Source organism: Chiloscyllium punctatum, chromosome 3, assembly GCF_047496795.1.
Source record: "Chiloscyllium punctatum isolate Juve2018m chromosome 3, sChiPun1.3, whole genome shotgun sequence".
NCBI classification, from domain to species: Eukaryota; Metazoa; Chordata; class Chondrichthyes; order Orectolobiformes; family Hemiscylliidae; genus Chiloscyllium; species Chiloscyllium punctatum.
Window position 1 is genome coordinate 38,851,558 of NC_092741.1, and position 72,089 is coordinate 38,923,646.

A 72,089-nucleotide genomic window follows, 5' to 3' on the forward strand; every position below is an offset into this window, starting at 1 on the left:
AGGGATATGGGCCAAATGGGACTAGATTAGTTTCGGAAATCCAGTCAATATAAACAAGTTGGGCCAAAGGGTCTGTTTCCATGCTGTACAACTGTATGACTCTATGCCAAAGTGCTACAGAGCAAGTGCTGGACAATGGGTCAAGATAGATACTTGATGACAGGTGCAGATGCTATGGGTAAATGGTCTCTTTCCCTGCTGTGAAAACCCTATGTCTACCTCAGGGGCAAAGACATGGACATGATGTGCCTCCCAAGATAATGGATCATAAACAGAGCCTGCGGGATCAATGTAATTGCACTCACACTGGGTCCTTAACCAATGAGTCAATACAATGTTACATAGAACATTACAGCGCAGTCCAGGCCCTCGATGTTGCACCGCCCTGTCATACTAATCTGAAGCCCATCCCACCTACACTATTCCATGTACGTCCATTTGCCTGTCCAATGACGACTTAAATGCACTTAAACTTGGCGAATCTACTACCGATGCAGGCAAAGCATTCCATAATCTTACTATTCTCTGAGTAAAGATAGATACCTTCACTATGGATGGGGAAGTGGGTATGTGGAAATGGGAGAATTTGCAGATGGGGGGGAAAAGGGGAAATGGGGAAAATGAGGAATGAGAAAATGGAGGAGATGGGGTAGGGGGGATAGGGAATGGGAGAGATGGGGGTGGGGAAATGGGGAATGGGAGAATGGACAAAAGTGAGGACTGGAGATGCTGGAAATCAGAATCTAGAAGAGTGGTGCTGGAAAAGCACAGCAGGTCAGGCAGCATCCGAGGAGCAGGAGAATCGATGTTTTGGGCAAAAGCCCTTCATCAGGAATAGAAGCAGGGAGCCTCCAGAGTGGAGAGATAAATGGGAGGGGTGGGGGTGGAGCTGGGGAGAAGGTAGCAAAGAGTGCAGGAGGTGGATGGAGGTGGGGATAAAGGTGATAGGTCAGAGAGAACGGTGGAGCGGATAGGTGAGAAGGGAGATTGATGGGTGGGACAGGTTATGAGGACGGTGTTGAGCTGGAAGGTTGGAGTTAGGGTAAGGTGAGGGGAAATGAGGAAGCTGGTGAAGCCCACAATGATGCCCTGGGGTTGAAGGGTCCTGAGGTGGAAGATGAGGCATTGTCATCGCCCTTCCCACCTATCCACCCCACCATCCTCCCTGACCCATCACCTCCATCCCCACCCCCATTGACCTATTGTACTCCTGGCTAACTTCCCCACCCCACCAATCACCCCACCCCCCCTCTCAACACTGTCTCCACCCTGCAGGCTCCCTGCCTTCAGTCCTGATGAGGGGCGTTTGCCGGAACTGTCAATTTTCCTGCTCCTCGGATGCAGGAGATGGGATATTCCCCAAGTTGTTGCTGCTCTTTGGACGGTTTCATTTTGAAATCCGCTCCACTCTGCGTCACTTCCTGTCGAGGGGGTAGCATGTTTCCGGTGAGGTTGCCCTGACAACCGGGCCTAGGCTGGTGTGGTGCTGTGACCCGGATGGCGGGAGGTGGCGGTTGGAGCGCGAGCCGGTATTTCTGCACCGCCAGCCGCGGTTTGGAGCCGCTGCTGAGGGAGGAGGTGAACCTCAAGCTGTCCGCCACTCAGGTGGGTGAAGGATCCCGATCCCAGAGGAGCAGCTTGTGGCAGGGTCTGTGGGTGGGGTCACTGTCTGTCCGAGCTCTCACTGTAATCCCCACCCCCCCACCACACAGACCACACCCACCCCCCCCCCCCCGCCACACCACCCAACATTCCCACCACACCCCCATACACCCCCACCACACCCTCACCCCCAAACACCCACCACACACACCCATCCCCCCACCAAACACCCACCACCCAACATTCCCCACCACACACCACATCCCCACCCCCCACCACACCCTCTTACACACCACACCCCCATACACCCCCACCCCCAAACACCCACCACACACACCCACCCCCCCCCCCACACCACCCAACATTCCCACCACACCCCCATACACCCCCACCACATCCCCACCCCCACCACACCCTCTTACACACCACACCCCCACCACACCCTCACCCCCAAACACCCACCACACACACCCATCCCCCCACCAAACACCCACCACCCAACATTCCCCACCACATCTCCACCCCCACCCACCCCCCCCAAACCCCCACCACACTCACCTCACCCAACCCCCCAAACCCCCACCACACCCAACCCCCCAAACCCCCACCCCACCCCCACCCAAACCCCCACCACACCCACCACACTCACCTCACCCAACCCCCCAAACCCCCACCACACCCACCCCACCCAACCCCCCCAAACCCCCACCACACCCACCCCACCCAACCCCCCAAACCCCCACCACACCCCACCCCACCCACCCCCCCAAACCCCCACCACGCCCACCCCCCCCAAACCCCGACCCCAAACGCCCACCACACACACCCCCACCCCCCCAAACATCCACCCCACACACACACATACCCCCCACCCACCCCCCCAAACACCCACCCCACCTACCCCCCAAACACCCACCCCACCTACCCCCACCCCCACCCCCCCCAAACCCCCACCCCAAGCCCCCAAACGCCCACCACACACACCCCCACCCCCCAAACACCCCACACACACACACACGCACCCACCCCCCCAAACACCCACCCGACCTACCCCCCACCCCCTAAACACCCACCACACACACACCCACCCACACAGCCCCCCACCCCCCAAGACACCCACCACAAACCCCCCCACCCCCCAGACACCCACCAAACACCCACCACAAACACCCACCCACCCCCCAAACACCCACCACACGCACACACACCCCAAACACCCCCACCCCGCCACACACACAAACACACCCCCCTACACACCCACCCCACCCCCCACCACACACACCCACCCCACCCCCACCACACACACCCACCCCAACCCCCACCACACACAACACACCCCACACCCCAACTCCCGACCCACCAGCCCCACCACACCCCACCTGCCAGCCACACACACCCACACAGCCCCCCACCCCCCAGACACCCACCACACACCCACCAAACACCCACCACAAACACCCACCCACCCCCCAAACACCACCACACACGCACACACACCCCAAACACCCCCACCCCACACACAAACACACCCCCTACACACCCACCCCAACCCCCACCACACACATCCACCCCACCCCCACCACACACACCCACCCCAACCCCCACCACACACAACACACCCCCACACCCCACACACCCACTCCCGACCCACCAGCCCCACCACACCCACCTGCCAGCCACACCACACCCACCCACCCCCCACCATGTGCGCCCACCCCGCACACGCCCCCCCCGCCTCGCCGCCCACCCCCCCCGCATCCCCCCCCCTCCCTCACCCCCCCCCCTCCCTCACCCCCCCCCCTCCCTCACCCCCCCCCCTCCCTCACCCCCCCCCCTCCCTCACCCCCCCCTCTCCCCCACCCCCGCTCTCCCCCCCCTCTCCCCCCCCTCTCCCCCCCCCCTCTCCCCCCCCCCTCCCCCCCCTCTCCCCCCCTCCCCCCCCCTCTCCCCCCCCCTCTCCCCCCACTCTCCCCCCACTCTCCCCCATCCCCCCTCTCTCCCCCATCCCCCCTCCCCCACCCCCCCTCTCCCCCACTCCCCCACCCCCCCTCTCCCCCACCCCACTTGCCCCCACCCTCCATATCTCCCCCACCTCCCTCATCCCCCCCCACCCCCCACCCCCCCTCACCCCCCCACCCCCCTCACCCCCCCCCACCCCCCTCACCCCCCCCCCACCCCCCTCACCCCCCCCCACCCCCCTCACCCCCCCCCCACCCCCCCCACCCCCCTCACCCCCCACACCCCCCTCACCCCCCTCACCCCCCCACCCCCCTCATTCCCCCCCCCCACTCATCCTCCCCCCCCCCACTCATCCTCCCCCCCCCACTCATCCTCCCCCCCCACTCATCCTCCCCCCCCCACTCATCCTCCCCCCCCACTCATCCTCCCCCCCCCCACTCATCCTCCCCCCCCCCACTCATCCTCCCCCCCCACTCATCCTCCCCCCCCACTCATCCTCCCCCCCCCACTCATCCTCCCCCCCCCACTCATCCTCCCCCCCCCCCCCACTCATCCTCCCCCCCCCCCACTCATCCTCCCCCCCCCCCACTCATCCTCCCCCCCCCCCACTCATCCTCCCCCCCCCCCCACTCATCCTCCCCCCCCCCCACTCATCCTCCCCCCCCCCCACTCATCCTCCCCCCCCCCACTCATCCTCCCCCCCCCCCACTCATCCTCCCCCCCCCCCACTCATCCTCCCCCCCCCCCACTCATCCTCCCCCCCCCCCACTCATCCTCCCCCCCCCCTGCACGTCCTCCCCCCCCCCCCCACGTCCGCCCCCCCCCCCACGTCCGCCCCCCCCCCCCCCCCCGCACGTCCTCCCCCCCCCCCCCCCCGCACGTCCTCCCCCCCCCCCCCCCGCACGTCCTCCCCCCCCCCCCCCGCACGTCCTCCCCCCCCCCCCCCCCGCACGTCCTCCCCCCCCCCCCCCCGCACGTCCTCCCCCCCCCCCCCCGCACGTCCTCCCCCCCCCCCCGCACGTCCTCCCCCCCCCGCACGTCCTCCCCCCCCCGCACGTCCTCCCCCCCCCGCACGTCCTCCCCCCCCCCGCACGTCCTCCCCCCCCGCCCCCTCTCCCCCCCCGCCCCCTCTCCCCCCCCGCCCCCTCTCCCCCCCCGCCCCCTCTCCCCCCCCCGCCCCCTCTCCCCCCCCGCCCCCTCCCCCCCCCCGCCCCCTCTCCCCCCCCGCCCCCCTCTCCCCCCCCCGCCCCCTCTCCCCCCCCCGCCCCCTCTCCCCCCCCCCGCCCCCTCTCCCCCCCCGCCCCCTCTCCCCCCCCCCGCCCCCTCTCCCCCCCCCGCCCCCTCTCCCCCCCCCGCCCCCCTCCCCCCCCCGCCCCCTCTCCCCCCCCATTCCCCCCCCATTCCCCCCCCCCCGCCCCCTCTCCCCCCCCCCGCCCCCTCTCCCCCCCCCCCGCCCCCTCTCCCCCCCCCGCCCCCTCTCCCCCCCCCGCCCCCTCTCCCCCCCCGCCCCCTCTCCCCCCCCGCCCCCTCTCCCCCCCCCCATTCCCCCCCTCTCCCCCCCCCCCCTCCCCCCCTCTCCCCCCCTCTCCCCCCCGCCCCCTCTCCCCCCCGCCCCCTCTCCCCCCCCCATTCCCCCCCCCTCTCCCCCCCCATTCCCCCCCTCTCCCCCCCCATTCCCCCCCTCTCCCCCCCCCATTCCCCCCCTCTCCCCCCCCCCTCTCCCCCCCCTCCCCCCCATTCCCCCCCTCTCCCCCCCTCACCCCATCTCCCCTCCCCCCCCCATCTCCCCCCCCCCATCTCCCCCCCCCATCTCCCCCCCCCATCTCCCCCCCCCATCTCCCCCCCCCATCTCCCCCCCCATCTCCCCCCCCCATCTCCCCCCCCCATCTCCCCCCCCCCTCCCCCTCCCCCTCCCCCTCTCCCCCCGTCCCCCCCTCTCCCCCCCCTCCACCCCACACTGTAAATTTTTGCTATAAATTCTGTGTTTTACAATCTTGTATTCCACAACCACCTGATGAAGGAGCACCACTCTGAAAGCTAGTGCTTCCAAATAAACCTGTTGGACTATAACCTGGTGTTGTGTGATTTTTAACTTTGTTCAACCCAGTCCAACACCAGCAGCTCCCAATCAGATAGTTTAATGTTGCGTCATTGCAGTAGTATTTACTCGTCATATTGATGTTACAATTTGAACAGTCAGTTTCATAAACCTTAGTTTTGCTGTAATTCCAATTCTTTCTAACTGTGATTGAATTCCACCATTCAGGGTGAAGCTCCCTTGATATTCCAGTTTCCTTTTGTTTGGTTTGCAACGCTGTGAAAGGTGGCCTTTAATCGCATTGCAACATTAACTGGGGATAGTTATTTTACTGTAACCTTCATGGCATGCTAATGCTTGAGGCTGGTACACAGAGCAATATTCTGTCCCACTAGCTCACTCCAGTTGAGCTGAAACTGACTCTTAAACCCTTGTGCTTGTGTGTTCTTCAAATGGAAAGTAAACACAATGTGTCTGCAAGTTATGGGACATTGCATAATCCGCAGGGTGTGGCCAGATCAAAAGCTGGTCTGCTTGACTTGCAACCCCCGAGGAGCTGTTGAGTGAAGTTACTTTTGTATGTGTTGTCAAATTCCCTGTGCGTTCTTTTCTGACAGCCACTTAATTTTCAACTTCAGCTGTTTCTTGCTGTATTAGTCCTTCTTTAAAAATATGTTTCAAAATTACAAGTTAAAAATGTCCATAGTACTTTGGGGGTCCAACCCATCCTAACACACTTACTTCCTTGTATAAGCCATCCCCAATAAGCCTAAGTAAATTGACTTACTTGAACAATTGTATATTATGCATTGGATCCAATTTTGTGAATGATGTGAAAAATTGCAGGATGGAACTTTATAGATAACCACGGTTAATTTTAGTCAGATAAAACCTAGTTCCTTCAAAAACTGAATGTTTACAACCTAATTATTAAGTAATTTGAAGTGATTGAGCTAAGGGCTATGAGATTTAATTCATAGAAATTGACTTTGAAACATATAAGCATAAATCAACTAGATGTCTTCTGCACTTGACTTGTTCTAATGGATGCTATACATCAGTTTTATGAATTGATCTTTTAGACAAAATGATATGACATAGTTTGTTGACCTTATGAATCAAATTTTGTTTTCAGGCGTCCCTGTTCCCTGACTATTACTGTACTGATTTGCTTAAGCATCCTCTTGTGCAGGTATATTTTTCTTGTAAGATCTTCAATCATGAAGGCAGTCATGGAGAGAAACTGCTAAATGTTGACCTTTATCCTCCTCTAATCTTGTAGGTGGAACAGCTTTCAGGAAAAGTATTCTTTACAGCTGATGCAGATTTGAAAAAGCTGAGGAGCCTGAAATGTGCAGAGCGGTTATTTTTACTTGTGAAAAAACTCCCCCCAATCCAGATTGCAAGACATAAAGGTGCAATACATTGTATTTGTCAGTTTTTAGTTTTTTAATAATTAACCCTAGCATTAAATAAGGTAAGTGTATTTAGCTTTCTTAGAGATAATATTTAATGTTTTTTTAACTACTGTATAACTAGTACTGGCATCTGTTCTCCAGTTTAGAATATTACACTGGAATGTCTCATCCATAGAGAAGCAGTGATGGGACAAATATAATGTGACCATTCAGCTTTCTCCCAAGATTTGAGTGGCATGGATAAAATAATCGATAGTGCCAAAAAGTGATAACTACTTAACAGACGTGGAGGTGCTGGTATTGGACTGGGGTGGACAAAGTTAAAAGTCACACAACACCAGGTTATAGTCCAACAGGTTTATTCGAAAGTACTAGTTTTCGGAGCACTGCTCCTTCATCAGGTAATTGGTGAGGTGCTCATCCTCATCAAGAATGTGTCTGAGCTGAGATGTTACCTTTTTTTATAAAACCTTAGGTTATCTCAAGAATGTGACTTGAAAGAAGTTCTGGGATTTACATATTAATGAACTGAAACCTGTAACCCATTCTAAAAGATGAAAGACTTAACAGCAGTCTTGGTTTGTTCAATATCACATCAGTTGCATGCATGACATTGTGGTCTTTTGCAATATATGCTGTTTCTTATAATCCTGCCACACAGCTACCTGATGAAGAAGCAGCACTCCAACAACTGGTACATTCAAATAAACCTACTGGAGTATAACCTGGTGTTGTATGATTTTTAACCAACTACTTAACAGAGATCACTCTGATGCTTAATTTCAGACCTTGTCACATAGCTTTTGTCTGAAAATTGGCTGAAAAGATCAGGAAGGTAGTTGCTTTCGAAGCCAATGTTTGATTAACTTTGGGATCAAGGAGGTCATAGAGATGTACAGACCCTTTTGTCCAACTTGTCCATGCCGACCAGATATCCCAACCCAATCTAGTCCCACTTGCAGCACCTGCCCCATATCCCTCCAAACCCTCGCTATTCATATACCCATCCAGATGCCTTTTTGAATGTTGCAATCATACAACCTCCACCACTTCCTCTGGCAGCTCATTGCATGCACATGCCTGCATGAAAAAGTTGCCCCTTATCTGTCTTTTATATCTTTCCCATCTCGCCCTAAACTTGTGCCTCAAGTTCTGGACTCCCCCACCCCATGGAAAAGACTCTGTCTATTTATCTTATCCATGTCCCTCATGGTCTTATAAACCACCACAAGGTCACCCCTCAGCCTCCGCTCCAGGGAAAACAGCCCTAGCCTATTCAACCTCTCCCTATAGCTCAACTCCTCCAACCCTGGCAACATCCTTGTAAACCTTTTCTGAACCCTTTCAAGTTTCACAACATCTTTCCAATAGGAAGGAGACCAGGATTGCACGCGATATTCCAACAGTAGCCTAACCCATGTCCTGTACAGCCGCAACATGACCTCCCAACTCCTGTACTCAATACTCTGACCAATAAAGGAAAGCATACCAAATGCGGCATTCACTATCCTATCTGCCTGCGACTCCACTTTTAAGGAGCTAAGAATCTGCACTCCATGGTCTCTTTGTTCATCAACACTCCTTAGGACCTTACCATTAAGTGTATGAGTCCTGCTAAGATTTGCTTTCCCAAAATGCAGCACCTCACATTTATCTAAATTAAACTCCATCTACCACTCTTCAGCCCATTGGCCCATCTGACCAAGATCCTGTTGTAATCTGAGGTAACTTTCTTCGCTGTCCACTACACCTACAATTTTGGTGTCATCTTCAAACTTACTAACTACATCTCTTATGCTCACATCCAAATAATTTATATAAATGATGAAAAGTAGTGGACCCAGCACCGATCTTTGTGGCACTCCACTGGTCACAGGCCTCCAGTCTGAAAAACAACCCCCACCACCACCACCCTCTGTCTTCTACCTTTTGAGCCAGTTCTATATCCTAATGGCTAGTTCTCCCTACACTCCGTGAGATCTAACCTTGTTAACCAGTTTCCCATGGGGAACCTTGTTGAACGCCTTACTGAAGTTCATGTAGATAACTTCCACCGATCTGCCCTCATCAATCCTCTTTGTTACTTCTTCAAAAAAACTCAATCAAGTGTGTGACATGATTTCCCACGCACAAAGCCATTTTGACTATCCCTAATCAGTTCTTGCCTTTCCAAATAAATGTCTACCCTGTCCCTCAGGATTCCCTCCAACTACTTGCCCACCACCGACGTCAGGCTCACTAGTCTATAGTTCCCTGGCTTGTCCTTACCACCTTTAAAATCCATCCATGAAGGAATTTGGTGGTTGTTGTTAGGAACTTATTGGAAGGTCAGCAGTTGCAATGATATGGTTCAGTACCAGTTGCAACTTCTCCAATAGTGATACAACCTATTCTAGCTGACTGGGCGAGAGTGAAATTGCAAGTAAAACAAAATGTTGTGAATACTGGAAATCTGAAACACACAGAAAATGGTGGAGAACCTCAGCCAGTCTCTTGACTCTTCAGAGCTCAGTTCGTATCGGACTTAAAACACTAAAGACCGTAATACGTAGAAGCAGAAGTGGTCGATTTAAAAGTGGGCTGAAAAGGCAGAAGGGTCCTGACCCAAAATATTGACTTTTCTGCTCCTGTGGTGCTGCCTGGCCTGCTGTGCCTTTCCAGTTCCACATTTTTTCGACTGACTTCCAGCATCTGCTTTCCTTACTATCTCCTAGAAATGGAAGTAGACCATTTGGCCAGTCAAGACTGCTCCGCCATTCAGTGAGATCATTGTTGATCTGATAATTATACTTAACATTTCTGGGGCCCTTGTGTCACAGTAGTGGACACTGGTCCAGAATGCCTGAGTTCAAGTCCCATTTGCTCCAGAGGTTTGTAATAACATCTTTTGAACTGTTTGATTTTAAAAAATCCTGTACTCTACCTGCCAAGTTTTCACCACTCTCAACCTATTCCTCTGTAGACTGTTTGTGTCATCCTTACTACTTGCCTTGCCATCTATTTTTATGTCATCTACTTGGTGATAATACATCATCTTCTGTCATTTCAAGTCATTAATATATTTTGTAAATAATTGTGGCCCCAGCACTGACTCCTGTGGCACTAGTTACAATTTTCTATCCTGGAAAAACACAAACTGTGGCAAAGATCAGTGATAAACTTAAAAAAAAGATAAGCTTTAAAGGTCAATAAAAGATTACCAAAAAAGAGAGGAAGAAAATAAATGGTGAGAGTAAGCTTACTCTCAATAAATCGCATGGAAAGTTCTTTAAATACATGAAAAGGAGGAGAGATGTCAAAGTGATCATTCTTGCACAACCCCTTTATCCCAACTCTCGTTAGCAAATCCTCTTTCCTTACTAATATTCTATTCCCATGGCCATTTATCTTAATTAATTAGTCTTATGTGCAATACTGTTTCAAGGGTCTTTTGGAAATTCAAATCCAGTTCTTTCAATTTGATGCAAATGCATCTACTAGTTTCCCTTTATCTTGCTTGTTACTTCTTCAAAGAATTCTAGTACATTTATCAGGCATGATTTCCCCTTCATAAAGCCATGATGATTCTCCTTGATTATATTATCCAAATCTAAATATTCTACTATTACTTCCTTTATCATTTGCTCAATGATAGATGTTTAACGAACCGACCTTTTTGAATGAGGATCTCTAAAAGAGGGGTTCTTTTTGAGCTGCCATTGGCAGTTTTCCAGATCCTGGAACTTTTTCCCTGAATCTAATGATTCTTTAAAGATTACTACAACTGCATCCACTATCTCCATAGCCACTTCCTTTAATATCCCAGGATTCATCCCATCAATTCCAAAAGACCTATTGACTTTCGCTCCACTAGTTTCCCTCATACGTTTTCTTTATCAATAATTACTGTGTTTATTTTCTCCTACTCCACCGCACCCCCCACCCCCCCCCCAACCTTAGCCCCTTGATTATTGGGCAGTTTTGCAGAGCTGTTCGCAACCTCTGCAGTGAAGAACTATTTCCTGGTTCCTTATTATTCCCCCAGCCTCATTCTATAATGACCTATGTACATTTTAACTTCTCTTCCTTTTCATATCTTTAAAGAACTCTTGGCTCTGCAATTTTTAATTTACCATCATCATTTTTTTTAATCTTTTGTTGGCCTTTAAAACATTCTAAATTTTTTTTGACTTACCATTAATCTTTAACCACATTGTATGTATGTTTGTTTTCTTTCAATTTGATACAGTCCATAACTTCCTTGGTTAACATAGAACATAGAAGAATACAGCACAGTACAGGCCCTTTGGCCCTCGATGTTGCGCCGATCCAAGCCCACCTAACCTACACTAGCCCACTATCCTCCATATGCCTATCCAATGCCTGCTTCAATGCCCATAAAGAGGGAGAGTCCACCACTGCTACTGGCAGGGCATTCCATGAACTCACGACTCGCTGAGTAAAGAACCTACCCCTAACATCTGTCCTATACCTACCACCCCTTATTTTAAAGCCATGCCCCCTCGTGGAATACGTGGAAAAAGATTCTCACGGTCAACCCTATCTAAACCCCTAATCATCTTGTACACCTCTATCAAGTCACCCCTAAACCTTCTTTTCTCCAATGAAAACAGCCCCAAGTGCTTCAGCCTTTCCTCATACGATCTTCCTACCATACCAGGCAACGTCCTGGTAAACCACCTCTGCACCCATTCCGGTGCCTCCACATCCTTCCTATAGTATGGCGACCAAAACTGCACACAATACTCCAGATGCGGCCGCACCAGAGTCTTATACAACTGCAACATGACCTCAGGACTCCAGAACTCAATTCCTCTACCAATAAAAGCCAGTACGTCATATGCCTTCTTCACCGCACTATTTACCTGGGTGGCAACTTTCAGAGATCTGTGTACGTGGACACCAAGATCCCTTTGCTCATCCACACTACCAAGTATTCGACCATTAGCCCAGTACCCCATCTTTTTGTTACTCTTACCAAAGTGAATCACCTCACACTTAGCTATATTGAACTCCATTTGCCACCTTTCTGCCCAGCTCTGCAGCTTATTTAAATCCTGCTGTAACCTGCCACATCCTTCCTCACTGTCAACAACTCCTCCGACTTTTGTATCATCCACAAACTTGCTCACCCAACCTTCTAACCCCTCCTCCAGGTTATTTATAAAAATGACAAACAGCAATGGTCCCAAAACAGATCCTTGCGGAACACCGCTAGTAATGGTTAACCATAATCGGTTAGCCCTTCCTAGAATTCTTCCTCACTAGTGTCCATCTTTGTCATAAACCATTTTCTTAAACTACTGCCATTGTTCCTCAACCTACCTTTCTGCTAAACTAAATTTAGCACAGTTGTTTCTGACCCATGTTAGTTACTCTCCAACTGAATGCTAAATCCTCCAAAGTTATGATCAATGTTCCCTATGTTATCTTTTACTGAGATCATGTATTAAATGCACTTTATTACACATTACCACATCCAAAATAGCCTGACCCTTGGTTGGAACTGCAACATAATGTTGTAAAAAAACTACCAAATATGTTCTGTGAATTCTTTCTCATGGCTACCTTTGCCAATTTGATTTTCCCAATCTACATACAAATTAAAGTTACCAATGATGAATATACTGCCTTTTTAAACATGCCCTCATATCTCCTGATTTGTTCTTTGTCTTACAGAATAACTACTGTTGGAGGGCTGCTTTGCTACTCCTACCAATGTCTTCTACTTGTTATTTCTTACCTCCCTCCATATAGATTCTGTACCATCCAATCTTAGATCATTTCTTGTTATTGTACTTTTTCCATCTGATACAACAAAGCTACTTGACCACCTTTCCCTAATGTTATGGTCAATGAATGCACTATCACCAATTTGGATGACATAAAGGAAGACATCTAGTGAGGATGACCCAGAGTCTGCCAAGGAATAGGTTGAGTGAGTTGGCAAAAACTTGGCGGTTGGAATATAGTTTGGCAAAATGTGAGATTATGCACTTTGGCAGGAAGAAGAAAAGGGCTGAATATTGTTTAAATGGGGAAAGGCTGCACAGAGGGATTTGGGGTCCTCATGTACAAATGACAAAAAGCAAGCATCTAGTTTCAGCAAGTAGTAAGAAAGCAAAATAACTGTTCTTTTAAAAAGTTATGTCCCCTGAATAGACAATAGATGCAAGAGTAGGCCATTCAGCCCTTCAAGCCCGCACCGCCATTCAATATGATCATGGCTGATCGTTCCTAATCAGTATCCTCTTCCTGCCTTATCTCCATAATCCTTGATTCCACTATCTTTGAGAGCTCCATCCAACTCTTTCTTAAATGAATCCAGAGACTGGGCCTCCACTGCCCTCTGGGGCAGAGCATTCCACACAGCCACCACTCTCTGGGTGAAGAAGTTTCTCCTCATCTCTGTCCTAAATGGTCTACCCCGTATTTTTAAGCTGTGTCCTCTGGTTTGGCACTCACCCATCAGTAGAAACATGTTTCCTGCTGCCAGAGTGTCCAATCCTTTCATAATCTTATATGTCTCAACCAGATCCCCTCTCAGTCTTCTAAACTCAAGGGTATGTTTAGGTCCTAACTTTGATCTTCTTGTAGTTACAGATTTCTAAATGTTTATAACGAAACTTCATGGATTTGAGAGAATTAAAGCTGTGGAATTTTTGACAGTATTACTGTAGATTTGTTAATAACGAATATGTCAGTTTATTGATGTGTTTATTGGATTTGAAATAAGATGCATTCAGACTTGACTATGTATTCCTACTGTAATGTTCAAACAAGTTTTTCTTCCTTTTGAATTCCAAGGGAAAGTTATTCACATTCTTCAGACATATGTGATTGGAGAATCAAGTGACTGGTTGAATATTGTTGCCAAATGGAAATCTCTTCAGGATCTTAACAAAGAAGAAGAATGCACTTCAAACACTACTGGAACTGGGCTAAAACGACCAGCGCAGCAAGAGAGTGGTGAAACTAGAAAAAGGTCAAAGTTAGAGCTGGATGAACCTCCAATGACAGACTTTTATGAAAGTCCAACAGGGCAGCATGATGCCCAATCAGTAATACAAGGAAGCCAGCAGAGTAAATCGCCAATACAAACACCATCTTCTGATGAGCTACTTAATTCTGAGGGTCAAGGTGCTGCATCCAGTATGAATTTTAGAGTATCTTGTCGCTGCAGTGGGAAAGTTGCTAAAATGTTTACCTCACAGGTAATTGCATTGTTGAAGGTATCGACTTTTATATGTTAGTTTGCAGGTGCCCACTTGTATATTATTCATGCATGGTACTTGTAAGTGAGTGCCAGCAAGCTACATGTTTATTAGGAAGGATACCTTCATTCATTGTTCACACATCATGTAGTCAGCAAAAGCACAGCACCATTAATAGCGAAGTGAAAGCTATTAATGGGAAAAAAAAACTTTTGGTGAGCACAATTAGGCAGTAAAAGGAATTATAGCCCTAGTGAAGTAATTTTAACAGATATACAACTTAATGTTCAGCAGACTTTTCAATGATTGTCATTCTGGGTAGCATGCTAATATTAATATGCTATTTTGGTTTTGAATAGTTTTGATTGGATGCTGTAAATCACCAACTGTATCAGTCTAATAAATTCCCTCATCCATAACTCTTCCATTATATCATTTGACCTTGCTTTTAATGGGGCTGTGTACACTGCTGCATTGCAGTTAAAAGATTTGCTTTTGCGAATGTACTGGAAGTTGTTAATAGATAACTGAACTAACGTGATTAGTTATTGACTGAACATTAATCCAATCCTGCTTGAACGCATACAAAAAGCTGCATCATATTTTTAAAGGTGGACAATACCTACTGTTTGCTGTTGTAATGTGCCAGCTGTTTCTGAAGACAGGATATTAACTTACTGAAATGTACTGCAGCAATCTGATGTGTAAAGCATTTTTCTAATCATCCTTTTTAAAATCTCTTTTCTTGTTGTGGTTTCATGGACCAGTTGAGATTGATTGGTTTATTGTAACACTGAGTCTTTTGAAGTCACTTGGTCCTCTTGGCTGTCATGTGAAAAGCCATAACAGGGAAACATGATGCTCATTCAGTAATGCAAGGAAGCAACCAGAGTAAATCACCAATACAGACACCACCTTCTGAGCTGCTTAATTGCAGAGATTGAGGTACTGCATCCAGCCCCTGTTCATAACCAGAGCTACTCATGATCGTGGTGCACAAGTCGACTCAGCATACAAGATGACTCTCTTTTTCTCAATCGAGAATGTGGTGCTGGAAAAGCACAGCAGGTCAGGCAGTATCCGAGGAGTAGGAAAATTGACATTTCGGGCAGAAGCCTTTCATCAGGAATGGGAGGAAATGGGGGGTGGGGGAAGGTAGCTGAGAATGCAATAGGTTGATGAAGGTGTTGGAGAAGGTGATAGGTTGGAGAGGTGGGTGCAGCGGATAGATGGGACAGGTGATGGACAGGTCAAGAGGGCGGTGCTGTGTTGGAGGCTTGTGAGTGGGACAGTGTGGGAGGAGGGGAAATGAGGAAACTTGTGAAATCCACATTGAATCCTGTGTGGTTACAACGTCCCAAGGCAGAATATGAGGCATTCTTCGTCTCAGCATTGGGTGATTAGAGTTTGGCAATGGAGGAGGCCCAGAACTTGCATGTCCTTGGTGGAGTGGGAGGCGGAGTTGAAGTGTTCAGCCATGGGGCAGTGGGGTTGATTGGTGCGAGCGTCCCAGAGATGCTCTCTGAAACGATCCACAAGTTGGCATCCTGTCTCCCCGATGTAGAGACCACATCCAGCGCAATGGATACAGTAGATGACATACCATCTCTTTTCGCAATACCAAAATTCATATTTATGACTATATACTGTGTGTTAGTTTGATCCCTCATTTTCTGCAAAGAAATGCTATGCTAATTGGGATTTGGCCTCAAGTTTTCACCATAGCAATGCATGATGACCTTAAGTCAGCATGTGGTCTTGTGCAGGCCACATTACCAGGATAATGGACAGGAGTTTAAAATTAACATCCAGAGTTCAACCTCTTTCAGTGTTGCTTTGCCTTTACCAATCAGTCAAGGGTCATGCTTCTGCTGGATAGAATAAGTGGCTAGTTGACGGAGGAAGAAATGATCACTTGGAGTGGAAATTGATATTATTTTCACATTTGATGTTTTGCTTGGGATTTGGAAAGCTATTAATGCACAAACATTCAAAAATTTCAAGCTGTCAACTGTAATTCAGTAAATGGGGAGGATGATTTGTTGTTTGGTGGAGAATGGATGATTCTGAACTGAAAATACCAAATCTGATCCAGTGTGGGACCCTTGTAGTTGATTCGGAATAAATTTGAACATTCTGCATCGGGTGCCAAAGACCAATGTATTTGATACTTGTAAAAATTATTTTCTTGTTCTTGTTTTAGAATGAATTCATCCAAAAAAGTGTCAATTTATTTAATTTGGATTACCCAATTTTTTATTGTATTGCACCAACTGGTGGTTCACATTTAGTTCCTGAGGTATAAGTTAGGACCATCCGCCCCAATTTAGGAACACCTTTTGAGAATTGAAAGGGCAAGTTAATACTTGGAAATCTATGGGACTTGTGTCCATTAACATCCTAGTGAATCCAGACTTCATGTTTTTCCACTGCATTTGGAGTGTTTACAACACCTCTCCTTCAGCTAAAAGTAGATGAACTCGTCTTTTCTCTATTTATGAGGTAACTGTTGGTTAAAGTTTAAAGAAGAAATTCAATAATAAACGTGTAGTTAGAAAATTCAAACTTCTAGACCTCTAGATGATTTTCAAGTTCCTTAAGCAGCTCTGTCTAAGTCTCTGTAAACTCTGAAATCTCTCGACTATAAGATCAGGTACAGCCAGCAAAATCGTTAAAACAAAATTCTAAAAGAGCCAATGCTTCACTGGATTCAAAACATTCAGCCTGCATCACTCCTGGTTTCACCGTTATCTCTGGAAAGTATGTTCTCTCAGATGAGCAGGCTAGTAGAAGAATACAAAAGAACAGCTTGAGCTTTTGAACTATAGTAATATAATCTGTAACATTCCTATTAATCCCTTAATTCTCCAAAATAAAAGAATATAGCAATAGATTGAATTTTAAGAGGTGCAAACTATTTAAATGTTTTAGAGTTATAAGACCACTATTTTTCTATTTTGAAAGTGCTTATTTTGGCAAGGCTAAACATGAAATTAAATCACAAGTATAGAATTCCATGTTTACAGCCTTTAACATTTTATTATATTTGAGACTAATTTTCTTGTGGATGAAAAATTCTTTGACAAACATCTGAATTCCATTCAGTATTTTAAATTATTTGCATAATTTTCTTTTTCTAAAAGTCATCTATTTTAACCATGCCTTTAGTCAGCTTTCCCATAAGCATATGTAAGGTACAGACAGGATAGATTGAGTGAATCCTTAGAGTACAAAGAAAGTAGGAGTATACTAAAGAGGGAAATCAGGAGGGCAAAACGGGGACATGAGATCGCTTTGGCAAATAGAATTAAGGAGAATCCAAAGCGGTTTTACAAATATATTAAGGTCAAAAGGGTAACTAGGGAGAGAGTAGGGCCCCTCAAAGATCAGCAAGGCGGCCTTTGTGTGAAGCCACAGAAAATGGGGGAGATACTAAATGAATATTTTGCATCAGTATTTACTGTGGAATGCAATATGGAAGACATAGACTGTAGGGAAATAGATTGTGACATCTTGCAAAATGTTCAGATGACAGAGGAGGAAGTGCTGGATGTCTTGAAATGGTTAAAGGTGGATAAATCTCCAGGACCTGATCAGGTGTACCTGAGAACTCTGTGGGAAGCTACAGAAGTGATTGCTGGGCCTCTTGCTGAGATATTTGTGTCATCGATAGTCACGGGTGAAGTGCCGGAAGACTAGAAGTTGGCACTGTTTAAGAAGGGTGATGAGGACAAGCCAGGGAACGATAGACTAGTGAGCCTGACCTTGGTGGTGGGCAAGTTGTTGGAGGGAATCCTGAGGGACAGAATGTACATGTAATTGGAAAGGCAAGGACTGATTAGGGATAGTCAGCATGGCTTTGTGCGTGGGAAATCATGTCTCTCAAACTTGATTGAGTTTTTTGATGAAGTAACAAAGAAGATTGAGGGCAGAGCAGTAGATGTGATCTATATGGACTTCAGTAAGGCGTTCGACAAGATTCCCCATGGGAGACTGATTAGCAAGGTTAGATCTCATGGAATACAGGGAGAACTAGCTATTTGGATACAGAACTGGCTCAAAGGTAGAAGACAGAGAGTGGTGGTGGAGGGTTGTTTTTCAGACTGGAGGCCTGTGACCAGTGGAGTGCCACAAGGATCAGTGCTGGGTCCTCTACTTTTCATTATTTATATAAATGATTTGGATGTGAGCATAACAGATGTAGTTAGTAAGTTTGCAGATGACACCAAAATTGGAGGTGTAGTGGACAGCGAAGAGGATTTACCTCAGATTACAGCAGGATGTGGACCAGATGGGCCAATGGGCTGAGAAGTGGCAGATGGAGTTTAATTCAGGTAAATGCGAGGTGCTGAATTTTGGGAAAGCAAATCTTAGCAGGACTTATACACTTAGTGGTAAGTCCTAGGGAGTGTTGCTGAGCAAAGAGACCTTGGAGTACAGATTTATAGCTCCTTGAAAGTGGAGTCACAGGTAGATAGGATAGTGAAGAAGGCGTTTGCTATGCTTTCCTTTATTGGTCAGAGTATTGAGTACAGGAGTTGGGAGGTCATGTTGCAGCTGTACAGGACATGGGTTAGGCCACTGTCAGAATATTGCGTGCAGTTCTGGTCTCCTTCCTATTGGAAAGATGTTGAGAAACTTGAAAGGGTTCAGAAAAGATTTACAAGGATGTTGGCAGGGTTGGAGGATCTGAGCTACAGGGAGAGGCTGAACAAGCTGGGGCTGTTTTCCCTGGAGCGTCGGAGGCTGAGGGGTGACTTTATAGAGGTTTACAAAATTAGGAGGCGCATGGAGATAAATAAGCAAAGTCTTTTCCCTGGGGTCGGGGAGTCCAGAACTAGAGGGCATAGGTTTAGGATGAGAGGGGAAAGATATAAAAGAGACCTAAGGGGCAACTTTTTCAAGCAGAGGTTGGTACGTGTATGGAATGGGCTGCCAGAGGATGTGGTGGAGACTGGTGCAATTGCAACATTTAAAAGGCATTTGGATGGGTATATGAATAGGAAGGGTTTGGAGGGATATGGGCCGGGTGCTGGCAGGTGGGACTAGATTGGGTTGGAATATCTGGTCAGCATGGACGGGTTGGACCAAAGGGTCTGTTTCCATGCTGTACATCTCTATGACTCTATGACCTCCCATGTCACGACTTAGTATCTATTCTGCTCTAAAGTGATTTGAGATATTTTATTATGTTTCTTTTTATTTATACTTTTATTTATCAATACCATGCATGAGCAATGATGTATAGCTTAGTAAAGGTGAGAATTTTGCAAGTTTGTTACAGTTTATGGCACCTTTTCTCATTTGTAACTTAATGTGATCTAGCAAAATAAGTGTGTAAACGTTTTGTCCATAATTGATTTCTCATAGGAGCTAGGGAGAGTGATTGGTGTTGCCCTCAGCAGGCAATTGGGCTGGAAAGCAGAATTGAGAAACCCAGTGCTGGAGGTAAGAGCCATGATTTTGGTAGGATTGCTGTAATCATTGATGCTTAAAAGTTCAAACTTTCCAAACAAAAAAAAAGTATTTTGCTGAGGCAGTATCAATAAGACAGTTCGCAAAATTGGTTGAACAGTAAAAGGCAGTTTTTTATATTTTCATTTACTCAAGTCTCTGATTTTGTCAGTAAGCCAGGAATCAAAATTATTTTTTTCTCTTGAGGGCTACATTTTGATTTTCAGGGGCTCCTTTTCTCCTCCCCTCTCACTCAGTGAGCAAATCACAAATGTGGATGAAAAGCTGGCTGAGTGACAGAAAACTAACAGTATGATAAAGGATCTTTTTGTGGGGGCTGATGATAGGTTTGTTGTGTATCCCTACAGGATAGTATTGGGATTCTTGGTTTTCTTAATAAATATTAATGATCTCAATCTTGGTGGGCAGTGTCGCAATTGTAACAAGGTCAACTAGATGGATCCCATAGAATATGAGTTCCCTCGTTGGGGCTGTTATCCTGGTCCAATCAGAGAACCCTGCCAGATAGAATGAGGACAGGAGGGTCAGAAGCTCTGTTCCCTCTAAGAGATGGCTGGGAGGGAGCTGGATCAGTGTCAAAAACGTGTAAATAAAGGGTGATTTGGTGACTTGATACCAGCCTTTCTGGAGTCAGTTCATGCAGGTGACAATTTCAAAGTTGGTGTGATTCAAGCTTTGTAAACTGTGAGGAGGACTGCGCAGAACTTCAAAAATGGTGTAATTGGTGGAGTGGCCAAATAGGTGGCAGTTAAAATCCAATGTAGAGAAGCATGTGGGAATGTATCTTGGTAGGAAGACCTCAACATACAATATAAAATAGAGTGCCATTTTAAAGGAGGTAATGGAGCAAACAAACTTGGGTGTATGTGTGCACGGATCATTGAAGGTGATGAGGCAGATAAAGAGAGCAGTTAATAAAGCACAGAGTATCCTGGGGTTTATTAACCTAAGCATTGAGTAGAAGAGCAAAGTGCTTTGCTGAACCTTTATAACATACTTATTAGACCTCAGTTGGAGTAATGTGTCAGGTTCTGGAAGCCACACTGTAGGAAGGAATTGAACAGATTGGAGACAGTGCAGAAGAGATTTACAAAAATCGTTCCAGGAAAGAGAAGCTTCAGTTATGAAGGTAGATTGAAGAGGTTGAAACTGTTTTCCTTGAAGAAAAAAAGGCTAAGAGGAGATCTTATACTTTTCAAAAACATGGCTGGTAGAGGAGTTGGGGAGAAACTGTTCCCATTTGTAAAGGAATCGAGAAAGAAACTGCAGATTTAAACTGATTTGTAAACAGTAGATGTGATGTGGGGGGGGGTGGGGAGGGTGGGGAGGAAGAACTTTTTCAAACAATGCATAGATTGAGTCTGAAATACACTATAGTGGGGGCAGATTCACTTTAGGCATTCAAGACGATATTACATTATTATTCAAATACAAATATTGTGTATGCTTATGGAGAGAAGGCAAGAGATTGATATTTTGTCATGCACATTTGGAAAGCTAGTGCAGAAATAAATGGCCTCCTTTCACTGTAACAATTTTGTGACATCACTATTAGTGATGCAGTCATGTAGAAACACTACTTCCTGTATTTCTGTCAATGGTTAGAGTCTCAGAAGCAAAACTATTAGAATTCACCAATTAGAGTATCACTACTCTAAACACTTTGTGTTTGTGTGTGGCTTTAGTTTCTTTGACACATAGTATTAGCACAAGACAACAGACATAAGTGAGCAACAAAATTTTTTTCAAAGTAACTGACCTAACTTCTACAAATAAAATCCATCACGTTGAACATGTCTCCTGCAGAGTGATAAGATCACAGCTAATTTGTTTGCAGCACATATGCACAATGCCAGGACATTTTTAACAAAGTAGTTCATTGCATATCTGAGCTCAATACCAGATTTTAATTTAACAATTGACATAAGAGTTCATTGCAATAACATGCACTGCATTTTTTTCCTGATTATCTGAAGCCTTAAACGAGAGATTCCATTTTCATTTTTAAGGAATTTATTACATTCCAGTTGATAGGTTTAAAATTGTTCTTTTACTTTGACAGTCTCCTTCCCTTCTTCTCTTTCTTCCCTGCAGCCCATATCCATGAGCTGACAGCCCCTTTCCTTCCAGTTTTCCCTCTGCCTTTACCCCTATCCCTATCATTACAGTAATCTCTATGTCTTGCAGCCTCCCTCATGCCTTCTCTCCTTCTTAGGCCTCTTCTCTCAACCAACCCCAGGCCCAGATATCACATTTTCCAATCCAAGTAATATGCTCACTGCAGCACTAATCTTCTCTGTTAGTCCTCCCATAACAGGCTGGTTCTCCCCATGTTTGCTGAGACAGAACAGATCAGAAACATCCTGTGATTGGAGGAGTATGAGACAGACCATGTAATTGGCAAAGCAGCTCTTCACAAATTTTGTCTCTCACAGCTGAGTATAACATTTCATTGAATACTCACCCCTGTGAATGAATTTCCCGATTTGTTTGGAGGGCACCTTTTCCTTTGCCCTTCTCTATTTTGAGTTCTGATGTTATCATTTGACTTGTTTACAAACATTTATTATGAGAACATAAGTTCACCTACATAGATTGCTAGAAATTTAAAAGAAGACTTTGGAAACACTCGTCAGGTCTAATACTAGGGGACATGCATGCATGTATGGTTAGAGGGGAAAGTTCAAAGGAGATGTGAGGGGCAAGTTTTTTACACAGAGAGTGGTAAGAATCTGGAACGCACTGCCAAGAGTTGTTGTTGAGGCAGGTACAATAAGGGTAAAAACCAAGGACTGCAGATGCTGGAAACCAGATTCTAGATTACAGTGGTGCTGGAAAAGCACAGCAGGTCAGGCAGCATCTGAGGAGCAGGAAAATCGACGTTTCGGGCAGAAGCCCTTCATCAGGAGATACAATAAGGGCATATAAGGGACTTCTAGATAAGCATATGAATATGCAACTGATGGAGTGATATGGATCAAGGATAGGCAGAAGGAATTAGTTTCAGTTGGCGTCACGTTTGGCACAGCGCCGTGGGCCGAAGGGCCCGTTCCTGTGCTGTACATTTCTATACTCTGTCTAGCTGCTTTTGAAGTAAGAGAAGCTGTGTTATAGTATTTAAATTGCTGACTTTCTATCAGATCTCCACCTATTTTGTGTTGGAAGATTTCATTCTAATTGGGGTAGTTAATTGTAGTCAGGTAGCCTCCTTGTGAGATTCAGATCTGGATGGTATATATATGAAGTCAGGTGACCATATTACTGCATAGCAACAAGATTGCAAAAGGTTTCGGATTGGAAAACATTAATATTTTTCTCGGAATAAAAGTTCTAGCAAACCTTTTTTTCTCTGGGAATTTTTTGAGTTCTCAAGTGTTTTTAAATAAATTGTTAATGCAAAACTGTGAAGTAGAATGCTGATGTAACTTTAATAAAATGGGATGAAATGTAGAATGAGGAGAATTTATTTCAGTACTCTAAAGAATGTTATATCATCATGGCAAATTGCTGGGAAATTTTTATTGAAAGAAGAAATGGTGGTGCCTCTGAATAAATTTCACTTTAAAGTAGTATGTGCTAAGAGGAAGGATAGGCCAAAGCTTTTCATCTTGCACTCAGGCCAAATGTAAGAATGCTAATTTCAAATGATTACAAAAATGTATATTACAGGAGAAAAGGGTGCTATTGGCTGATAAGTCTGAGGCATTGCCATGGAAAAGGCAAAGAGAAGCATTAAACTCTAAAAGTTCCCAGATATTTCAAAGATATTGCAACACTTGAATACATACCTTTTATTGACACTGAGCAGTTCTCTGAATATGAAAGGAAGTGACTTCTCACACATACCATGGGTTCAACTGATTAAGATAATCAGTTGATTAATTCAGTTAAACTTAACTAGTTTATTTATTCGTGCACTCAACATCAACAATCTGGTGATTATCATTGACCAGAAGGGGATGAGCATGTGGCTAGAACAGCAGGTCGGAGTCTAGGATCTCTATTGCATTTAACTTCCTGACTCCCCATTTGCCTGGATGAATGCAGCTCCAAAACCACTCAAGAGGCCTGACATCCAGGACAAAGCAGCTTGCTGGATTAGCACCACAGCCACAAACCTTCACTGCCTCCACCATCAACTATCAGTAGCAGTTGCGTGTACCATCTACAAGATGCAGAAATTCACCAAGGCTTCTTAGACAGCACCTTCCAAAGCCCTGACTGCTGCCATCTAGACAGACAAGTGCAAAAGTAACAAGTTAACACCACCACTTGCAAGTCACTCACTATCCAGACTTCAGTATTCCTTCAGTACCATTACATCAAACTCCTGGAGCACCCTCCCTAATGGCATTGGGGTCTACCCACAGCACATGGATTGCAGTGATTTAAGGAGGCAGCTCCCACCACCTTCTCATTACAACTGGGGATGGGCCATAAATGCTGGCACAGCCAGGGCTGTCAACATTCTATGAATGAATTTTTTTAAAAAAACTTCAGTTGTGTGGCTGATGCCACCCAGTCGCAGAATCATGTCTGTGTAATGTTTTTTTCAGGTTTTGCAAGTGTGAGCTGGTGGAGTAAATTTTGTACTTGGGCTGTTATAATTAATGAAAACATGCTGTAAGATTCAGTTAGCCAACAGCTGAAACGTACCACCAAGTTCTACAAATTGGTGCCCTTTTCTCCTGTAACATAAATTGTTAGATTAGATTGAAATTGCTGTTGTTGCAAGACAAAAAGCGCAAGACAAAAAGCACAAGCAACAATTTTCATGTTCTGTATAACCAAAGCAAATTTGGTTTGAGAATGTATTGACTTTTCTTTAAATATAGCTTTAATTTTCAAACGGCGAGTTACATGTCGAGTAAAAGAATTTGTGGTGCAGAATGAGAGCTATCTTGAAAAGCAGAAAGATTTTGACATGCTCGTTTCTACTGAATAAGCCTAAAAATATTTACTTCTTTTCCACACATATGCATAGCATGGAGTTGCAGGATGTCAATTCTTTAATGGAATATTGTTCTTGTGCTCGGTGCAAGGGCTCCCTTGTCAGTATACACGACCATGAGTTGCAAATGTTCAGCTCCTCAGCTCAGGAGCAAAGTCTGATGAAGTCATAGAGTAATAGAAATGTACAGCATGGAAACAGACCCTTCGGTCCAACCAGATATCCCATCCCAATCTAGTCCCACCTGCCAGCACGCGGCCCATATCCCTCCAAACCTTTCCTATTCATATACCCATCCAAATGCCTCTTAAATGTTGCAATTGTACCAGCCTCCTCCACATCCTCTGGCAGCTCATTCCATACACGTACCACCCTCTGTGTGAAAAAGTTGCCCCTTAGGTCTCTTTTATATCTTTCCCCTCTCACCCTAAACCTATGCCCTCTAGTTCTGGACTCCCTGACCCCAGGGAAAAGACTTTGCCTATTTATCCTATCCATGCCCCTCATAATTTTGTAAACCTCTATAAGGTCAACCCTCAGCCTCCGACACTCCAGGGAAAACAGCCCCAGCCTGTTCAGCCTCTCCCTGTAGCTCAGATCCGTCAACCCTGGCAACATCCTTGTAAATCTTTTCTGAACCATTTCAAGTTTCACAACATCTTTCCGACAGGAAGGAGACCAGAACTGCACGCAATATTCCAACAGTGATCTAACCAATGTCCTGTACAACTGCAACATGACCTCCCAACTCCTGTATTCAGTACTCTGACCAATAAAGGAAAGCATACCAAATGCCACCTTCACTATCCTATCTACCTGTGACTCCACTTTCAAGGACCTATGAAGCTGCACTCCAAGGTCTCTTTGTTCAGCAACACTCGCTCGGACCTTACCATTAAGTGTATAAGTCCTGCTAAGATTTGCTTTCCCAAAATGCAGCACCTCGCATTTATCTGAATTAAACTCCATCTGCCACTTCTCAGCCCATTGGCCCATCTGGTCCAGATCCTGTTGTAATCTGAGGTAACTCTCTTCACTGTCCACTACACCTCCAATTTTGGTGTCCTCTGCAAACTTACTAACTGTACCTCTTATGCTCGCATACAAATCATTTATGTAAATGATGAAAAGTAGAGGACCCAGCACCGATCCTTGTGGCACTCTACTGGTCACAGGCCTCCAGTCTGAAAAACAACCCTCCACCACCACCCTCTGTCTTCTACCTTTGAGCCAGTTTTGTATCTAAATGGCGAGTTCTCCCTGTATTCCGTGAGATCTAACCTTGTTAATCAGTCTCCCATGGGGAACCTTGTCAAACGCCTTACTGAAGTCCATATAGATCACATCTACTGCTCTGCCCTCATCAATCTTCTTTGTTACTTCATCAAAAAACTCAATCAAGTTTGAGAGACATGATTTCCCACGCACAAAGCCATGTTGACTATGCCGAATCAGTCCTTGCCTTTCCAAATACATGTACATCCTGTCCCTCAGGATTCCCTCCAACAACTTGCCCACCACCGAGGTCAGGCTCACCAGTCTATAGTTCCCTGGCTTGTCTTTACCGCCCTTCTTAAACAGTGGCACCACGTTTGCCAACCTCCAGTCTTCTGGCACCTCACCTGTGACTATCGATGATACAAATATCTCAGCAAGAGGCCCAGCAATCACTTCTGTAGCTACCCACAGAGTTCTCGGGTACACCTGATCAGGTCCTGGGGATTTATCCACCTTTAACCGTTTCAAGACATCCAGCACTTCCTCCTCTGTAATCTGAACATTTTGCAAGATGTCACCATCTATTTTCCTACAGTCTATGTCTTCCATATTGTTTTCCACAGTAAATACTGATGCAAAATATTCATTTAGTATTTCCCCCATTTTCTGTGGCTCCACCCACAGGCCGCCTTGCTGATCTTTGAGGGGCCCTATTCTCTCCCTAGTTACCCTTTTGCCCTTAATATATTTGTAAAAACCCTTTGGATTCTCCTTAATTCTATTTTGATTGAAAATTTACTGACAATCTGAAACAAGAGAAAATGCTGAGAACGCAGCCTGTGTGTGTAAAGGACAGAAAGGTTACTCATGAAACATTAATCATTCTTAGATATTTCCAATTTTATGGGAAAGTGATTTTCCTCTATCTGTCGCTATCAGCAGATTGTTTTGCAAAGCTTACAGTTTTATAACCAGAGAGAATGGAGAACAGTATTTCTGTTTGTTACACTTTGCTATTTCATGAAAAAGAGCTTATGCCCGAAACGTCGATTCTCCTGCTCCTTCAATGCTGCCTGACCTGCGCTTTTCCAGCAACACATTTTTCAGCTCTGATCTCCAGCATCTGCAGTACTCACTTTCTCCTATTTTATATCAGTTCCATATTGAGTCAAATAATGTTTTCTTCTCTTTCCACCCCTCCATCAGGATGTGTTCTCTTGTTTTTTTTCTCCAGTATGTTTGCTGTCTGATTGACCCCAAACCAGTCTAAATTGGTCACCACCCCGATCCCAAAACCAGTCTAATTTGATCACCATGCCTGACCCCAAAACCAGTCTAAATTTATCCCCACCCCTGACCCCAAAACCAGTCTAAATTGGGACCTACCCCTCACTTTTCTCCATTTAGCAAATTAAGAAAGGGTCTTAAATTGGATAAAACCTTATTTATTCACTCAGCCATACAATACAATATCCACAACTCTTTCTATCTCACTCCCTAGTAGGAAGCTTGTTGGTTATTGGCCAATCCTAACATCTAATGATGGACTAGGGGAGCTGAAGGTGAATGAAGAGCAGTGCTATCTAAAGTTTCCACTGTCCTAACCCTAGCAGGGTAATCTCCGAGTAGGACAGGTTGCTGGCTAGGTAAGTGTCACTGCTTCCAAGCCTAGCCTTCCATCTTTTCACTCCAGTCCTAATCCATTGCAGTGTAATGTTTGCTATCTCGCAGTTCAGCTCCACCCAAAGACGGCACTACAGAAGGCTGACTAGAAGTGTCAAAACAATGACAATATTAGTCTTCAAAATGGTATTGAATTACATTTGGTCTCCCTGGTTCAGTTGAAACTTTTAATATTAATTCATGGGATATGAGCATCACTAGCAGGACAATCAATTATTGTCCATCCATAATTGATCTTCATTGAATTGTAGGATCATGCAGTGCAGATCGTGTCTGCACTGACATGTGGGAAATACCTGACCTTAGCTAAATCCTACCAGCACCTAGTCCATAGCCTTGAATGTTATGACCTGCCAAGTGCTCATCCAGGACCTTTTTAAAGAATGTGAGACAATTTGCTGCTACCACCCTGCCAAGCAGTACATTCCACACTGTCGCTGCCCTCTGGGTTAAAAAGCTATTCCTTGCATCACATCCCTCCTAAATCTCTTGCCCCTCACCTTAGACCTATAAGACATAGGAGCAGAAACTAGGCCATTCAGCCATCGAGTCTGCTCCGCCATTCAATCATGGCTGATAAGTTTCTCAGCCCCATTCTCCCACTTTCTCCCCACAACCCTTCATCCCCTTGACAATCAAGAACCTATCTATCTCTGTCTTAACTATACTCAATGACCTGGCCTCGACAGTTTTCTGTGGCAGTGAATTCCATAGATTCACCACTCTTTGGCTGAAGAAGCTTGAACTTGTGTCCCTCCTAGAGATGACCTTTCAGCAAAGGGAAAACAGCTGTTCCTTATACACACTCTCTGCCCCTCACAATCTTATATACTTCAGTCAAATCAACCCAAAATGTCAATTCTCCTGCTTCTTGGATGCTGTCTGACCTGCTGTGCTTTTCCAGCAGCGCACACTCGACTCCGATCTCCAGCGTCTGCAGTCCTCACTTTCTCCGAGAACAACAGCCCAAGTCTATGCAACCTTTCCTCATAACTTAAATTTTCCATCCCAGGTAGCATGATTAATTGATCTCTGACCCCTCCTCGTGGCTGTGGAGAAAACACAAATTTGGGACAGTGTCTCTCCCATCTCCTCCCTTGTCTCTCATAGCAGCCTGGGATGCAATTCATCTGGAACTGGGGATTTGTCCACTCTTAAGCCTGCTGACACCGCAAATACCTTCTCTGGAGGTGGTGGTAAACTTCTTTCTTAAACTGCTGCAGACCAGGTGGTTTAAATATATCCACAGTGTGAGGCAGTTCCAGGAATTTGACTCTCCTACAGTGGAGGAATAGTTATATGTTGTTGTGGTTCTGTTCGCCGAGCTGGGAATTTTTCTTGCAAATGTTTCGTCCCCTGTCTAGGTGACATCCTCAGTGCTTGGGAGCCTCCTGTGAAGCGCTTCTGTGCTGTTTCCTCCGGCATTTATAGTGGCCTGTCTCTGCCGCTTCCGGTTGTCAGTTCGAGCTGTCCGCTGTAGTGGCTGGTATATATGTTTCCACATTAGGATAGTGCGTGGCTTGATGGGACCTTATAGGTATTCTCCTGTACTTGTTGCCCTTGTTTACTGGCTGGTAAAGATTGTGAGCTTGGAAACTTCTGTGAAAGGAGACTTGGTGAGTTGTTGCATACTGATGCCACTGGGTGACGAAAGGTACTGAATGTTGATGGGTTGACAGTCAAGCAGGCTGCTTTATCCTGAATGGCGTCAAGCATCTTGAGTGTTGGAGCCATGGTAAGTGAGTATTTCCTTACACCCCTGATTTTCTTTTTGCCTTGTAGAAGGTGTATAGATGTTTGGGAGTCAGCAAGTGAGTAACTGAGTTACAGCATTCCTCGTCTCTGACCTGCTCTTGTCCCAGTATTTATTTGGCTGGTCCAGTTCCCATTGTGGTTAGTGGTAATCTCAGGGTATAGATAGTGGGAGATTCAGCAATGGAAAATTTCAATGGATGTCACTGGAAGATTCTCTTGTTTGAGATGATCATTGATTGGCACTTGTGTGGTACAAATATTACTTTTAATCTTTTAATATATTATTTCACAGGATGTGGACATCGCCTGTATTTATTTTCCAAGCAAAATTGAGTCAACAACGTTGCCATGGCTTTAGAATCGCATGTAGGCCAGAATAGGTATGATGGCAGATTTCCTTCTCCAAAGGCTATTAGTAAACCAGATGGCTGTTTATGACAATCAACAGTGGTTACATCATAATTATTAGTCTGGCTTTTTATTTTGGATTTGAATTTATATTTCTCCATCTGCCAAGGAGATATTCAAGCCTTTGTCCCAAAACATTAGCCTGGGCCTCTGGTTACAGGTCCTTTTCTCAATCCATTTAATAGCCCAAACCTGAATGTTGGCTTTTGAATGCCATGTGATTCAATTATGAGAAAAGTCATGAATAGTGCTGAATGTGATCCAAACTTCAGTAATATCCCCAACTCTGGCCTTTATAATGGTGGAAAGGCCTTTGATGAAGTTGCTGAAGGTATCTGGGCCTAGCATACCATTGCAGGAATTACTCAGTATAATGTCGTATGGTTGAGATTATTGAACTCCAACAACACATGAAATACTTGTCTTTGTTAATTAGAACATGAGAATCAGGAGCAGTAGTAGACGATCTGGCCCTTTGAGCCCATCCGCCATTCAATAAGATCATGGCTGATCTTTTCATGGCCTCAGCTCCACTTGCCTTCTCTTTCTCCATAACCCTTCATTCCTTTACTGTTCAAAATGTTATCTATCTTAGCTTTAAAAATATTCAATGCGGAAGCTTCAACTATTTCACTGGGCAAGGAATTCCACAGATTCACAACCCTCTGGGTGAAGAAGATCCTTCTCAATTCAGTCCTAAGTCTGCTCCCCCTAATTTGAGGCTATCCTGTCTTTTTCTAGTTTCATCCACCAGTGAAGATATCCTCTGTACTTCTATCCTAGCTATTCCCTTCATAATTGTATATGTTTCTATGAAGTCCCCCCTCATTCTTCTAAATTCCAATCAATATAATCCCAATCTACTCAGTCTCTCCTCATAAGCCAACTCCCTCAACTCTGGAATCAATCTAATGAGCCTCCTCTGCAACCCTTCCAGTGCCAGTAAATCCTTCCTGAAGTAAGGAGATCAAAACTACAGAGTACTCCAGATGTGGCCTCACCAGTACCTTTTACAACTGCACCATAACTCCCTACCTTTAAACTCAATCCTTTCAGCAATGAAGGACAAAATTCCATTTGCCTTCTTAATTACCGTTGCATCTGCAGACCAACCTTCTGTGATTCATGCACAGGGATGCCCAGGTCTCTCTGCATAGCAGCATGCTGTAACTTTTTTACCATTCAAATAATATACCCTTTTACTGTTTTTCCTACCAAAATGGATGACTTCACATTTATTAACATTGTACTCCATCTGCAAAACCTTTGTCCACTCATTTAAACTATCTATGTCCCTATGCAAAGTTTCCCAGTCCTCTGCACACTTTGCTGTACCACTCTCCTTAGTGTCATCCACAAGCTTTGACAGAATACATATGGTCCCCAACTCCACATCATCTATATAAATTGTGAATAATTGCAGTCCCAACATTGACCCCTGTGGCACACCACACATCACTGATTGCCACCCAGAAAAGCACTCATTTATCTCTTCTCTTTGTTTCCTGTTAATTAACCAGTCCTCTACGCATGCTAATACATTACCCGTTACACCGTACAACGTTATCAGCAGCCTTGTGTGTGGCACCTTCTGCAATGCTTTTTGGAAATCTAGATACACCACATCGACTGGGTCCACATTGTCCACTGTGCTTGTCATGGCTTCACAGAATTCGTTAATTATTGGCAATTAATCATAGTTTCATGGTCAGCATCAGAATCACTTTTAATTCCAGATTTATTAATTTAGTTCAAAGTTCACCATTGCTGTTATTCGAATCTGTGTTAGAATGTTAGCCTTGGTCTCTAGCTCTGTCTTTAATTCCTCTGACTATTAACCTGAACACTGGGCATTGACTCACAAGGTGGTACTACTGAAACTCAACATGTTTAACATGTAATTATGGAATTCAGAGCACTGCATCCTTTTTTTTTCATATCTTTAAAGTAATTGAGATTTTATGGCTCATAATAAACAAGATTGAGCATTTTCTCTACCACTGTAAATGCTTACTTAAAGTTATTCCTGAAAATTACAACTTTAGCTGTGACAACTTTAAGTGAATCATCGATTCATATGGGCATCAATGTTAAAGTCAAATTTAGGTTCCTTTGCACGTTTCACTTGGAAAAGGGCCAGATCAAATGCTGTATTGTAGCACTACGCATTCTCAGTTGAAATAATTTTTAAAAATAAGTCAGCATGATTGGCTGAATGGCTTCCTTTGTACATCTTAGAATCTGAGGGGTGGCCCCAAGATGATCCTCTAATATTTCCTCAAAGTCCACAGAAATTTTCTCCATATCTCTCAGAAACCTTGTCCCTGAAGTGCATTTTCTGCAGCTCTTCCAGTCTTAAAGCAAAATGCATTATTAAAAATTTTCTTTGGTAGTCTTTCAATCAAGGGATATCCCATTTATTTTCAAATCTGCTTTTAGCTTTGCATATTGTGTTTAGCTGTCTCGATGATTTGCTTCCTCACCATTATTCACCCTTTGCAGAAAAAGCTTATTCCTGTCTTGCAGGTGGCTACCCAAGTCTAACATTTACCTGCAGATGGGTTTCCAATGTTTTTTCTGGAATTTCCACAGATTCATACCAATGGGATTTACATACACTTGCTGTACCAGAATATTTCTGGAATGTTGGGCAAAGCAAATTATTCATTTCTGTTTAATCTGTAATGTTATCTTCAAGTTAACTTCATGAAAAAAACTGGCTCTTCTTTCAAAGGTAATGCATTGTTATTCTGGTTAACTCACTGATTAAATGTGCCATTTTTCTTAAAGGATTTTTATCATTTAAGTTTAAAACCTATTAAGGGTGTAACTTGGAGCAATAAGCTGAGTATGGTACGTCAAGGTAGACAGGAAAAGTATGTTATCAATTTTCAGTAATGTACTGGGAGCCCTTTCTCATTGAGCTGGTCTGAGACAAAATTAGACTTTGATCAAATTTTGCCTAATCATGTTTGAATGTGTTGTCAACCATCACAGCCATTTATAAATCAATGCAATACCTCACCATATAATAGTTGAGATCACAAGAGGAAACCTTTTCTTCAAGTACAGTTGATATAACCCTTTGATGTGTTTCCCCTTGGCATTTGTTGTCTTTGTGCCTTTTTGATTTTCAGTATTAACCATGCAAATTTAAAAAGTAGACCACAAAGGATAAGTGTTGAGACAACATTAGTAAGAGAAGCTTAAAACAGAGGACTCGCTGTAGCCAAGTTTAATTTGATAAAACTTTCTTTGCAGGTCTATGTTCATTTAAGTGACATTCATTGTGTGGTCGGGATTCCTATTGTAAGGTAATTTTTTCTTACAGAATAATTAATATTGTTAAATTCTTCAAAATTTAACATGGTCTTGCTCTTGGAGATCACTTATTATTGGTTCAAATCTGTAGTGTTTTTATTGTATCTTTTTTTGTAAATACTTTTAAAGTGTTTGATCTTTGTAGGCGAATTGCACACAGAATCCCATTTAAGTTTCTTGTATTTTTCTAGGCTTCCTTTAGCCAGCAGGGATTATATTAAAAGTGCAGGACTGAGATCTACAGTGGCTTGGGCTATGGCATATCTTGCTGACATCAAGGTAAGTAACACACAAGATAATCAGAATTTTCATTCATATAGTGAGTGGGAGACAAAGGATCAATGAAATTGCAAACAGCCATTTTGATTTGATTTATTGTCGTCATATGTACCTAAGTATGGTGAAAAGTTTTGTTTTGTGAGCAGTTCAGGCATATGGCAAACAAGGACATGCAGATTATGGGGTGCTTAGTCAGAGTGAGGCATACAAGGTTACAACTGCACAGAGGTGCACAAAACATGATTAACATTATTTGGGATTAGAGAGGTCCAGTTAGCAGTCTAAGAACCGCGGGGAAGAAGCAGTTCTTGAACCTGTTGGTGAGTGTGTTCAAGCTTCCGTACCTTCTGCCTGTCGGAAGAAGTTGGAAGAGAGTATAACCGGGCAGGGAGGGGTCTTTGATGATGTTGGCGGCCTTTCCACGGCAATAGAAGTGTAAATGGAGTCCATTGATGGAAGTTTGGCTTCCGTGATGGTCTGGACTGTGCACACAACTTTCTGTAGTTTCTTATAGTCCTGGGCAGAGTAGTTGCCATACCAGGCTGTTATGCACATGGATAGACTGCTTTCCATGGGGCATTTGTAAAAGTTGGTGAGGGTCCTTATGGACATGCCAAATTCCCTGAGCCTCCTGAGGAAGAAAAGGCATTGCTGTGCCTTGACAATCGCATCTGCATGGGAGGTCCAGGACAGTATGTTGGTTATCGTCATTCCTAGGAACTTGACGCATTTGATCCTCTCTACCTCAACTCCGTTTATGTAGATTGGGGTGTGTCCTCCTCCTTCCTTCCTGAAGTCAATGATCAGTTCTTTTGTTTTGCCAACATTGAGAGAGAGAGGTATTTATCATTGCACCATGACACCAAGCAAGTCATCTCCTTCGTATATTTTGATTCATCTTGTTTGATATCAGACTACCATGGTGATTAGGTCAGCAAACTCGCACTTAGTTTTTTGTATGAAATTTGGCTACAGAATCCAGGGAGTACAGTAGGGGCCTGAGAATGCATCTTTGTGGGATACTAGTGTTGAGGATTATCATGGAGGAGGTGCTGTTGTCTATCTTCACTGATTGTGGTCTGTGGGTCAGGAAGCTGAGAATCCAGTTGCAGCAGGCAGAGCGAAATGTGGTTTAGATTCATAAAGCACAGAATGCTTCTAAATCATTCATTCCTGATTGATTTTTTTTGTTGTTGGGGGGGGGGGAATCTTTCCAAGTAGTCTTGCTCCCCTTTTTTCTTTTTCTTCAAATACTGCCTTGGTTATTTTTGATCAAGTGTGGAAACAAGGAGCCCAAGCAAAACTTGAGAGTCAGGGAAAACTGCTATTTGGAGCCAGATCTAACTCAAAGGATGATTATGTTTGTTGGAGGGCAATCAATTCTGTTTCAGGACTCAGTGCTGGAGTTCCTCAGAATAATGTTATCTGCCCAGCTATCTTCAGCTGCTTTATCATACCTTCAATCATAAAGTCAGAAATAGGTATTCACTGATGATTACACTGTATTCAGTATCATTTATGACTCCTCAGATACTGAATCAGTACATGCCCATATGTTTGAATACTTGAACAACTTTTGCTCATGGGTTGATAAGTAACAAGTTGTATTGTTACCACAAAATGATAGACAGTAACCACCGTCAATGAGCGAATGTCCAACCAACTCCCTGTGGTATTATTGTCACTGAATCCCCTTCCATCAACATTCACATGGTTGCCATTGAATAGAACTTTACTGGGCCAGCCATATCACTATTTTGGCTACACCTGCATGTCAGAGGCTGGGAATTCCACAATGAATAACATCACCTGGTTCTACAAATCCTGTCCATCGTCTAAAAGGGATAGTTCAGGAATGTGGTTGAATACTTCTCACTTGCCTGATGTGATCCACCAACTTAAACATTCACTGTGCCATCACCAGTGCATTGTAGTAACATTGTGTCTAAGATACACTGTGTAGTAACTCCCTAAGATTCCTCTTCACAGCACCTTTTGACTTTGTGACCTGTACACAAAAGCAGCTGCCTCATGAGGTCGAGGGTATTCCGAAGAGGAGAGGTCGTGTTGGCCCAAAATTTTACGTCTGGGGAGAAATGGATCCCACCAGTGATGTTTGCTCATACAGGACTGGCATTGTATACGGTACAGGCTAAGAATGTACTGCTCTGGTGGAGATACATAGAGCAGCTGGCCACTGGACCTCATCAACAGGAGGACATCCCTCAGAAAACCAAACTGGTCCAGGTGGGACCAGGGGTGTCGACCTAGCGGTGTGTCTCCAACCCGGGTTGTTCATACCATGTAGGAGTCGAAAGCAGTGTCACAGGGCAATGACAGCCAATCAGAGGGGGCATATCTGCGGAATACCAGGAGCTTCCGTAAGCCTGGGAGACTACTCTAGACAACATTCCTGAGATGAGGAGACAGTCTTCGAAGAATCAGTGTTCCCCGAGAGACTGATCATGTTGATGTAGTCTATGGATGGAACATCTTGTAAAAGGGGGGAGTAGTTGTTCTCCCATGTTTGCCATGCTTTTGTAGATATTCCTGACTGTGTACATATGTTGGCTATAATGCATGTATAATTTTGATAATTGTATACATGTTAATTAACTGGAGTTTTTAAAATAAAGTAGGAAGGGTGTTGATCTATGTAGGCTGGGTGCTGTCCCTGTGAGAGAATTGGTCATGTGACCTGGAAGAAAGTGAGGACTGCAGATGATGGAGACTAGTGTTGAAAAATGTGTTACTGGAAAAACACAGCAGGCCAGGCAGCATCCAAGGAGCAGGAGAATCGACGTTTCTAGGGATTTAGATAGGGTTGACAGTGAGAACCTTTTTCCACGTATGGTGTCAGCTGTTACTAGGGGACACAGCTTTAAATTAAGGGGTGGTAGGTATAGGACAGATGTTAGGGGTAGATTTTTTACTCAGCGGGTTGAGAGTTCATGGAATGCCCTGCCAGTTGCAGTGGTGGACTCTCCCTCTTTATGGTCATTTAAGCGGGCATTGGACAAGCATATGGATGTTATTGGGCTAGTGTAGGTTAGGTAGGCTTCGGTCGGCGCAACATCGAGGGCCAAAGGGCCTGTGCTGCGCTGTATTTTTCTATGTTCTATGTTCATAAACCCTTCTTCAGGAATAAGGCTGGTGTGCCAAGTGTGCTGAGATAAAAGTAGGGGGAAGGAAATTTGGGGGAGGGGTGCTGGGAATACGATAGGTGGAACGAGGTGAGGGTGGGGTTAATGAGCTTGAGTCAACTCTAGAACCAGCTATGGAGGTGTGAACATCATAAGTAAAATGTTCCTGTTCAGATTTACTATGTGTCTACCAGGTATATAATTCCTGGTTCCAATGGAAGCACCAACATAACGATATTTCTTCTGGCCTTTGAGTCATTCATGTGTTTGAAATTCATTTTATATTTTAAAGGAAGAGGCTGTCTAGCACATAATGAATGATGCTTTGTTTGCAATTCTTCTCTGCATTCACAGAGCTACTTTCATCAAAGTGGTAAAACATTCGAGCCAACTGCACCTCATGTATAATTGCTGGATCACAGATTTGGATTTTACAGGGCACAGTGCATGGCAATGTAAGATTTCCAAACTACATCATGCAGAGTATAAACACAAATATTTTCTCATTATTTCTAGGCTGGTTCACTAGTACTTGATCCGATGTGTGGATTGGGAACCATTTTGCTGGAAGCTGCCAAAGAATGGCCTGTAAGTAATGTCTCAGTGTGAACTTACGAATAGTTTATAAATGTTTGGTGTAGTCAGTGTAGACTAAGCATTTAAACCTTTGTTCTCTAAGAATATTAGAAATGAAGTCTTGCATAAAAATTTGAAGTTGGGAGCAGGAGTAGGCCATTGAGTAAGATCCAGTTGTGGTCTCAATTTTCTTGTGTTGTTCCCAGCACTGTTGCCTCGCTTGTCTATCAGAAATCTATCAAACTCTGCCCTGGATAGTTTCAAGGATCCAGTCTCAACTGCTTTCCGGGCAAGAGAATTCCACATACTGGATTAGTGGTGCTGGAAAAGCACAGCAGTTCAGGCAGCATCCAACGAGCAGTGAAATCGACGTTTCGGGCAAAAGCCCTTTCGCTGCTCGTTGGATGCTGCCTGAACTGCTGTGCTCTTCCAGCACCACTAATCCAGTATTTGGTTTTCAGCATCTGCAGTCATTGTTTTTACCTAAGAGAATTCCACAGACTGGCAGCCCCCTTAAATTGTGTACCTAATTCTGACAACCCCCACCAGAGGGAAGGTCGTGCAATTATTTACCCTTAAGTGTCTTAATACTATTTCAAGAACTTGAAATAATATGTTACCATAAAACTACACCCAGATTAGTTTTTAAACCTTGTACTACTTGGGTGTCTTTTTATACTTCACAGTAATTAAACATTGTTAATCATGGATGAAGCATTGTAGGTACAGTGCAGAAAATACTAAAAGGTTTGATGAAAATCAGTTTCATTGAAGGTAATAGAGGAAATTATAACTTTTTATACATTTATCACAGAATTATCTCTTGAAGTAATTCTGATCATGACTTTTTTCATTTATTCTTGTGGTATGAAATAATATCAAAAGTTTGTGGCACTATCACAAAGTTTGTATATCCAGGGGTTCTGATATTTTACTGAACATTGGAGTGCAGACAAATCATCTGCCTCTTGCTATGATTGTGTGTAGTTTATCATCAAATTATTCAGGCAAGTATTGTGGCTGCTTGAAATCTAAAATTAAAATGGGAAATACTGGAAATTTTCAGACTTGGCAACATCTGAAAGTGAGAAATTGTTTCACGTCAAAAACCTTTTTATAAGAGCTGTCTTGCAGATCCTGCAATTCCTGATTGTATTTCAACAAAATTCTGAGTCTTATAGGATACTGCAGTCTGCATTTATATTACAGCTGACATTTTTTAAGCACAGTGCATGTTCTGAATTTTGATGATGATTATAATGAGGTGCCTATCATGAGTTTTTATCATCTGAGTGACAACTTCTGGGCAGATAAATATTCTGATGTAATTGGCTGAATCATGTTGAAAGAGACATGACAAGATATTGTTTGCAGACATCGACAGCAATAATGCTTGACTTCAAACCTAAAAAGGAAAGGAAGGAGACAAGATTTCACCTTTTTAAGAACTCGCAATGAAGATCTTTCCTCCTTACCTATGAACATTCTCCTCTTGATGCAGTTACCTTGACTTTCTTTTTGGTTTCTCTAGAATGCATATTACCATGGAGTAGATAATACTGCCTCACAGTTGCAGATGGCATCTGCTAATGTGTGCTTTGCAAAACTGACCAGCAACATTGACCTAATGAGAGCTTCTGTCACAGGTAATAGGCACCTCCTAACTTTGGGGGCAAACATGCATTTTGCAATACTAACAGAAATTTCTAATCCAATTCTGGAATGTTTGGTGTCTTTTTATTTTGTGTTAACTTCAGAGTGTGGCTGGTTACTTGAGGAAACATGCAGCATGATGGCTAGTCAAGCTGCATCTTTTAATCTCTCTGTGTAAAACTACAGATCCTACTTACCATCCTTTTACAAAGTGCAATCTAACAGATTTATATTTAGATTTAATTTGGATGTAATTTATTTAGATTTAAATTGCATTTCTGAAGGTATCTCTCAGTTTCTTCAAATTGCTATTCAAAGTTTAGTCATACAGTCAGTTCTGATATTACGTATCTTTTGTTAACAGAAAATGGCTGTAACAAGATTGATGAATAGGGAACACTGTCTCTAAAATGTGAACTTTTAAAACGTGTGTCTTAACGTGATTACATTGCCAACATTTATAAGTGTTATTTTTATTGTGCGATTTTTATACAGTGTTGTGAAAGTGTAGAAGTGTACTGTACCTTTAAGGGAGTGAAGGACTTAGAGAGGCACACAGAGTGCAGGAGAAGTTATATTGTAACATTTGGTCCAGCAGCTAAAGTAGTCAGTTGCCTAGATACAAAAACAAAATTGAATTCGACCAATCAGTTTAAAATATACCCCCAAAAAAACCGAACTCCAATCAAGTTTGAATTTAGTATGTTGACCATAATAAAAGCCAATGACACAATCTGATGCTTTGGGGTATAAGACCAGGAAAACCTGAACAGTTGAGAGGAGAACTGCCAAGCCACCAGCATGTACACATTGCCCAAAACACAACTTTCTTAAAGGTACCTGTATCTATCAAGGACCTGTGAAATAGCAATCCCTAACAAGGAGAAAATATATAAAGGAAAGATTCGACAGCTGCCTGGTTTTGAGATTTGAATTTTTGGTAAATCTTACTTGGGGTTTTATCAGACTAGTATTATAGAAAGGAAAGGAAAAGATAGGGTAGAGAAAGGAGTTGTAAATAGTCGTTGGTTAATTATTCTCTGTTATACTTTAAGAAATAAAGTTAAATAGTTCTTGGCGCCTTGAATTTTCACAGATTGCTGCATGAAATAAATCTTTTCAGTGTAGCTGGTTTAAATTAAGCAGGGGGGTTGACCCATGTCATAACAATGGCACAGGGTTGCACAGGAACTTAATGATCACGTTATAGAAGAACTGGCAGTATTGCAGAAATTAGGTGAGGCCATCTGCTGAGGAACCTCGATTATCCAAATATCAGTTATCCAAATTGATATCAAGGTCCTGATTGCATCAATGAGGTTTTTCAACATTGATCGCGTGTTTTGTTTACAGTGATTAAAAATGAACTCTACTTAGTGAAATGCTGCCAAGAACAGCCCTGGACATCGATGGGAGCCCAGGCACCATCTCCAAATGACTGACCGCCCTCCTCTCTCACTCTCTCCCCACACTTTCCCTGGAGTTCTACACAGGGGTGTACCCGAAGCCACCCTTCTCTTGGGGTGAGGGCAGGGGTGAATGGGGGTGGGGTTGGACAGGAGGAGGGCAGTGTTGGACAGGAGGCAGGGGTGGGGCTGGTCGGGGCAAGGTTGGGGGTGGATGTGGAGCAGTGTTGGAGGGGTGGATAAGGGGTGTGGGGATGGATGGTGGGCAGTGGCTGGGGTGGGGGGGGGGGGGGTGCGGGGGCTCGCGCATGGTGTGCTGCTGTCTAGTCTCCTGAACAGAGAGTGGACTTAGCAAGTGCTCACTGTGTCAATCGTATTGAACTGATGGTGGGAGGGTAGGCTTCAGCAATGCTGCACGTCCCTTATACAAGGGTGTGTCTGATCAGAAACAAACCCTGAGACAGAGAGAGGCAGCAAGGCAGGCAGAGAAAAGAAAAAGGAAACTTCAGAAAACTCCAAGCCCCAGAGGAGAGGCATCGAATCAATTAACCACTAATCAATTTGGTTAATTAGCACTAGAATGAAATAGTGTTCAAGTAATCAAGGTTCCTGTGTATTCCCATGACTTTTGAGCATGGATTTCCTATGGAGTTTGTGGTTTTCCAGCACAAATTTGTAGAGTTAATCCTCATAGTGCTATGATAAATCCATAATAGTAATTTTAATGAATAAGCTAGAGCCCTACCTTTGGGCATACCTTTAACAAGTGCCCTACGTCTGGTGGGATAGGTAGAATAAGTCATTTTTTGACTTCCTTTAGGCAAGAAAGTTTAAGCAATGCATATAATAATCCTTGGGTTAGGAGTGCATCTTGAGATAATTTGTCTCCCTCAGAAATACATTTTAATGTTTAATTGTGTCCTCATTTTCAAATGAAATGCATTCAAAAATGAAGAGAGAATATTCCATATGCTTTATCTATTTGATTCTTTCTTAAAAGGAGTATCAATGTTGATACTCTCTTCAAACTGTATTAATACTAAAACTAATTGGTACTAACATTGATTCATTTCACTGTACTTCAGCAACAAGTCAATTTAACTTGGATTTGCACTGATTATAAGTAAGTGTTTGTGACAAAGTTGAATATTACTTCACTTTAAAATTTATAACTTTGGTTTACATATTGCAGAATTGCCTCTACTTACAGAAAGCATGAATGTAGTCATCTGTGACATTCCATTTGGAAAAAAATTTAAGATTTCACAGGATATGAAGACAATAATGCCATACATCCTCAAAGAGATGGTGAGGTAGGATATGGCTCTTCTGTTTTTAACTTTAGATTTTGTTTTTAGATTTCAGATAAAATTGCAATTGAGGTTCAGGAGGGGAAGAAAACTATTTACTGGAATGCCAAAATACTTCTTTTAAATTACATAAAGCTAAATTTTATTGGAGGCTGAAATCCTCCCACCAAGGCCAAAATCAGGAAACAAACCCATGACAGATGGTAGTAGGAACTGAGATGGCATATTACTGCCAATGACTAATTTAAGTGTCCATGTTAAACATGGTCCATAACCACACTAAGTGGTGGACTTGGATAGAATATCCTTTATTGTCACATGTACTCCAGTACAGCAGAGCAGGAGTACGGTGAAAAGCTTTTACAATGGCTGCCTTTAATGATGCCAACTTAGGTACAAGTACCCAGGTACAAATCCTGGATACAAAAGAGCAATAAAAGGCAAAGTAGTAGTTCCTTTCCAAGCCTCCAGTCCACTCCATTCCACGTCACGATTCAGCTGCACAATGGTAAGCTGCGCTGCTCCGGAACTCGGTACGTCCTGCGCCACTCCAGTACTTGATCCCTTCCTGCGGCACTCAGTCTTCCACCACTCCACTCTGGCACTCTGTGTTGTCCCCCCACACTCGGTGTGTCCCATCCCCACCCCAATCCAGCACTCTGTGTGCCCTTCCCACGCCACTCCAGCACTCAGTGTCCCTAATGCTCTAAGGAAGCAAGTTCAAATCCTAACACTGTTGTTAATGGACTTTAAATTGAACTATAAAATCTGGAACTGGAAGCCAGTCTCAGTTATGTTGACCATGACAACTATGATCAATGGTTACAACCCATTTGGTTCACACATGTTCTTGTGGGATCCATGCTCACCTGGTTGGCCTTTTCCCTAAGTCCCTCCTCCCTACCTTTTATCTTAGCCTACTTGGCACACCCTCCTCATTCCTGAAGAAGGGCTTATGCCCGAAACGTCGATTCTCCTGCTCCTTAGATGCTGCCTGACCTGCTGCGCTTTTCCAACAACACATTTTTCAGCTCTGATCTCCAGCATCTGCAGTCCTCACTTTCTCCTACATGTAAGTCCAGACCCACAGTAATATGCTTGACTCTTAGCTGCCCTCTGACATGATTGTCCATTCAACTGAGTGATTTGGTCAATCAGGAATGGGCAATAAATTGACTCCCAACACACAGATTCCATGAACATACAAAAGTAAGAAATACTGTATGTACTCGTGTATAGGTTGAATTTTGAAGATGATTTTTTAAAAACTGAAATTAGGAGTCAACTTGGACACAAGGTATTGTTTTCGAGCGGCTGAAATTCATCTATAGTTCGAAATACTGTATTATTAGCAGAAGCTGATTTGATCGCACAACTAATCCCGGGTAAAGAAGAATCCTAAATAGTTACTGAAACCTAATCTTCTGCTGTCCATCTTCCTGCCAGGTCTGAGTCAGAAACACAAACTTTCCTCAATTTGCTGCATTCTTTGATACAGTACATGGAGTTCCAATCTCTCTGTGACAGTCGGGTGGGCGGGTTCCTTGTCCACAGACTGCAGTTCTGATTGGATTGCAGCCTGCCCATCAAACAGGCAAGTGTTCTGCTTGGCAGGCAGTGATGTCATTGGACACAGGTGACTGGCACTGCTTCCCCGCCATGCACCTGCGCGGGACCGTGCCGATGGAAGGTGCTGGCGGTTTGTAGCATAGCACTGAATTTAGGGAGGAGAGAAGAAGGGGGGGGGGGTGGTAGCCATGGGGAGTGGGGGCAAGGCCCGGTTACATAGCAGCTCACCAACAACCTGTGCTTGAATTGAAGAAATGAAACTTAAACTGCACACCCACACTATTATTCTAAAGAGAGTACTAATTGTAAATTAACTTAGCATAATTGCACCAACACTGATTGTTCCTCTTTTAAAATCCAATTTTGTATTATAAAAGAGGAACAATGTATCCCATAAAATCCTCTACATGAGTGGATTTAATGTTATTCCTCGTATGGATTTGGAACTGAACAAAACGGTATACTGAAATGTCAAAGAATTAAAGATGTACCGGTATGTCTCACTTTTATTCAGATGTAATGGCACAATTAAAATGATTAACTTTTTAACAATATTAACTTTTGGATGTACAGTGAACAAAGTGCAATAAGTACCGATAGACATAGTACTGATCTGAATGAATGAGTGAATGAATGAATCAAAATGTGCTGTAGTAAAACAAGTGAGCTAAGTAGAGTTATGAATGAACAAACAGAGATGCAGTATAGTCAAAGAGTGATGAGTAAAGTCCCTGGTATGAATGAATGAATGCGAAAGTGGGCAGAATGGTGGCTCAGTGGTTAGCACTGCTGCCTCACTGCACCAGCGTCCCAGGTTCAATTCCAGCCTTGGGCAACTATCTGTGTGGAGTTTACACATTTCTCCCTGTATCTGCGTGGCTTTCCTCCGGGTGCTCCGGTTTCCTCCCACAGTCCAAAGATGTGCAGGTCAGGTGAATTAACCATGCTAAATTCCCCCTTGTGTTAGGTACATGAGTAAAAGGGAAATGGGTCTAGGTGGGTTACTCTTCGGAGGGTTGGTATGGACTTGTTGAGCTGAAGGGCCTGTTTCCACACTGTAGAGTATCTAATTGAATTATTTTCTTCATTAAGCAGATATTTTTTTGAAAAATCTATGAAATTTCAGCAAAATAAGTTGATGGGAACATGCAGTTTCGTTTGTAAGAGGTTATAATGTGACATACTAGGGTCAAGTTATAAGTGAGATATATGAAAAATACAATATTTTTGGCTGAAAATAAAATGATTACTTAAACATGCGATCGACCTATATGCGAGTATATATGGTAATTCTGGTTTAAACAGCTCATTTAGAATTACAGTTTCACACTGTGCTGATGATGATGAAATTAAAACCCCACGTGGCATGAAAAATCTACTAGCAATTAGTCTGTTTAATTTGATTATTTATACTGCTCAAGCATGAGTACAAGTTTACTACCACATTACTTCCCTGCTGTCTACACCACAGTACAGTCGGCCTGAGACTTTTCAGGAGGACCATCTCCTTAAACTCAGACAGCCCTTGTGCTGATGTTCCTACGATGGTGCTAGTTAGATTCAAGAGGTGATACTGTGTGACTTTAGTGGGGAACCAGATGGTTTCCCCTTGACATTGTTGCTTTTGTTGTTCTTGGTTGTGGAGGCCATAAGGGACAGAATGACTGTGAGTAAGCTTGATGAGTTTGTGCAATGCACCTTGTAGCTATTCCCCATATTGCAACTATCATGCTAAGGGTTTGGATGTGGCAGACACACGTTTAGCAGCCTCTCTGTCATAGAGGATAGAAATTCCAGAGCATTGCAGTGGTTGAGCCAATTGCACATTTAAAATCAGTTGACAGCCAGGAAGTGAAATTCATGCCATAATCTGATTACTTTTGGAGTTCTGTTATGAACGTACTGAAACCCAATGTTCATGATTCTTTTTTATTTCTAAATCTCTCTTTAAAGGTTTTGCTCAAATTCAGTATAGAGAGTTCACTCTGCACTTAATACCTGTGATCTACTTGTTTTAAAATAGGGTGCTTAGCATTGGTGGGACACTTGTACTACTACTTAGCCAAGAACTCTCACTACAGATGCAGCAATGGCAGAAACTACAGAGCCCCCCGAATAACAAAGGGAATCTTACTGCCCAGCAAAACACAGACACATCACCAAAGGAATTGGGTTCAGATCCAGAAGAAAATATCGGCGTGCAGCATGTGTCAGTTGAAAAAGGGCAGTCTGATGCGGAAACACAGATTTTTGCCTTTCTGGTACCAAAAGGTATCTTCCAAGTGAGTCTTGGTGTGACAGAAGCTTCTATACACAAATACAAGAAAATTCAAATATCATGAGTGAATGCATTGCTGGTGACTGAGATTGTATTCAATCTGACATGGACTGTGCAAGATTCAAAGTGAGAACACATTTTTAACAAAAGAAAGTCATTAAGTTATTGATTCAGTCATAGAGATTTTATCCTAATTTTCACTCTGGATAAATGAGTTGGGCTGTTGGGCAAGCTCTCTGATATCAAACCCGGATCAATTGACCCCTCAGGGTTTGTTTAAATACACCCATGCTCCACTGTAGCATTAATGATCGAAGCTGCAGGAAAGGATGCAGCCAAGTATTAGTGCAAACAGTTCCTAGTCATTTGGCTAAATGGATTAGGAAAGGGTGGGTAGATGATCACTGATAAGGAAGAGAGGGTGAGTAGGGTGGGCCCTATGTTTCATTAAGAACTACCTGCTGTTCCTCCTCGCTGTTATTGAAACTTCAGAAGAGAAATCACTTAGCTTCTCATCTATGTTTTATGGATATTTCTTTGATTAGGCATCGGCTTCGTGAAATCAACTTAAACTGCTGTTGGGATTTGATGAATATTGCCATTTGATGAATATTTTGGATCTCATTGAGGCCCTAATCTGCTGAGGTAAAGAGTTTCACACAAATGTCCAAAGCGCACAATTTAAAATGGTGGAAGGCATAAGAAAAGTCAGAAAACGTGAGCATCGCAATACCCCGGCGTAAGCCCACAGGTTGCAGCAGATAAAGATCTAAGCTTCTGTTTATCAGCCATGATAGGGAACCACCAATTTATGACTTTGGGCTAAATACATACTTAACAGTAGACAATTCAGCTCCTTGAGCCTGCTCTGCGTTTAATACAATCATGGCTGATCTCATCTCAGCCCCAACTCCACTTCCTTGCTTACTTTCTGTAACCCTTCAGCCCATTACTGAATTAAAAATCTATCTATCTCCTTAAATTTATTCAGCGTCTCGGCATCCACTGCACTCTGGAGTCATGAATTCCACAGATTCACAATCCTTTGAAACAAGTAATTCGTCCTCATCTCTGTTTTATCTGCCCTACTTAGCCTAAAACCATGACCTCTCATTCTAGATAGTTGTGCAAAGATAAACATTTGCTCTATGTTTATTTGGTCAATACCCTTTAATATCTCATAGACACTTTTCCTTTTGGATTGTGCTCTTCTCCAAAGTAAGCAATGAGAGCGGCTGAAAACCAGCAGTGTTTTAGTTCAATTTTCTTGTAAAGTATAAAATGTTATGGGATAACACAGCTTATATAGGAGCATTAAAATAGAATGGGATAAGAGACAGTTTAATGAAGAGATCAAAGTTTTAATGTAATTTGATGAAAGTTTATATAGCGAATACTAATTGTATTATAGTGTGTAAAAATATATAACTTAGGGAGTCTGAAATTGTCATGATCTGCTAGCAATCTAAGGGGGAAAATATGCTGGAGAATATTAGTGGAAGCTGTTCTGGAGTTTCAGTAACATCAAGAAATGGTAATAACCTGAAAGAATTATCTAAGAAAACTGAAAAGTAAAAATGTTATCAAATGCTTTGGATTACATTTCAGTGATGTGAAAATGTGTTGAGCCAACATGTACAATGCTTTTATCATTTTTACTTGTGGTGTACCTTTTATATCATTTGTATGTTCAGCAAAGCAAATGTGTACAGCTTAACATGGTTTATTTTTGAATGTTTTTTTTAATGAGTGAAGACACAGATTTTACAAAATAATTTGTTGTTTGATCTCTCATTTGTAAACAAACTGTATTATGACTGGCACACAAGCATCTAAGGAGCCTCCAACAATTAATTACCAGTAACATCTGTTTATCCGAGTGCACAATAAACTGCCGCTTTATCATTCGAGGAAAAGTCAAATTTGTATTTTCTAGTATTATTAATGATGTGACCATACTGTATTGTATCAGTCTTTTGTGTTAGTAGCAGAGTTGAAACAGCCTACAAATTAGTAAATGCACTCTTTCAATGTTTTTGGTATCGGCATATTGAGGAAGCCACACATCTTTCCTTCAGGAGATGTTTGATTTTCATCAGATGTTCTTTTCAATTATTGAAGTGACTGTGTTGTTGAATTTGTGTGCACGGCATTGAAGGGAAATGCTGTATGCCTGAGATTTGGCTTGTCTACAGAACACTGGTTGAAAGAAATACTGTGTCTTCAAACTGTCTAAGACTTTTTTCAACTTGACTGTCTTTTGTCTGACTGCGTTGGCTCATCCATGGTGACACCTCTATCATTGTGCAATATTAGGTCTACATGATTTATCTCCATGTGTAACTATGACGTTTCATCGTGTGTAGCAATTTAGATATAATGTGAATATAAGTCTCCCTAAAAGTGTCAGCTAGGTATGAAAGGTTAAACGAAACATGATTTACCTTTCCAATTTCATTATTTGTAGAAAAAAATGAGAAGTGATATTTTGTGAATGATATACGATTGTAACATGTTTTGACAAGAACTTATTACTGCATTTTAATATGAAAAGCTCATTTCTTTGTACAGTGGTTTCCAAATGTGCTTTTTTATTTTAATTCATTCATGGGGTGTGCACATCTCTAGTTGGACAAGCATTTGCTGTCCATCCTGGTTGCCCTTGAGAAGCTGGAGCTGCCTTTTTGAATTTTGCCCGAAACGTCGATTTCGAAGCTACTTGGATGCTGCCTGAACTGCTGTGCTCTTCCAGCACTACTAATCCAGAATGCTGTTATCCATGTGTCTAATTCCCATGCATTTTGCTGAATAATCCACTAGAGGTCACCAGACACTTATCTTCTGTACCATCCGTGACCCAGTCACTTAATTCAGGCAGAAGTGAATCATTGAAAAATAAAATGCTTTAAACAAGTTTTTTCAAGGGGGGGGTGGGGGGGAATGGCACAGAGATGTAGAAAAGCAAACTGTTTTTAAAGAGGAATTCCAGATGTCTGGTATATTATGGCTCAAAGACTAGCTTAAAATTCATTGTGAAACTGAGAGCTAACAGAGGGGTAGAAGAGAAGAAGGGAAACCAGTGGAATAGATAATATCTGAAAATTCCCCAAATGGAGCACAAGGCGAGGCAAAGACTTAAGAATGACAGCACACACCGTTTATTCTACAGCCTGAGTACTCACACGTGCAGAAGCCCACATTTCTATCCCCTCCCCAAGTTTGCTTCACTCTGCCTTCTGTACCCTTCTGAATTCCTCCCACTCCCATATGGGGAATTTTAAGATTTTTATCCATTCCTCAGTTCCAGAGTAGTACCTTGTCTTTGCTCCCCATCTGCCCGCTCTCAATGTCACTATCAATTTTTGACCAGTCTTTGAGCCATACCCCGGGCCTCTGGAGTGTTTCGTCAACAATAACTTGCCTTACCATAGTTTCACCCACCAAAAAAAAGCTCCTTTAGAATATCATATCTCTTCACTCTTGCTTCTGGTCTCCTTCTCTCTCTCAGCCTTCTTCCTTATTATTACATTTCTCCGTCTTTATATGTTTTGCAATAGGCACCGGGTTGGTTTTGGGGGAATTGGGAGCAGATTGGGACCCCTGGGATTGAGAGAGTTTAGAATGAGGGGAGTGAAGTTAATGTTGTTAATGTAGGAGAAAGAAAATTGTTGCAAATTTACTAAATACTGGGTAGATATTGTTTGCAGTAGTTTGTAAGCCATTTGCGAAGTGTGAACTCTGGCTGGTTATTTTGTTTCCTTTTCCCTCCTCGGCTGTTTATTTGCTGTGTTGGTGGAGCTTCACATTTTGCACAGACTTCTAATTGGCAGGAGGAGGTTTGGGAAACTGACATGGGCCTCTCTCATGTTCAGCCTTAACCTCAGTGGGTTTGCAAACAAACAGGGGAACGGCAAACCTGCCGGGTAAGTATGTGAAACATTCAAAGAGATGTTTGGTTCATGATTCGATCAAGCTCATTCTAATTTTACCAGCCCAGTGTAAAGATTTCTTTGTGCACCCGGCTCAAGTGGTTGCAGTGAAGACTGACACTGCAGTGATGCTGACTGCATGGGAAGCCCTCATCAATGAGGCTGAGTTATTGCAACCTTGCCTGGGTGGAAGGCTGCTGAGTATAGCACCTCCCAAATCCACTCTTCTATGATTTAATCTCCAACTTCTTGGAAATCAATTCACTTGTGAATAAAATTACAATATGCAGGTATTGGAAATCTGCAATGAAATACAAAGTGCCAGAGATACCCAGCAAGCGTGCCACCACCTGTGGAGAGAGAAATTGAGTTTGTCTTGATCTTCACTCGCTTTGGTAGGCACTTCCTGGCAATGTGGAAGTAGATTATGGAAATCCAGTTTGCATCTCTGAGGTGACAGCTAAAGTAGTGCCAGCTACCTTCTACTCTGCATAAGGTAGAGAGGTTAGCTACAGAGATCCAGCTCCAAAGAGGTGAGGGCCCCCAAACGCCCTCCAAGACGAGGGATCAGTTCACTCAACATGTCTGAACATCAGTACCTCCAGAGGCTTTGCTTCTCTAATCAGGACAGTGCTGTAGATACCTGCTGGCTCCTGGAATAAGATCTTCTTCCCAGTGAATCACATAACCACCTTGACAGCAATGAGCGATCTCTGGGAGATTTGCTGGTTCTTGTATAGAAAAGAGGACATAGCAACATAGGAGGGGAGTAACCATGAGGCACGGTGTGAGATGGCAGATAGTGTGCGTTGGCTGTTCAGATGAGCAAGTAAATGGATGTAACGAGATTCCTGGAGAGAGGGGAATGAGTGCAGCTGTCCAAGGTGCATTGCTCTGTGGAGTGCTGTGTAGGAGGAGGCTGGGAAACCCCTACACCTTTGAAGTATACCCTTGGAGCACAACCTGCAGGTGGAGGGACATACTTCTGCTCATCTCTTCAGCCATGCCTGACAGTCTCTCTTCCATTAGTCCTTGGCAAACTTGAGTCCCTCAGATCCTGCAACAAGATCTCCAGGTAAGAGTCCGAGACATTGGGAGCCAGTCTTCTCATGTCCCGTGTCCAATCTTGACATTGCAGAAACCACAGGAACCAATATCCAGTTGAGCAATTCTGACCCCAGCCAGGTCTTTTATTAATTTGAAATCTTTCTTTGGATGGGTTAGGTATGGATGGATGTGGATCAACACTGGCACATTGAACTAGTTTAATTGTGAAAACTGGGCGGCATGGGCAAGTTGGGCCGAATGGCCTGACTTTTATGACAGATTCACCACATCACCCTGTCCTCCTCTCATCAGCTGCATAGCCAGCATTGGGAAGTTAATACTTCAGGTAACGTAAAGAGCCACTCCACTGTCAGAGGAAGGATGTCCTGATTCATTACTAGACTCCCTACTGTGAGCAAATCCGCTATGGTAAATTTCTGCTCTTTACGTTCCTTCATCATTCAATTAACCATTTTTGGGGTGACATGGTGGGTGAGCAAATGTTCTAAAACTGCCTTTAACTGGTCAATATCAGACCTACAAAGAAAGAAAAGCTCAAGCAGCTTTGTAGTCAGCTGAGATGGGGGTTCCCTCAGCCACTCTTTCTGACATCTTGGAACTAGCAACATGTGGTTGGCCTGAATTCCACCTCCTTTGCTCAGGGTAATAGTTCAAAGCACTAATTGGAGAAACTCTCCTCTCCAAAGCTAAAGCTTATATATCTCCCTATTCTAGTGAGGATTAGGAATTGCTCATTACTTCTCTTTTTATTTTTCCATATTTCTACTTGCTGCTGTACAATTCTTGTGTATACTTGCAAGGCAAGCACCAAAGGAGGAGAAAAGCAAAACACTAAAGCTAGTATATAGAAAGAATAAGGCTTCCCATGTGGGCATCTTGGCTTAAAATATACATAATGATAGTGAATACTTCACAGGGTCACCATGTCAAAAATCTTGTTTTTAAATTTTGCTGAGTGCAGTATTTCTGTTTCCCCATCTCTCCTTGATTCTGCACTGAATTCCTACGTTCCTAAATGCATCTGTTTGACCTTAGTGTGGTCCAACAGAGTCACTTGATTTGTCCACAGTTTGTTTGTTTTGCCTTTCAAAGGACAGAATCTGAAAACGCACAAATTGTAATTTCGAAACTACAAAGGTGCAGCAGAAAACTGATAAATGCCTCCAGTATATATTCCAGTAAACCTCCATAAGGGCTTGTCAATTCTACGCCATCCACCTTCTGTTCCTAAAGTGAGGATTTATCCAGCAAATTAAAACCCATTTTTCATATTTGGGATTAATGCCAGGTACAGTACATTCCAATTTCTGAGCACTGTTAACAGAATTGTTCATTTAAGGAGAACAGTGACAAAAGAACTGATTAATCTCCCTCTTCCCAACTTCCTTCACAGGATTGATTGGAATTATCAGACTTGCTGCTCTGTGCAGCATACTTTTACAAGGGGTTTGTACTGGATTTATTAACAGTTTCTAATCAAACCAGACACAGGATGTTAAATAGTAAATTCCAGGTGTTGCACTTTAGACAAACAGTAATGATCTTGGGCAGATTGAGGAGGTAAGAATGCTATATTCATTGAAGTTTTTTTTTAATCAATCTCTTCAGACATGATATGTGACTGGGGCAAATGGGACTTGAACCCAAGAGCCCTCTTGAAGAAGATATTAGATGCTGTTATTGCTGTGGAGTACAATCATAGGCTAATAGGGAAGGATGAGATTGATGGCCAAATGCCATACTAGTGCGTGTGATCATCTCATCTGAATGTAATAATGTAATAGGGATTAGTAATAATGAAGTGGATCTTTCTGTTGTTTATTGAAATATGAACAGCCAGCAAGTGTTATGTACCCATTTCCAAACTTCTCAAGATGCATTGCTCTAACTGACCACGTCCCTTTTAAAAGCACCTTCCAAGTCTGTGACCTCTTCCACATAGAAGGACACGAACATAGACACACAGAAACCCCAGCACCATCAGCTGGTTCCTCTTCAAGATACAACTTCCTTGCCTGAACACTATTGTTTTTGTTTTAAATCACTTTTGCTGCGTCCAAACCTAGAATTCCCTTCCTGACAGCACTTTAAGTGACCCTGCACCCCAGAGCCTGCAGCACTTCAGGAAAGCAGCTTACCGGCCCGTTTTCCTGTACAATGAGGGATGGGCAACAAATACAGGCCTAACCAGCATCACCCACATCCTGTCAGCAAATAAGAGGTTCTGCATTTCAGAAGCAATTCATTGTGTGAACTGCTCCGACACAGTTCAGTGTGAAAAGATGCAACACACCTCTTGGTTAATGCAATGGTTTTACCGTTCCAGTTGAAGCCGAGAGTTGAATATTTGGGTTTTTTTTAATGTGGTTGCATTGTCTTGGTATGTATGAAGTTCCAAACATGAGCATAGTAATAAGGTTTTGGAAATTAGATTTGCACCACTGTTATTGAGTTAACTTGCTGTTAAGAATTTGTTAAGATATATAATTATTCTCTTAAGGGCACTGAAGTTAGTGCTGGATCATAATCTGAACATTCAGTTATATGAAGGAATGAATATAGCAATGAAACAAATCAACCCAAAGTTGTCCTTTCCATCCATAAAGTCCCACTAGGCCAATTTTCTTTATTCTTTCACAGAATAAGAGCCCTACAGATAAGGCTAGCCTTTAGTGCCCATCCATTTATCTTTGAACAGTGTTCCTTGCTTGGCTACCTCAGAGGACAGTTCAGATCCGTAACAACCTAACTGTGATCTTAACTCACATGTAGGCTAGGTCAGGTAAGGATGGCAGACTTCCTCCCATAAAGACCATTAGTAAATCAAATGGATTCTTGCAACAATTTAAGGCACCATTATTAATGACAAACATTCGATTCCAGATTTTATAAATCTAATTTACATTCCATCATCGCTATTATGAGATTTAAACTTGTGCCCATAGAGCATTAATCTGCACCTCTGGGTTATCAATCCAGTGCCATAACCACTCAGCCACCACCTCCCTCCCTGATGTAGTAGGATGACATGCTGCTGTTTTTAATCTACACATTCTCCAGGATCACTGTGTGAGAATGAAAATGTGGCAGCCAGCCTCTCCCCAGCCCCAAAACCTGAATTTGCTGGGGTAGATTGTAACCTTGTCACCAGCCTGTGAAATTAATTCATTGAGCATCTGTGACTGAAACTGTCAGCTTCTCATTTTCTCAGTAAAGAAGAAAGGCTGTACCTCTGGACTAGGATGCATCTTTTGTGCCTATGCTATCTTTGAAAGGCAGTTGTGCACCTGGACAAATATTGACAGGTCTGTGTTGTCCTTTACCCTCCATTCTATTTACTGTTTAATCACCAGGCCACGCAGTTTACCTGTCCCCAGTTACATCCTATCAAAACACACTCTCAAAAATATTCTTTTCCCAACACCTACTGGACCCCTACATCCTGTCATTGTCCAGTAGGGGAGCATCACATACAGGCGAGCAATGGGACAATACCGAACATGAGCTCTGACTTACCATCATGAAAAGTTATCACAAACAAAACGACAGAGGCTGAAGTTCACCCCCACAATACAAACCAAATGTTGGCGTCATAACCAATGACTGTTTTACAGTCCATGATCGTCCGTTGCACCCAGTTCTCATTGACTGCATTTTATGAAGTATCCACGTTCCCCACAACCAAATAAATCAGAGGAATCTCGCCACAATCCTGGAGGCTGCCTTACACCAGTTTAAGAAGAGGGAGGCTGCAAAGGAGAGTGAGCACTTTTACACTTGTCAACAAAGGAATATTTAGCTGACTAGGAAATATGGTTAGTCCAGTTCATTTTCTGGTCAACGATTGCTCCCATGACGCTGATTGTGGGAGGGTCCAGCAAGCGGTGAGGATCACCTAGAAGGGGTTCCTATTTGGTGGGGGTAGTAAAGATGAATATATGGGTGTAAGGGCAGGGGTTTGCTTTCAATACACAACACTCCCCTCTCCAATTTTCCCAAAACCAGCTTCCTTGTTAAAAGGCATTCAGTGCCTCACAATAAAGGAGCCACCTCCACTAACCCACTGACATCTAAATTTGCTGGGCAGTCTTAGGGATTGTAGTTACTTATTAATAAAAGTCCCCCTCCCTAATGTTTACTCTTCTGATAGGGAGCTACAGCCCAATTCTCCCATCACACCTATCATCCTATCCATTCCACTCAATTCCTCCCCTCAGGTTCCACTCTAGGAACCCGAACGTGCCCTTTGTCAGGATCCTAGTTGCGTCCAGGCTTTGCTTGAATGTTCTGCTCAGGTTTGGTGGGATTGCACAAGGATCGTTTTTGTTCTCTGCGTTCGACCTGTTCCATTTCCCTCAGGACCATGAGACAGGCTGGGGGCGAAGAAAGTATTTAAATTGAAAAGCAAGGTGGCATCTACTGAGGTGCCTGACACAGAGCTGCCTGATGTGCAGTAGCTGTGCACTATGTGAATGTTGAGGAATTGGTATATTCAATTTATTAACCTGATGTTTTGGTTCTCCAATAGTTATGCATCTAGTTGATCACTGGCTGGTCCTGGACAAGCCAGCCCAGACCCTCCATCTCTGTCCTACTAATGGCTGTGGTCAGTGGGGACGTTAATGTATATACTTACCTCTTACAAAGGCAGCCTTGCTCGTTTGCTTAAGGCAGCTGTGACTGGAGCTGACTGACAGTATCTAGTGGCTCAGAATTTCAGGGCTGTAGTTTGAGAGCCACTAACAGGGTAAGGGTTAATATTGTCCCTTTAGTTAGTAGCACATATCATTATTTAATCATTATCATCTTTTTTACATTTAAAATCAAAATTAAGTTTATTTTTAAATTGCCGCACCATACTGTGTAACTAAAAGGGGATCATCAAAGAATATACTCTACTGTATAGTTAAGGCTAGAATGACAAAGTTGTCCTGTTAAATTATATATCCACAGTACCAACTCTGTTTATTTAGACACCAAAAAATTTTTAACTTTGCACACAGCACCAGGTTATAGTTCAACAGGTTTATTTGGAAGCACTAGCTTTCGGAGTACTGCCCCTCCATCAGGTGGATGTGGAGTATAAGATCTTAACTCCGAAAGCAGAACTCTGAAAGCTAGTGCTTCCAATTAAACCTGTTGGACTATAACCTGGTGTTGTGTAGTTAGAGAGGGGTAGATGCAGATCAGATGTTTCCCCTGTTTGGGTTGGGGAGGGGGGGGGAGTCTACAACCAAGTGGCATAATTTAAAAATAAGAGGGTTGTCTTTTACGGTCTGAGAATGGAAGATAGTTTATTCAGAGGTTTCTGAATCTTAAGAACTCTCTAACCCAGAGGACTGTTTAGGTTTAGGTTTTGAGCGTGATCAAAGTAGGAATTGATATTTTTTGATTACCAACATGTATAGAATTTTGTGGATAGTGGGGTAAAAGACCCTGAACTGTTCAGTCAGCCATGACTGCATAAATAGCAGAGCAGACTGAATGATCTACTCCTGTTCCTCTGTGCTAACGTTAAAACAGCTGTCATAAGCTTCTCACCCGTTTTGTTTTACTCCAAATTTACTACTTTGAAAATCAGAATAATAATTACCAGATCCAGTTTTGTTTGAAAGCACCATTTTAGGTCTTGTTAGCATTACAGAGGAAACCTACTGTCTCCCACAGCTACCTGGACTACACCTCCTCTCACCCTACCTCCTGTAATAACGCTATCCCTTACTCCCATTCCCTCCTCCTTTGCCGCATCTGCTCCCAGGAGGACCAATTCCACAATAGAACATCCCAGATGGCCTCCTACCTCAAGGACTGGAATTTCCCCTCCCATGTAGTCAGTGATGCCCTCGAGTGCATCTCCTCCACTTCCCGCACTACCGCCCTTGAATCCCACCCCTCCAATTGCAACCCCCCTTCCGCCCCCCCGGTCCTCACCTTACACCCCATCAACCTCTGGATACATTGCATCACCCCCGCCATTTCCATCATCTGTAAGCAGATCCCACCACCAGAGATATATTTCCTTCCCCACTCCTATCTGCATTCCACAGAGACCATTCCCTCTGCAACTCCCTTGTTAGGTCCATACCCCCAACTAACCCAACCTCCACTCTTGGCACCTTCCCCTACCACTGCAAGAGGTGTAAATCCTGTGCCCACGCCTCCCCCCTCACCTTCATCCAAGGTCCCAAATGATCCTTCCACATCCGACAGAGATTTTCCTGGATATCCAAACACCTCATTACCTAGTCCATTGCTCCCGATGTGGTCTCCTCGAAATTGGGGAGACCGGACGCCAACTTGCAGAATGTTTCAGAGAACATCTCTGGGACACCCGCACCAACCAACCGCATCATCCTGTGGCATAACACTTCAACTCCCCCTCCTACTCCCCCAAGGACATGCAAGTCCTGGGCTTTCTCCATCACCAAACCCTTACCACCCGATGCCTAGAGGAAGAACACTTCATCTTCCACTTTGGGACACTCCAGCCACACAGGATCAATGTGGATTTCACCAGTTTCTTCACCTTTACTCCACCCACCTTATCCCAGATCCAACCCTCCAACCTGGCACCACCCTCTTGAACTGTCCTACCTGTCCATCTTCCTTCTCATCTATCCACGTATCACCATCACCCCCCCTCACCTTCAACTACCCCATTCCCAGCTACCTTCTCCCAGCCCCAGCCCCTCCCATTTATCTCTCAGTTCCCTTGGGATACCCCCTATTTCCTGATGAAGAGCTTATGTTCCAAATGTCAACTGTCCTGCTCCTCAGATGCTGCCTGACTGGCTGTGCTTTCCCTATCTCCAGCATCTGTAGTCCTCACTTTCTCCTGATTATGAACCACGCTCTGTTATTGTAGATTGATCACTGACCTCCTTTCTAACCCTACCAGAATATCCAAGGGTCAGGATAAAGTTGCAGATGTCTAAGACTCTGGACATACCTTCCAGGTGAAGCAGCGATTTACCTGACCCTCACACAACGTGGTCTACAGCATTCACTGCTCATAGTGTGGTCTCCTTGACATTGGAGAAATGAAACACAGACTGGGTGACCACTTTTCAGAACACCTATGTTCTGTCTGCAGAAGTGACCCTGAGCTTCCAGTTGTCTGCCACATCAACAGACCACCATGTTCCCATGCCAACATTACTGTGTCAGGTCTCATACTGGTTTAAGCAAAGCCTGGGGAAGATTAAAGGCAGGCAGGAATTGTAATGTTGGGAAGGCACTTGTTTGTCAGCTAGCGTCGTGGATGAAACAATTTTTTACACAACCACGCATTCTGTGAGAGCAAAGAGATTCAGAATGGAAGATTATCCATATGCAGCAAGTCTCAGACAAATAACAAAGAATGAGAAAGATGTGGAGAGATGTAGACAAACAGAGAATAGGAAAATTAGCTCAGCCTCTTCCTCCACAGATTTGTAAAAATAGTCTTTCATGGGGATATGAGTGTTATTGGTTCGATAGCTTTTATTGCTAATCACGATTGGCCATTGAGAACACGGTGAACTGCTTTCTTAATGCAGCGGTTCATTTGGTGCAGGTTCACCCACAATGCATTGGAGAGGGAGCTCCAGGATTTTGACCCAGTGACACTGAAGGAACGGCGATATATTTCCAAGTCTGGGTGGTATATGGCTTGGATGGGAACTTGGTAGTGCTCCAAAATATCTGCTGCCCTTGTCCTTCAAGGTAAGAGGCCATAGATTTGGAAAGTGCTGTCTAAACAGGTTTGGTGAAGTTTTGCAGTCCATCGTGTCAATGGTACACACTGCTGCCACTATGCATCAATGGTGGAGTGAGTAAAGGTTGAAGGTGGTGGATAGAGTAATTGATCAAACAGAATGTTTGTTTGGATGGATCTTCTTGAGTTGTTGAAGTTACACTGATGAAGGCAGTTGGAGATAATTTTGTTTGATTTATTCATGAGTTATGGGCGTCACTCACAAGGTCAGCTTTATGGCCAAAGCTATTGCTGTTGAATTGATTGAGGGGCATGCTCAGCCATTCAAGAAGGCACTTGGAAGTCAACCACGTTACTGTGGGTCTGGAGTCACGTGCAGGTAGAACAGGGAAGGTTGGAGATTTCCTTCCCTAAAGGACATTAGCCAATTAGATTGTACTTACAAAAAGGGGTTATTATATCAGCAGTTAATGCCAGATATCTTTTTTGATTGGATTTAAATTCCTATCCCAAGAACATTAGTCTGGGACTCTAGCTCACTAGTCCGATGACATTACCACAACATCACCTCCTCCCATCACAATCCCACCTTGTCCCTTATAAATGGTGAACAGACTTTACTGAATCAGGAGGTGAGCTACTCACTGCATAATTCCCAGTCTCTGACGTGCACTTGTAGCCATTGTATTTGTATGGTTAGTCCAGTTCATTTTCAGGTCAACAATTGCTCCCACGACTGGGAGGGTTCAGCTTATGTAATGAGAAGGATAGTTAGGTTCTCTTTTGCTGGTACTTGTATGTCATGAATGTTACTTGCCGTTTAGCAGCCCAAATCTGAACATTGTCCAGGTCTTGCAAAGGTAAACATAGACCGCTTCAGTATCTGAGGAATCTCAACTGGTACTTGTTATGAAGGTGTAGAAGTGTATTGTAACTTTGAGAGTGAAGGACTTAGAGAGGCACACAGAGTGCTGGAGAAGTTACATTGTAACATCTGCTCCAGCAGCTAGAGTAGCTGATTGCCTGGATACAAAACAAATTTGAATTTGGCCAATCAGTTTAAATTATAGCCCAAAAATACCAAACCCCAATCCAATTTGAATTGAGTATATTGACAATATTAAAAGCCAATGACACAATCCGATGCTTTAGGGGTATAAGGCCGGGAAAACTTGAACATTTGAGAGAGAACTGCCAAGCCTCCAACATCTGCAGACTGCCCGGAAAATTAGCTCTCTTAATGGTTTATTTATCGAATAGCGACCTATGTAACAGAAACCCTTAGAAGGAGAAAAGCTACAGAGGAAGATACCAAGAGAAGATTCGACAGCTGCTGGGCTTTGAAATTTGAATTTTTGGTCAATCTCAATCGGGGATTTTATTGGACTAGCATTATAGATGGGAAAATAAATGATAGGTGAGAGGAAGGAGCTGTAAATAGTTGTTCGTTAATTATTCTCTGTGATACTTTAAGAAATAAACTTGTCACTTTGACTAGTTGTTGGCCTCTCATATTTTCACAGATTATCGCATGGGATAAATCTTTTCTGTGCTGCTGGTTTAAAATTAACAGAGGAGGATTGCCCCGTATTGTAACATACTGAACATTGTGCAACTGAACATGCCCCACTCACCTGGTAGAGGAGGAGTCATTGAGGAAGCAGCTGGAAAACATTGAATCTCAGGCACTACTCTGAGGAACTGATAAAGTAATGTCCAGGTTGTAACCATCAATGTGCTGTTGTATGGCTCCATGCAAATAGAGAGTTTCCCACGATTGAGATTGTCTTCAGTTTTGCTAATGCTCCTTGGTGCCTGATGCTGCTTTGATATCACAGGCTGTCCTTCTCACGTCTATTCTTGAATTCAGCTCTTTTCCATGTTTGAACTGAGTTTAGCTCCACTTTGTTTTCAGGAATGCCTCATGCTGTTCCTGAATGTCCTTCTGCAGACTTTCACTGAACCAGGATTGATCTGGCAGCTTGATCATACAAGTGGTCCCCAATTTACAAGGATTGTTCATTCATCGATCCTCCCACCACTCTCATGGACAGATACATCAATGACGGGTGGCTTGGTGAAGGTTTTCCCTCTTATTGGTTCCCTCATAACCTACTACAGGGACAGACTCACAGTCCAAAGATGTGCAGGCCAGGTGAATTGGCCATGCTAAGTTGCCTGTAGCGTTAGGTACTTTAGTCTAGGGTAATGGAACTGGGTGGGTTACTCTTCGGAGGGTCAGTGTGGACTTGTTGGGCTGAAGGGCCTGTTTCCACTCTGGAAGGAATCTAATCTAATCTAATATATATCTATTACAACATGCCCAGCTCAGTCAGTATTGGTAATGAGAGTACATTCTGTGTCCTTATCGCCCTCAGTGGATCCTCCAAGTAATGTTCTACATCAGGAAGCATTGATTCATCAGCTGAATGGAGGGCCTGGGTAGTAATCTGAAGGACGTTTCCTCACCCTTGTTTGACCTGAGGATTTGAGGGCAAGAGGAGGGATGTCTTGTTTCACTTATAAAGAGCTTGGTTAGACCACACCTGGAGAACTATGTGCAAACTTGCTTTCTGGGCATGTATTCCTTCAAACTTCGCAGAATAAGGAGCGGTCTCATTGAAACCGACAAAACATCAACAAGGGAATAGTCAGGGTGGATGCAGGTTGGCTGTTTTCCTTGGCGATAGTCTGAGATGAGGAGAAAACATTTTACTCGAGATTGTGAGCCTTTGGAATGCTCTCCCAAAGGCAGTCGTGTCAGCTTAGTATTTGATTATGTTTAGGGTAGCGATTGATAGATTGATAGTGCCCTCACTGCTGTCTCCTATCACCGGGAGAGTGTCCTCACTGCTGTTTCCTATCACCGGGAGAGTGCCCTCACTGCCGCTGTCTCCTATCACCGGGAGAGTGCCCTCACTGTCACTGTCTCCTATCACCGGGAGAGTGCCCTCACTGTCACTGTCTCCTATCACCGGGAGAGTGCCCTCACTGTCACTGTCTCCTATCACCGGGAGAGTGCCCTCACTGTCACTGTCTCCTATCACCAGGAGAGTGTCCTCACTGCTGTCTCCTATCACCGGGAGAGTGTCCTCACTGCTGCCTCCTATCACCGGGAGAGTGCCTTCACTGTCACTGTCTCCTATCACCGGGAGAGTGTCCTCACTGTCACTGTCTCCTATCACCGGGAGAGTGTCCTCACTGCCGCAGTCTCCTATCACCGGGAGAGTGTCCTCACTGTCACTGTCTCCTATCACCGGGAGAGTGCCCTCATTGTCACTGTCTCCTATCACCGGAGGGTGCCCTCACTGTCACTGTCTCCTATCACCGGGAGAGTGCCCTCACTGTCACTGTCTCCTATCACCGGGAGAGTGCCCTCACTGCCACTGTCTCCTATCACCGGGAGAGTGCCCTCACTGTCACTGTCTCCTATCACCGGGAGAGTGCCCTCACTGCCACTATCTCCTATCACCGGGAGAGTGCCCTCACTGTCACTGTCTCCTATCACCGCGAGAGTGCCCTCACTGTCACTGTCTCCTATCACCGGGAGAGTGCCCTCACTGTCACTGTCTCCTATCACCGGGAGAGTGCCCTCACTGCCACTGTCTCCTATCACCGGGAGAGTGCCCTCACTGTCACTGTCTCCTATCACCGGGAGAGTGTCCTCACTGCTGTCTCCTATCACCGGGAGAGTGCCCTCACTGTCACTGTCTCCTATCACCGGGAGAGTGTCCTCACTGCCGCTGTCTCCTATCACCGGGAGAGTGTCCTCACTGTCACTGTCTCCTATCACCGGGAGAGTGTCCTCACTGTCACTGTCTCCTATCACCGAGAGAGTGCCCTCACTGTCACTGTCTCCTATCACCGGGAGAGTGCCCTCACTGTCACTGTCTCCTATCACCGGGAGAGTGTCCTCACTGCTGTCTCCTATCACCGGGAGAGTGTCCTCACTGCTGTCTCCTATCACCGGGAGAGTGTCCTCACTGCCACTGTCTCCTATCACCGGGAGAGTGCCCTCACTGTCACTGTCTCCTATCACCGGGAGAGTGTCCTCACTGCCGCTGTCTCCTATCACCGGGAGAGTGTCCTCACTGTCACTGTCTCCTATCACCGGGAGAGTGTCCTCACTGTCACTGTCTCCTATCACCGGGAGAGTGTCCTCACTGTCACTGTCTCTTATCACCGGGAGAGTGCCCTCACTGTCACTGTCTCCTATCACCGGGAGAGTGCCCTCACTGTTACTGTCTCCTATCACCGGGAGAGTGTCCTCACTGCCGCTGTCTCCTATCACCGGGAGAGTGTCCTCACTGTCACTGTCTCCTATCACCGGGAGAGTGTCCTCACTGCCACTGTCTCCTATCACCGGGAGAGTGCCCTCACTGCTGTCTCCTATCACCGAGAGAGTGTCCTCACTGTCACTGTCTCCTATCACCGGGAGAGTGTCCTCACTGTCACTGTCTCCTATCACTGGGAGAGTGTCCTCACTGCCGCTGTCTCCTATCACCGGGAGAGTGTCCTCACTGTCACTGTCTCCTATCACCGGGAGAGTGTCCTCACTGTCACTGTCTCCTATCACCGGGAGAGTGCCCTCACTGTCACTGTCTCCTATCACCGGGAGAGTGTCCTCACTGTCACTATCTCCTATCACCGGGAGAGTGTCCTCACTGTCACTGTCTCCTTTCACCGGGAGAGTGTCCTCACTGCTGTCTCCTATCACCGGGAGAGTGCCCTCACTGCCACTGTCTCCTATCACCGGGAGACTGCCCGCACCGCTGTCTCCTAACACCGGGAGAGTGTCCTCACTGCCACTGTCTCCTATCACCAGGAGAGTGTCCTCACTGTCACTGTCTCCTATCACCGGGAGAGTGTCCTCACTGCTGTCTCCTATCACCGGGAGAGTGCCCTCACTGCCACTGTCTCCTATCACCGGGAGAGTGCCCTCACTGTCACTGTCTCCTATCACCGGGAGAGTGCCCTCACTGCCACTATCTCCTATCACCGGGAGAGTGCCCTCACTGTCACTGTCTCCTATCACCGCGAGAGTGCCCTCACTGTCACTGTCTCCTATCACCGGGAGAGTGTCCTCACTGCTGTCTCCTATCACCGGGAGAGTGTCCTCACTGCCACTGTCTCCTATCACCGGGAGAGTGTCCTCACTGCTGTCTCCTATTACCGGGAGAGTGTCCTCACTGTCACTGTCTCCTATCACCGGGAGAGTGCCCACACTGTCACTGTCTCCTATCACCGGGAGAGTGTCCTCACTGCCGCAGTCTCCTATCACCGGGAGAGTGTCCTCACTGTCACTGTCTCCTATCACCGGGAGAGTGTCCTCACTGCCACTGTCTCCTATCACCGGGAGAGTGCCCTCACGGCTGTCTCCTATCACCGGGAGAGTGCCCTCACTGTCACTGTCTCCTATCACCGGGAGAGTGCCCACACTGTCACTGTCTCCTATCACCGGGAGAGTGTCCTCACTGCCGCAGTCTCCTATCACCGGGAGAGTGTCCTCACTGCCACTGTCTCCTATCACCGGGAGAGTGTCCTCACTGCTGTCTCCTATCACCGGGAGAGTGCCCTCACTGTCACTGTCTCCTATCACCGGGAGAGTGTCCTCACTGCTGTCTCCTATCACCGGGAGAGTGTCCTCACTGTCACTGTCTCCTATCACCAGGAGAGTGTCCTCACTGTCACTGTCTCCTATCACCGGGAGAGTGTCCTCACTGTCACTGTCTCCTATCACCGGGAGAGTGTCCTCACTGCTGTCTCCTATCACCGGGAGAGTGTCCTCACTGCTGTCTCCTATCACCGGGAGAGTGTCCTCACTGTCACTGTCTCCTATCACCGGGAGAGTGTCCTCACTGTCACTGTCTCCTATCACCGGGAGAGTGTCCTCACTGCCACTGTCTCCTATCACCGGGAGAGTGTCCTCACTGTCACTGTCTCCTATCACCGGGAGAGTGTCCTCACTGTCACTGTCTCCTATCACCAGGAGAGTGTCCTCACTGCCACTGTCTCCTATCACCGGGAGAGTGTCCTCACTGCTGTCTCCTAGCACCAGGAGAGTGTCCTCACTGCCACTGTCTCCTATCACCGGGAGAGTGTCCTCACTGCTGTCTCCTATCACCGGGAGAGTGTCCTCACTGTCACTGTCTCCTATCACCGGGAGAGTGCTCTCACTGTCACTGTCTCCTATCACCGGGAGAGTGTCCTCACTGCCACTGTCTCCTATCACCGGGAGAGTGTCCTCACTGTCATTGTCTCCTATCACCGGGAGAGTGTCCTCACTGTCACTGTCTCCTATCACCAGGAGAGTGTCCTCACTGCCGCTGTCTCCTATCACCGGGAGAGTGTCCTCACTGTCACTGTCTCCTATCACCGGGAGAGTGTCCTCACTGCCGCAGTCTCCTATCACCGGGGGAGTGTCCTCACTGTCACTGTCTCCTATCACCAGGAGAGTGTCCTCACTGCCACTGTCTCCTATCACCAGGAGAGTGTCCTCACTGTCACTGTCTCCTATCACCGGGAGAGTGTCCTCACTGTCACTGTCTCCTATCACCGGGAGAGTGTCCTCACTGTCACTGTCTCCTATCACCGGGAGAGTGTCCTCACTGTCACTGTCTCCTATCACCGGGAGAGTGTCCTCACTGTCACTGTCTCCTATCACCGGGAGAGTGTCCTCACTGCCACTGTCTCCTATCACCGGGAGAGTGTCCTCACTGCTGTCTCCTATCACCAGGAGAGTGTCCTCTCGGCTGTCTCCTATCACCAGGAGAGTGTCCTCACTGCTGTCTCCTATCACCAGGAGAGTGCCCTCACTGTCACTGTCTCCTATCACCGGGAGAGTGTCCTCACTGTCACTGTCTCCTATCACCAGGAGAGTGTCCTCACTGCCACTGTCTCCTATCACCGGGAGAGTGTCCTCACTGCCACTGTCTCCTATCACCAGGAGAGTGTCCTCACTGCCACTGTCTCCTATCACCAGGAGAGTGTCCTCACTGTCACTGTCTCCTATCACCGGGAGAGTGTCCTCACTGTCACTGTCTCCTATCACCGGGAGAGTGTCCTCACTGCCGCAGTCTCCTATCACCGGGAGAGTGTCCTCACTGTCACTGTCTCCTATCACCAGGAGAGTGTCCTCACTGCCGCTGTCTCCTATCACCAGGAGAGTGTCCTCACTGCTGTCTCCTATCACCAGGAGAGTGCCCTCACTGTCACTGTCTCCTATCACCAGGAGAGTGTCCTCTCGGCTGTCTCCTATCACCAGGAGAGTGTCCTCACTGCTGTCTCCTATCACCAGGAGAGTGCCCTCACTGCTGTCTCCTATCACCGGGAGAGTGTCCTCACTGTCACTGTCTCCTATCACCAGGAGAGTGCCCTCACTGTCACTGTCTCCTATCACCAGGAGAGTGTCCTCTCGGCTGTCTCCTATCACCAGGAGAGTGTCCTCACTGCTGTCTCCTATCACCAGGAGAGTGCCCTCACTGTCACTGTCTCCTATCACCGGGAGAGTGTCCTCACTGTCACTGTCTCCTATCACCGGGAGAGTGTCCTCACTGTCACTGTCTCCTATCACCGGGAGAGTGCCCTCACTGTCACTGTCTCCTATCACCGGGAGAGTGTCCTCACTGCTGTCTCCTATCACCAGGAGAGTGTCCTCACTGTCACTGTCTCCTATCACCAGGAGAGTGTCCTCACTGTCACTGTCTCCTATCACCAGGAGAGTGTCCTCACTGTCACTGTCTCCTATCACCAGGAGAGTGTCCTCACTGTCACTGTCTCCTATCACCAGGAGAGTGTCCTCACTGTCACTTTCTCCTATCACCGGGAGAGTGTCCTCACTGTCACTGTCTCCTATCACCGGGTGAGTGCCCTCACTGTCACTGTCTCCTATCACCGGGAGAGTGTCCTCACTGCTGTCTCCTATCACCAGGAGAGTGTCCTCACTGCCGCAGTCTCCTATCACCAGGAGAGTGTCCTCACTGTCACTGTCTCCTATCACCAGGAGAGTGTCCTCACTGCCACTGTCTCCTATCACCAGGAGAGTGTCCTCACTGTCACTGTCTCCTATCACCAGGAGAGTGTCCTCACTGCCACTGTCTCCTATCACCAGGAGAGTGTCCTCACTGCCGCTGTCTCCTATCACCGGGAGAGTGTCCTCACTGCCGCAGTCTCCTATCACCAGGAGAGTGTCCTCACTGTCACTGTCTCCTATCACCGGGAGAGTGCCCTCACTGTCACTGTCTCCTATCACCGGGAGAGTGTCCTCACTGTCACTGTCTCCTATCACCAGGAGAGTGTCCTCACTGCTGTCTCCTATCACCAGGAGAGTGTCCTCACTGTCACTGTCTCCTATCACCGGGAGAGTGTCCTCACTGCTGTCTCCTATCACCGGGAGAGTGTCCTCACTGTCACTGTCTCCTATCACCGGGAGAGTGCCCTCACTGTCACTGTCTCCTATCACCAGGAGAGTGTCCTCACTGTCACTGTCTCCTATCACCGGGAGAGTGTCCTCACTGTCACTGTCTCCTATCACCGGGAGAGTGTCCTCACTGCTGTCTCCTATCACCGGGAGAGTGTCCTCACTGTCACTGTCTCCTATCACCAGGAGAGTGTCCTCACTGTCACTGTCTCCTATCACCGGGAGAGTGTCCTCACTGCCGCAGTCTCCTATCACCAGGAGAAGCCACGCCCGCCACTCCACATGTGGCTCACTGTCAACGTTCGGCAACATCTTTGCAGCAATCTTCCCCTGAAAAGAAAAGAAAATGACCAAAGGAAAAGGAAAATGAATTGAAAGAGGTGAAGCAAAAGCGAAAGAAGTAGGCAGTGCAGAACGGAGCAGCTGGGCCTGGGGTAAGAGGCCGCACACAGTGCTGTTACTCCACCACCATCTTGGCCTAGGGGCAGGTCAGGATATCAGTTCAAGAAGGGAAATCACTGGCATCTTCTCTGGGTGGGGGGACGGGGTGATTCGCGGTGGACAGTAAGTGCTGATGCCGACATGCATCCGCTGAATGGATTTTTAAAAGGGGACTAAACTAGTGCTTTAAACTTCTCAATCAGAAACTCTCTAGGATTCAGTTGGATTGTGAATGGAGGTCATGCTTGGCTCACTGTTTGATTTTACCTCAGTCCCATTACTTTACTGCCCATCAGTCTAGATGGCCCCAAGCTACTGAGTGATTCTTACCATCCCATCAAGGAAGAAAGCAGACAGCAAGACCAGCAGAGACGAGTATTTATTGACTGCAAGATGACAATTACTGCTCCTTAAATTAAAACCTTGAGTATAAATAGTTATGGACAGAGTTACCTAGCAATTTGAACAACAGATAATGAATAGACAGGATGACTCAACAAATGGAATCACAGAGGTTCGGAAGGCAGTTCAGTCAGTGTGTCACTGTCACTCAGCGTTGACATGGATTACAGGACATCAAATTAGTTTTGAAATCAGTGTCTGAGCCTGTTGCACATTGGTGAGACTGAGAAAAGGTTACTTCTTTATTGACAACTGACAAGTTAATGGCATTGGATAAGCAGGCTGCTGAACGTATTCCAGTCTCAGTGTTGGTGCTTAACAGCATTTCTGGAACTCACAGGATCACCTCCTGATCTGATCTTTATCTTCTTCCTGCCCTGAGAAGATGCTGTTAGCTTGTGGAAAGCTCAGGGTGGTGACAGTTATCTCTTTCCCGGTTCCATTTGGATCTTTGGTTGGGGTTGAAACCATCTTATCCCTGATGACCAGCTCATCTAACTCTCACCTTCACAAGCCAAAACCCAAAAGAACTGCAGGGGCTAAAGATCAAAAACAAATACAGAAAATGCTGAAAAATGTCTGCAAATCTAGCAGTATCTGTGGAGAGAAATCAGAGTTAATGTTTCGATTGCCATGACACTTGCTCAGAACTCTCATCTTCCTTTATCTCAGACAGCTCGTAAATTAAATGGTTTACTTAGCAACTTGACTTATTGTTACTTTTGGACCCTTTTGCATTTCTTATATTGCCACAAGGAAAACACTTCAAAAACACTTCATTGGCAGTAAAGTGCTTTGAGGGTCTGAAAGCCTCTGTGTATTTTTTGGGTGTCACTTCACACTTGTCTCTGCCTGTAAGGGAGGGGAAGAACATACAACCTGATCTTCATTTTTTTATGTTTTGTCCAGAATATACTTTGCATAGAACATAGAACAATACAGCGTGGAACAGGCCCTTCGGCCCTCGATGTTGTGCCGACCTGTGAACCAATCTAAGCTCACCCCACTACAATATCCTGTCATCATATACTTTACACTGTTAAATGCTCTCTCTTAGGTAAAGATCAATACAAACGAAAAGAAAAAAAAACTAAACAAAGGTAATTATATCAAATCAAAACCAGCAGAGAGTGCATGGAGACATGTCAGGAAACCAGTCCTCCCCAGATGCCAGTCTTCAGCTAATTCAATTCACTCCTCAGGATATCGAGAAACATCTGGAGTCCCTGGATACTGTAGCCTGGGCCACTCACACTATTCCAACAATAGTACTGAAGACCTGTACTCCAGAATATGCTACACCTCCTGCAATACAGTTACAGCACTGGCATCCACCTGATAATGTGAAAAATTGCCCAGGTCTGTCTTGTTTAAAATAAAATGCTAGACAAGTCCAACCCGGCCAATTACCACCCCATCAGTCCACCCTCGATCATCAGTAAAGTGAAGGAAAGGATCATCAATACAACACCCGCTGAGTGACGCCCAGTTTGACTCCCACTAGGGCCACTCAGCTCCTGACCTCATTACAGCTTTGCTTCAAACATGGACAAAAGAGCTGGATTCCAGAGGGAAGGTGAGAGTCACAGCCCTGAACATCAAGGCTGCATTCGACGGAGTGTGGCACAAAAGACTCCTCGCGAAACTGGAATCAATGGGAATGAGGGTAAAACTCATAACAGATTCTCCTTCTCAACCTTTCCCCTTACCTGAGGCGTGGTGGTCGTCAGGCTATACCATTACCCGTCACCTCTCTCTCTTTCCAATCAGATTGTCGGGGTCATACCTGACACACAGGAAGATGGCTGTGGTTTTTGGAGGTCACTCATCTCAGCTCCAGGACATTGTCTGCAGGATTTCCTCAGGGTAGTGTCCTAGGCCCAACCATTTTCAGCTGCTTTATCAATGACCTTCCCTCCATCATAAGGTCAGAAATGGGATGCTCGCTCATGATGACAGCCCCATTTGCCGCACCTCAGATACTGAAGCGGCCCATGTTCAAATACTGCAAGACCTGGGCAACAGCCAGGTTTTGGCTGAAAAGTGGCAAGTAAGGTACACCACACAAGAGCTTGGCAATGACCACCTCCAACAAGAGAGAATACTAACAGATGCTCCTTGATATTTAACAGTATTACCATCATTACAAGGATGTTGCCAGGGTTGGAGGATTTGAGCTACAGGGAGAGGCTGAACAGACTGGGGCTGTTTTCCCTGGAGCATCGGAGGCTGAGGGGTGACCTTATAGAGGTTTACAAAATTATGAGGGGCATGGAGAGGGTAATAGGCAAAGTCTTTTTCCTGGGGTCAGGGAGTCCAGAACTAGAGGGCATAGGTTTAGGGTGAGAGGGGAAAAATGTAAAAGAGACCTAAGGGGCAACTTTTTCACACAGAGGGTGGTACGTGTATGGAATGAGCTACCAGAGGAAGTGGTGGAGACTGGTACAATTCCAACATTTAAAAGGCATTTGGATGGGTATATGAATAGGAAGGGTTTGGTGGGATATGGGCCGGATGCTGGCAGGTGGGACTAGATTGGGTTGGGATATCTGGTCGGCATGGACGGGTTGGACTGAGGGGTCTGTTTCCATGCTGTACATCTCTATGACTCTATGACTATATCCCCGCTATCAATGTCCTGGGGTTACCATTGACCAGACAGTGAACTGGATGAGCTATTTCAATACTATGGCTACAACAGCAAGTTAGAGGCTGGGAATCCTGCAGTGAGTAACTCATCTCCTGACTCTCTAAAGTCCGTCCATCATCTACAAGGCACACATTACAGGTGGAATGGAATACATCCCAGTTGCCTGAATGGTCGCAGCTCCAACAACACACAAGAAATTTGATGCATTCCAGGGCAAAGCAGTCATTTCTTTGGCACCACATCTACTAACATTCTCTCCTCCACCACCAACATACAGTAAAAGATAAATTTGCCATAGTCCCACAATCTGATTGGAAAGAGAGAGCGCGGTGACTGGTAATGGTTCAGCCTAGCGGTCACCATGTCTCAGGTAAGGAGAGAGGGACTGAACCCACACTGTTGACATTACGCTGCACTGTAAAATGGCCATCTAGTCAACAGAGCTAACTGGCCCCAATTGATGTGCAATATCTGCAAGACATAAATCTACGAGATGCACTGCAGAACCTCACCGAGGGTACTTAGACAGTATCTTCCAAACCCACAAGCACACCATTTAGAAGGACAAATGCAACAAATACATGGCAAGTCCACCACCTGCAAGTTCCCCTCCAAAACACTCACCATCCTCACTTAGAAATATATCATAATTCCTTTATTGTTGCAGGGTCAAAATCCTAGACCTTCTTCCCGAATATCTGAACTTGATAGACAACAGTGATTCAAGATGCCAACTCACCACCACCGTCTCAAGGGCAGCTGGGGATGGGTAATAAATGCTGGCCCAGTCAGTGACACGTACATCCAGTGAATGGATAAAGGAATACAAAGAAGGCCCTCTCTCGTGAGTAAGTTATTGGAGATGTTTCTGAAAGATAGGATTTAGATGCATGTGGAGAGGCAAAGAATGATTCGGGATAATCAGCATTGTTTTGTGCGAGGGAAATTGTGTCTCGCAAACTTTGGCTGCGTGTTTTGAGGAAGTAACCAAAAAGATTGACGAGGGCAGCGTGGTGGATGTTGTTTATTTGGACTTCAGTAAAGCCTTTGACAAGGTTCCACATGTAGGCTAATTAACATGGGATTAAGGGTGAGCTTGACAATTGGCTTAACGGCAGGAAACAGAGAGTGATGGTGGTGGGTTTCTTTCATTTTGGAGGCCTGTTACAAATGGTGTTTCTACAAGGATCAGTGCTGGGTTCACTTCTGTTGGGCATTTATACAAATGGTTTTGGTGAGAAGACATGATTACTAAGTTTGCAGATGTCACCAAACTTGGTGGCATAATGGACAGTGAAGATGGTTATCTAAGATTTACAAAGAGATCTTGATCAATTGAATCAGTGGGCTGAGGAGTGGCTGATGGAGTTCCATTTGGATAATTGCAAGGTATTACAATTTGGTTGAACAAACAAGGGCAGGACCTATACAGTTAATAGAAGGGTTCTTGTGTAGTGCTGTAGAACTGAGAGACCCAGGGGCTCGGGTACACAATTCTTTGAATTTTGTGTCACAGGTAGACAGGCTGATTAAGAAGGCATTTAGCATGCTTACCTTAATTGTTCAGACCTCTGAGTATAGGAGTTGGGAAGTCATGTCGAGGTTGTACAGGATGTTAGTGAGGCCTATTCTGGAGTACTGTGTCCACTCTGGTCACCCTGTTATAGGAAGGATGTTATTGAGCTGAAGAAGGTTCAGAGAGTATTTACCATGATGTTGCCAGTAATTATAAAGAGAAGCTGGGATTTTCTTCACTGGAGAGTAGGAAGTTGAGATGTGTGGTTGTGTCATCCTAGTCTTACCAGACCATTGGAGCTGCTCTCTCATTAGAGAAAGCAACTGATGGCAATTTAACCTGAGGGCCACAAGGTTGAGAAGGAGAGTCCTTCATAGTAACCTCAAACTAGTAATGGGAATTGAACCCACACTGTTGTTATTACATTGCTCTGTAACCCAACAACCCAACAACCCACCAACTGAGCTAAACCGATTCCCAGTGGAGGAGTGACCTTATAGAGGCTTATAAAATTATGACAAGGCTAGATGAGGTGAATGGGAGGTGTCCTTTCCCGAGGGTGAGGGATTTCATGACCGGGGGCATATTTTAAAGGGGAAAGGAGAAAAATTTGTAAAAGCAAGGGGCAGTTTTTTAACACACAGTGAATCACATGTGAAATGAACTTCTGGAGGAAGTGGTGAATGCAGGTACAGTGACAATGTTTAAAAGA

At 44.8% G+C, this 72,089-nt stretch overlaps 1 protein-coding gene across 3 annotated transcripts; it reads left to right on the forward strand.

Moving 5' to 3' along the window:
* Positions 1 to 1,432: 1,432 nt before the first annotated feature.
* On the forward strand, positions 1,433 to 47,824 carry thumpd2 (THUMP domain containing 2). Of its 3 annotated transcripts, none has more exons than XM_072551706.1 (10): positions 1,433 to 1,605; positions 6,882 to 7,014; positions 13,825 to 14,231; positions 19,602 to 19,679; positions 32,983 to 33,035; positions 33,234 to 33,321; positions 36,981 to 37,052; positions 38,572 to 38,686; positions 41,292 to 41,412; positions 45,060 to 47,824. In XM_072551706.1, the coding sequence occupies exons 1-10, from the start codon at positions 1,498 to 1,500 to the stop codon at positions 45,262 to 45,264; spliced, it is 1,380 nt and encodes a 459-aa protein (XP_072407807.1). In that variant the 5' UTR covers positions 1,433 to 1,497; the 3' UTR covers positions 45,265 to 47,824. The 3 variants fall into 3 exon arrangements, with proteins under 3 accessions (XP_072407807.1, XP_072407790.1, XP_072407798.1); XM_072551689.1 differs by having other exon boundaries at positions 1,434 to 1,605; positions 45,002 to 47,824; XM_072551697.1 differs by lacking the exon at positions 19,602 to 19,679 and having other exon boundaries at positions 1,434 to 1,605; positions 45,002 to 47,824.
* Positions 47,825 to 72,089: the final 24,265 nt, after the last annotated feature.

What these genes read in the sequence shown, in the direction of transcription:
- thumpd2 (XM_072551689.1), top strand. Translation starts at nt 1,498, where the DNA reads ATGGCGGGAGGTGGCGGTTGGAGCGCGAGCCGGTATTTCTGCACCGCC. An exon ending in CCAGATTGCAAGACATAAAG is followed by an intron (nt 7,015 to 13,824) that starts GTGCAATACATT and finishes TTGAATTCCAAG; the next exon opens with GGAAAGTTATTCACATTCTT. An exon ending in CATATCTTGCTGACATCAAG is followed by an intron (nt 33,322 to 36,980) that starts GTAAGTAACACA and finishes CATTATTTCTAG; the next exon opens with GCTGGTTCACTAGTACTTGA.